At 45.1% G+C, this 72,089-nt stretch overlaps 2 protein-coding genes across 2 annotated transcripts; both read right to left on the minus strand.

Moving 5' to 3' along the window:
- Positions 1 to 32,669: 32,669 nt before the first annotated feature.
- LOC122942037 (keratin, type I cuticular Ha6-like) lies at positions 32,670 to 56,604 on the minus strand. The gene is made up of 7 exons (XM_044299531.1): positions 56,576 to 56,604; positions 46,334 to 46,604; positions 43,026 to 43,108; positions 40,708 to 40,864; positions 35,836 to 35,997; positions 33,394 to 33,519; positions 32,670 to 32,930 (listed from the first exon to the last, which is right to left on the minus strand). The coding sequence occupies exons 1-7, from the start codon at positions 56,602 to 56,604 to the stop codon at positions 32,670 to 32,672; spliced, it is 1,089 nt and encodes a 362-aa protein (XP_044155466.1).
- Positions 56,605 to 67,126: 10,522 nt separating this feature from the next.
- LOC122942293 (keratin, type I cytoskeletal 15-like) lies at positions 67,127 to 72,061 on the minus strand. Its single transcript, XM_044299820.1, has 6 exons — positions 71,197 to 72,061; positions 70,984 to 71,066; positions 70,347 to 70,503; positions 69,015 to 69,176; positions 68,646 to 68,771; positions 67,127 to 67,351 (listed from the first exon to the last, which is right to left on the minus strand). The coding sequence occupies exons 1-6, from the start codon at positions 71,650 to 71,652 to the stop codon at positions 67,127 to 67,129; spliced, it is 1,209 nt and encodes a 402-aa protein (XP_044155755.1). The 5' UTR covers positions 71,653 to 72,061.
- Between the last annotated feature and the right edge of the window lie 28 nt (positions 72,062 to 72,089).

Below are 72,089 nucleotides of genomic sequence, written 5' to 3' on the forward strand. Positions count from 1 at the left end.
GGTGCTGGTGGTGCCCCAGCTGGGTTGGCGATTTCTTCCTTCTCCTCCTATGCCTTCGCCTTATGCTTCCACTGACCGATCACGCTCCAGTGATGGAATTAAGGACAGCACGTTGTCCTTGTAGTGGGGATCCAGCAGGGTGGCCACACAATAATTAGCACTGGTTAGAAGGTGGGCAACTCGGCAGGCACTGCAACATGTAGTCGCTCATGTGTGCCAGGCTGCCCAGATGCAACGACAAGCTGTCCTCTGTGGGAGGTATATCGTCTGTGTCCTCTGTATCCCTCAGCCATGCTACATTGATGCCTATAAGCAGCTTTGGGTACCACCCTGCTGTGAACACGGTTCCTCCTCATCATCATCCTCCTCCTCCTCATCCTGCAGAACTGTGCCCTGGCTGGACAGTTGTGTACCTGGCCTCTGTTGGTGCAGGAACCCACCCTCCTAGACACTTATGAATGACTGTCCTGATAACCATTGAAATTATCCATCTTCCTCCTCCTCTTCCTCCTGTGCCACATACTCTTCCATCATCGCCCAAAATGTTTTTTCAAGGAGACATAGAAGTATGATAGTAAGACTTTGGCCATGTTGGTGGAGTACTCGATACAGCGCTACACGGCACACACGTCCCGCATGGAGGCCCATTCAGTGGTGAAGTGGTGCTGTTCCGCAGAGACACTCACCCATGCGTGCTTCAGCTGAAAAACCATGATCGCCTGCTGCTGCTTGCACAGTCTCTCCAGCATGTGCAAGGTGGAGTTCCACCTTGTGGATGAGTCGCATATGAGGCGGTGAGTGGGAAGGCCGAAGTTACGCTGCAGCGCCGAAAGGCGAGAAGCAGCAGGCAGGGTGAGAACGCCGAAAGAACGCACAGACAGACCGCACTTTCTGCTGCAGCAATTACATATCTGCATATCTGGATGTCCTGCATATAATTTTCAGGAACCTCTGCACCACCAAATTCAGCACATGCACCAGGCAAGGGATGTGCATCAAACCGGCTAGCCCCAAAGCTGCTATGAGATTTTGCCAGTTATCGCACACCACCAGGCCAGGCTTGAGGCTCAGCGGCAATAACCACTCATCGGTCTGTTGTTCCATGCCCGTCCACAGCTCCTGTGTGGTGCGGGTTTTTCCCCCAAACAGATGAGCTTCAAAACAGCCTGCTGTTGTTTCCCCCTGGCTGTGCTGAAGTTGGTGGTGAAGGTGTGACACTGACCGGATGAGGAGGCGGTAGAGGAGAAAGCGGAGTAGGAGGAACAGGCAACAGGATGCAACGAGAAATGTCCTGCAATCCTCGGTGGCGGTAGGACATGCGTCACTGCATTTACCCAGTGTGCAGTTAGGGAAATATAACGTCCCTACCCGTGCTTACTGGTCCATGTATCAGTAGTTACGTGGACCTTGCCACAGATGACGTTGCGCAGTGCACACCTGATTTTGTCGCCACTTGGTTGTGCAGAGCAGGGATGGCTCGCCTGATAGAGTAGTGGTGGCTGGGAACCATCTACTGTGGGATAGCCACTACCATAAGGTTTTTAAAAGTCTCTGTCTCCACCAGATGGAATGATAGCATTTCAAAGACCATGGATTTTGAAATGCTGGCATTCAAGGCCAGGGATCTGGTGGGTAGAGGGGTACTTCCTCTTTCTCTCCAGTGTTGTCACGAGGGTGTCAAGAGCCACGCCTGGCTCCGTTGTACCCGGGGTCAGGAGGTCGCAGCGGTTGGCTGCACGCTTTATGTCAGATAGGGAAGTTTCCTTATTGTAGCTTTCTGGGTTTGCTTTACAAACCCTTTTGGCTCACTCAGGGATCCGTAGCTCCTTCTCTCAGCTGTTCCTTGTCCAGCACTCCCAATCCTCCTTATATTCCCCTCTCACACTTCTCTGGTTGCCAGATATAGAGCTTCCTGCCTGGACATCTATTCTGACCCACTGGAGCTGTGTTGCTGCGTTCTCTGAGTGTTGCCTTAGAACGCTACCCTCCGGATCCCTGGGTGTTTGTGTTTGTCTGTGTTTGTCTGTCCTCTCCCTGGTGTTTCCCTCTTAGTGCAGTGGTGAGGACTAGCGATCCCACCGGCCCGTTCATTATCTAGGGCTCATTTCAGGGAAAGCCAGGGTTTAGGCACGTGATCGCCGCACGGGTGAGGAACCCGTCTAGGGACGTCAGGGCAGGCAGGTGCCAGCTGCAAGGTGAGTTAGGGGTCACCACCTTTCCCTCTCCCTTGGGCAGGGCTTTCCCTGTTTTCCTCCCTGTGCGTGTTGCCGGTCATTACAAGTGTTTGGGGGATGGACAGCTGAACGCTTCCATGGGACAGTGTGAACATGCTGGGTAACGGTGGTGGTTTTGCTGCCACATCCTCTGTTTGCGGGGTGGCAGGTGCGACTGTCATACCAGAGCACCACCTGCATGACCAGGCATCTAAATGCAAAGCATGAGCTGCAGTGAAGTACACACCTGAAAAATGACAAAAGATCTCAGGCTCCTCTTGCTCCCCCTTCTGCTGCAGTTTTGGCCTCTTCCTCCTTCTCTGGAATGACAGTGGCACCTGCCACCCCACAAACATTTATGCCTCGCTTCATGCTCTGATTGCACAGCGTGCAAACCACTCACGTATTGTTGTCAGCACATTGTCTGAAGAACTGCCACACCAGGGAACTCCTTGGAGCTAGCTTTGGTGTGCTCAGTCCCTGGGTGGGGTGTGTAGTAGCAGGCATACGGGCTAGGGGATGGCCACTCTGCTTTTGCACCCTACTCCCTCTTTTGCTATGCGGCTGGCGCTGTCTGACCAGCACCTCTTCCTCTGAACTGCACACACTCGCATGACCTTGATTCAATGTGGGGTCTAGGACCTCATCATTCTCCACATCATCTTCCACCTACTCTTCACCCCTGCCTTCCTTGCCGGTCTGCACACGGCAGAAAGCCACAGCAGTTGGCACCTGTGTTTCATCATCATCATCAGAGACGTGCTACGGTGGTCCTCCCATGTCCACATCCTATAACATAAGTGATTGGCCATCAGTGCACTCAATCTCTTCTACTTCTGGGGCAGGGCTAGGTGGATGGCCCACAGAAACCCCGCCAGCAGAGTCATCAAAAAGAAACTGCTGCATGACTTGGGGCTCAGACTGCTTGGCTGATTTGCAAGTGTGTGAGGTGAAAGACAGATGCCCATGGGCTGCGGGTGCCAACTCTGCGGTTTCAGCAGGAGACAATGTGAAGGAACTAGAGGCACTGTCAGCCATCCAATCTACTAACGCCTGTACTTGTTCTGGCCTCACCATTCGTACACCGGTATTCGGGCCTACAAAATGACGCTGAACGTCCTGTCACCTACGTGCACCTGAGAAAGGTGTTTCATTTGGGCGTGTAGCTGGCATAGATCGACCACGTCCTCTCCCTGCAGCAGGAGCTCCACCAGCACCAGCAGCAACACGACCAGGGCCACATCCCTTATTTGATGCTCGTCACCCACCGAACTAACAGACATATTAACTATATTAATTTCCTTGTCACATATGCAGTGCAGGTGTACTTCACACCAAAAATGGGTATATGTCACCCATCGAAATAACAGACGGATTAACTATATTAATTTCCCTGTCACGTATGCAGTGCACATGTATCTCAGACCAAAAAATGGGTATATGTTACCGGCCCAACTAACAGATTAACTATATTAATTTCCCTGTCATGTATAAAGTGCACATATGCAGTGCACATATGCAGTGCACGTGTACCTCACACCAAAAATGGGAATATGTCACCTACCCAGAAGAAATAATTATTGTAGCCACTAGGTGGCAGTATAGCACAATGATGCAGCCTCCTACTGGTGAAAACTGTACAGGAGGCCACGCAGTATCTTCTAAGCTTCCCATGCTGCTGGCAGTGAAGGAAGAGAGAACATGTCTGGTTCAAATTCTTGCCCTCCCTGCTGTCAGAAAACTGTGGTTGCTGGAGAAAAGGACTCCTTTGCGATGCTGGGCTGATTTCTCAGGTGTGTGACAGTAGTGAGCTGTAGGAGACTGTAAGTGGGAAATAGGGGATTTGTTTATAGTAGACTGAGATATGTGTATGTGTGCTGCTCACTGCAGAGTTCTGAGTGGCATTGGGGGGACTCTGCCCTAGGTACCCCCGATGCCTCGGATTTAGGTGCACCCCCAATAGTGCCACAGCTCCAGATGCCGCCCAATGCCCCCACTTTAAATGTACCCCTAATAATGCCTCTTCTCCAGTTGCCCCCCTAATATCTCTGCTCCTGAATCACCACTCTTACCCTTCCTCAAGCAACTCTAATGGCTCTGCTTTAGGTGCACCCCCATAAATGCCCAAGCTCCAGATGCCCCCACTCTAAATTCACCGCTAATATTGCCTCTGCTCCAGGATCCCAACTAGAGACGGGCGAATTTCAAAAAAATTCGGCCGGTTCTCCAAATTTTTCGAAAAGATTTGCTTCGATCTGAATTTATTTGCGATTAATTACATTAAAAATCGCTATTTATGGGCTGCAGAGAGCCTTTATAGGGGTGCAGAACACTGTGCCTTGCAATAACACGCATAGGGAGTCTGCTGTGGTAGTGAAATAATACTGTGAGTCAGTATGACATGCATATGATCGGGGTCACTCTTAGAATTACTGCATACTTTACTTATTTTGGCAGTCACAGCTCCATAACTGACCAAATAATAGAAGTATCAACTCAGCCTTACAGGTCAATGTTAGCGTAAAAAAGCGCAGTCCTTTTACACCCTCGTTAGCTGATTCCACATAGATGTCTACAGAACCTGTTCTATTAAACACGTATACCAGAAGAGCCTCCCCCCCCCCCTCCCCGGACAGAGTGGAGAGGGTGTCAGCAGTAGGTTTGTGTTGACGTCACTGATTAATTCGTCCTTCCCTTGATCCGTCAGAAACCTACAAAAAACTGATCCTGTCTATGGAGCATACGCCTTAACTCAGTCACTATCTGCTCAATAATCCAGCAGTATTGCTAATGCCCAAAAAAAAGGACTGGATATAAAACAGATGCCATGTGAATGGAATATTTGCATGTCTCCTGTGTTTTGTACCCACTCTTGCTTTTGGCTAGCAAATAATAAGCCAGTTCTGATGGAACCATACAGGCCATGTCAGCCAGGCCGAAAGCCAAAAGAGTGGACCAGTCATGAAGTGGGGAGGGTGGGAACAGCATGAGAAGTGGCGACAGCAGCATCAGGGGAAGGCCACCAAGTGGCACAATGTCAGAGTCTGGAGTTGGCAGCATAAGGAGAAGGCCACCGAGTGGCGCAATGATCGAATCTGGAGGTGGCAGCAGCATGAGGAGACCACAGAGTGGCCCAATGACAGGGTCTTGAGGTGGCAGCAGTATGAGGAGGCCACCGAGTGGCACAATGACATAATCTTGAGGAGGCGGCAGCAGCATCAGGAGAAGGCCACAGAGTGGCACAATGACAGAGTCTGGAGTTAGCAGCATCAGGAGAAGGCTACGGAGTGGCACAATGACAGAGTTTGGAGGTGGTGGCTGTATGAGGAGTCCACCGAGTCGCTAAAATTGCCGAATCTGGAGGTGGAGGCAGCATGAGGAGAGCACAGAGTGGCACAATTACCGACTCTTGAGGTGGTGACAGCAGCAGCACCAGGAGGATACCACAGAGTGGCAAGGTGACATAGTGTGGAGATGGCACCAGCAGCATCAGGATACCAAGACTGCCAAGGTGACATAGTGTGGAGATGGAAGCAGCAGCAGCAGTATCAGAAGACCACAGAGTGGCCCAATGACAGGGTCTGGAGGTGGAAGCAGTATGAGGAGGCTACCGAGTGGCACAATGACACAGTCTGGAGTTGGCAGCATCAGGAGTAGGCCAACGAGTAGCACAATGACAGAGTCTGGAGTTGGCAGCAGTATGAAGAGGCCACCGAGTGGCACAATGACAGAGTCTGGAGGTGGAAGCAGTATGAGGAGGTCACTGAGTGGCACAATGACAGACTCCTGAGGTGGCAGCAGCATGAAGAGGCCACTGAGTGGCACAATGACAGAGTCTGGAGGTGGCAGCCATATGAGGAGGCCACCGAGTGGCACAATGACAGAGTCAGGAGGTGGCAGCAGTATGAGGAGGCCACCGAGTGGCACAATGACAGAGTTTGGAGGTGGCGGCTGTATGAGGAGTCCACCGAGTTGCTAAAATGACCGAATCTGGAGGTGGAGGCAGCATGAGGAGAGCACAGAGTGGCACAATTACCGACTCTTGAGGTGGCAACAGCAGCAGCACCAGGAGGATACCACAGAGTGGCAAGGTGACATAGTGTGGAGATGGCACCAGCAGCATCAGGATACCAAGACTGGCAAGGTGACATAGTGTGGAGATGGAAGCAGCAGCAGCAGTATCAGAAGACCACAGAGTGGCCCAATGACAGGGTCTGGAGGTGGAGCAGTATGAGGAGACTACCGAGTGGCACAATGACTCAGTCTGGAGTTGGCAGCATCAGGAGTAGACCAACGAGTAGCACAATGACAGAGTCTGGAGTTTGCAGCAGTATGAAGAGGCCACCGAGTGGCACAATGACAGAGTCTTGAGGTAGTGGCAGCAACAGCATCAGGAGAAGGCCACCGAGTGGCACAATGACAGAGTCTGGAGTTGTCAGCATCAGGAGAAGGCCACTGTGTGGCACAATGACAAAGTCTGGAGGTAGAAGCAGTATGAGCAGGCCACCGAGTGGCACAATGACAGAGTCTGGAGGTGGCAGCAGTATGAGGAGGCCACCGAGTGGCACAATGACACAGTCTGGAGTTGGCAGCATCAGGAGAAGGCCAACGAGTGGCACAATGACAGAGTCTTGAGATGGCAGCAGTATGTGGAGGCCACCGAGTGGCACAATGACAGAGTCTTGAGGTGGCAGCAGTATGTGGAGGCCACCGAGTGGCACAATGACAGAGTCTGGAGTTGGCAGCATCAGGAGAAGGCCACTGTGGGGCACAATGACAGAGTCTGGAGGTGGAAGCAGTATGAGGAGGCCACTGAGTGGCACAATGACAGAGTCTGGAGTTGGCAGCATAAGGAGAAGGCCACCGAGTGGCACAATGATCAAATCTGGAGGTGGCAGCAGCATGAGGAGACCACAGAGTGCCCGATGACAGCGTGTGAAGGTGGTGGAAGCAGCAGCATCAGGAGGAGGCCATAGTGTGGCACAATGACCGAGTGTAGAGATGGCGACAGCAGCAGCATCAGGAGGATACCAAAGAGTGGCAAGGTGACATAGTGTGGAGGTGGCAGCAGCAGCATCAGGATACCACAGAGTGGCAAGGTGACATAGTGTGGAGATAGCGGTTGTAGACAAAAAAAAAAAGAGAAGGCGCTCATAGGGTGAATATGTAAAGGATTAGTTTTCCTTTTTCGGACAAGAGGTAATGTGCTCACCTGTTAGAGTTGCACCAATTGGGTGCAACTACAATGAGAGCTGAGTAATCGTGAGGGTTGGTTGGTGCCGCCGGATCTGTCCAAAACACCCTTAGGACGGTGCCAAACCGCCGAATGGGTGAGTGTAGGAACTGTAGGTTTGGTGGACCAAGGAAGTCCACAAGAAAACGGACAGAGTAACGGGCGCAAATCCACAACCAAAGATATAGAACAAATTGGTTTATTCAGGACAACAAGTTTCGGGGTGCATGACCCCTTTATCAAGTCTACAGAAAGAAATGTATCGGTCACATACATGGAATTTTGTGAATAATAGATAAGTGTGGATAATAAAACATAGCAAGAGTAAATCTGCATACACATGTGTAAAAACGTATAAAAGAGTAGATGCGTAAATCCATATTTAAAAATGAATTAAATTAGATGGAAAAAATAATATTAAAAACATACATATTTCATTGAAGCACTTACTGATAAAAATGTATATAAATAGAGACATGGTAAAAAATGTGATAATAAAAGTGCGGTAGTCACAAGGGGATTCATTGGAGGTACATTGGACGTTGGCATTAGAATGTGCGCCCATAGCTGGCTATCTAATAAGAACGTAATGTTTTGGTGTCCCGATCATGTGGCCAAAGTGGCATAATTTTGGCCATGTGTAATGTGCATTTTTGCCCCTGGGGAGGAGTAGGAGGTGCGTTTTGGTCCTTGGGGAGGCGTGGGGGGATTATGTGAGGGGAGTACCAGATAAAGGGGGGGGACACTTTATAGGAAAGGAGTGGGGAATGTGGTAACATATAAGGTATAAAAATTGAGTACGGAAAGAGTGGCTGAGAGTATAGAGGTAAATGTATGTGTCTGTGTGTATGTATGGAATTAGCAAGGGGTAATGAATAAAAATGATGAATTTTGGGGGTGTGAGTGATAGCTGAGTCCAAGATGGTGGAGGCCAGGGTGGGATAGGTGTCAGGGGTGGGGGAGATGAGTTGGAGGGGTGGTGGCATGGAGGTTACTAACCTCGTGGAGCCGCTCGTACCACAGCACGTGGGGTGTCTGGAGCAGTCGTTTCACAAAAGGGCACGCATTGTCGGCGTCTTTTAATAGGCCGGCGTTGAATTGCAGGACACGTGGGGTGGGCGGGACTGGGGTGATGGGGCTGGTCGGAGGGCGGAGAGGGGGCCGGGGATGGCGAGAGGAGCTGGAGGTGGGTGGGTGCAGTATCAGTGACGCGGACCGGAGGGTGGGTCGGGGCGGGGCATGGTGCTGCCGGAGATGGAACGCTAATCGCATGTAGTGGGCGGAGTAGCGAGAGGGCGGGGGGGAGGAAGCGAGGCAATGGCGGTGGGCGGGTGCTGAGTAAGTGACGCTGTCTCGGGGGGCGGGGTGGAGCACTGCCGGATATTCGGCTCAGATCGTGTGTCGTGGGGACAGTGGAGCAGCCAAGAGGCTGGTCGGGGAGTGTAGAAGGGAGATGGGAAGAGTGGGTGACCGGGGGGGGGGGGGGGGGGGCTGCTAGGGACGTATCAATGTCCTGCTGAAGTAAATGAAAATGAAATGTAAATGAAATAAATTTACAAATGAATAGATGAATTCCGTCACTTGTGTCCTGCTGAAGAGGACTAAGAATTAAAAATTACAGTCATGCAAGTAAAAGTTATGGGGAAATGGTGTCAGGCCACAAGCAATCTGTCCCACTACGTAGATATTTTCTTACAAAAATATGTTCTGAATCTCCCCTCCTTCCTACAAGACTCCACTCAACTAAATACACTACTCAAAGTGATCACCTGGGACCCCTCGTATAGCTGGCTCACCTTGGATGTGGTAGCCCTCTATTCCAACATCCCCCACGAAACGGGAATCGAAACAACAGGCTTCTATTTAGAGACAGACAGTCTCCTCTCCAAGACACACAAAACCTTTATCCTGGATGCAATCAACTTCATCTTAAAACACAATGTATTTTCTTTTGAGGGCACTATCTATAAACAACGGAATGGCACCGTGATGGGGACGCGCTTCGCACCAAGCTTTGCAAATTTATATATGGGCCATTTCGAGGAGGAATTTATCTACAGCGAACACCCTTGGAAGGAAAAGATAGTCTTCTACAAAAGGTACATTGACGACCTGATCCTCATATGGAAAGGAACCGCAGAAGAGGTGAATGCCTTCATTTCCCATCTCAACACAAATACGTGGAATCTCAGTCTCACATCAAACAGCTCAATTACTTCAGTCGAATACTTAGATCTAATTCTCTACCACAACAATACCACAATAATGTCCAAAACCTTCTTCAAAAAAGTAGATAGCAACAGCTACCTGGATTACAAAAGTGCACACCACAAAAAATGGAAAGACAACATCCCCTTCAGCCAGTTCAAAAGACTGAGGAGAAACTGCACCACGACGGAGGACTTCGTCTCACAGAGTCAAATCTTACGCTCAAGATTTACCAGTAAAAAATACCCCAAAGGGATTATTGATGGAGCGTTCAAACGAGCCAGCATACAAAGCCAGGAAGATTGCCTGATGAAGAACGACAAAACCAATGAACCAGAGACAACAACCAAATTCAAATCCACCTTCATCACCACGTTCAACCCAAATCACGATGTCCTGAGGAACATCCTCTCAAAACACTGGAACATCCTAAAAAACGACCCCTTTCTCAAAGAAACCATTCCAGCCAAACCCCAGATTATCTTCAGAAGGGCGAGGACATTTAAAAACATACTTGCACCCAGCAAACTGAAAAAGAAAAAACCCACAACAACAATCACCCCAGCCTTTTTCCCAGATTTGATTGGAAGCTACAAATGCAGTCATGCTCAATGCAAATGCTGCATGAGTATCGGCAACCGAACAAAAAAAATCAGAAGAAATGTCACAGGAGAAGAGTTCCAAATAAAGACCTTCATGAACTGCTCCTCCTCATTTATAGTATATCTGGCGGAATGCGAATGCGGACTGCAATATGTGGGTAGAACCATACAGACACTCAGGGAGCGCCGAAATAAACATCGGTGGAACATTGTACACGGATTCCAGAAGCATAGCGTTTCTAGACATTTCCTATCACGTCACGACAAAGACCCTGCCAAACTCCACATTACACCGATCGAATCCATCAATGACACTGCCCAGATAGATTCAGAACACTCCAAAAAAGGGAGATGTTCTGGATCTTCAAACTACAAATGCTGGAACCTTATGGCCTCAACGAGAGTCTAGAAAACAGATGTTTCTGATTCCAAAACCCGTGCCCCCCCCCTCTTTTGTCCTTGCTTTTCATTTCCCTATTCCTCCTGTTCCCTCTTTCCCTCCCCCCCTTTCCCCCCCCTGCACTTCCCATTCCCCCCCCTCCTTTCGCCTTGACATCCCACTTCAGCTCATCACCCCCATCCCACCGCAACCCCCCCCTCCCCTCCCCGGATGTAATACGCCACCACCCCCGATTCAATATACTCTTTTTTCCCCAGTCATTCAACCATCACCCCGGATTTAAATCACCCCGGATTTATTATACCTTTTTCCCAATTCATTAAACCATCAATCCATTACCACCATACACGCACATCCTATCTCCCTACAGACATATACATAAAATACACACACATACATCCCCTCACCCACGCCCCATGGCCTGAAACCATTTTCCCATAACTTTTACTTGCATATCTGCAATTTTTAATTCTTAGTCCTCCTTTCATTTACATTTCATTTTCATTTACTCCAGCAGGACATTGATACGTCCCTAGCAGCCCCCCCTTCCCCCGATCACCCACTCTTCCCATCTCCCTTCTACACTCCCCGACCAGCCTCTTGGCTGATCCACTGTCCCCACGATGCACGATCTGAGCCGAATATCCGGCAGCGCTCCGCCCTGCCCCCCGAGACAGCGTCACTTACTCAGCACCCGCCCACAGCCATTGCCTCGCTCCCTCCCCCCCGCCCTCTCGCTACTCCGCCCACTCCATGCGATTAGCGTTCGATCTCTGGCAGCACCATGCCCCGCCCCAACCCACCCTCCGGCCCGCGTCACTGATACTGCACCCACCCAGCTCCTCTCGCCATCCCTGGCCCCCTCTCCGCCCTCCGACCAGCGTCATCACTTCAGTCCCGCCCACCCCACGTGTCCTGCAATTCAACGCCGGCCTATTAAAAGACGCCGACAATGCGCGCCCTTTTGTGAAACGACTGCTCCAGACACCCCAAGTGCTGTGGTACGAGCGGCTCCACCAGGTTAGTAACCTCCATGCCACCACCCCTCCAACTCATCTCCCCCACCCCTGACACCTATCCCACACTGGCCTCCACCATCTTGGACTCGGCTATCACTCACACCCCCAAAATTCATCATTTTTATTCATTACCCCTTGCTAATTCCATACATACACACAGACACATACATTTACCTCTATACTCTCAGCCACTCTTTCCGTACTCCATTTTTATACCTTATATGTTACCACATTCCCCACTCCTTTCCTATAAAGTGTCCCCCCCCCCTTTATCTGGTACTCCCCTCACATAATCCCCCCACGCCTCCCCAAGGACCAAAACGCACCTCCTACGCCTCCCCAAGGGCAAAAATGCACATTACACATGGCCAAAATTATGCCACTTTGGCCACATGATCGGGACACCAAAACATTACGTTCTTATTAGATAGCCAGCTATGGGCGCACATTCTAATGGCAACGTCCAATGTACCTCTAATGAATCCCCTTGTGACTACCGCACTTTTATTATCACATTTTTTACCATGCCTCTATTTATATACATTTTTATCAGTAAGTGCTTCAATGAAATATGTATGTTTTAAATATTATTTTTTCCATCTAATTTAATTCATTTTTAAATATGGATTTACGCTTCTACTCTTTTATACGTTTTTTACACATGTGTATGCAGATTTACTCTCGCTACGTTTTATTATCCACACTTATCTATTATTCACAAAATTCCATGTATGTGATCAATACATTTCTTTCTGTAGACTTGATAAAGGGGTCATGCACCCCGAAATGCATTGTCCTGAATAAACCAATTTGTTCTCTAGCTTTGGTTGTGGATTTGCGCCCGTTACTCTGTCCGTTTTCTTGTGGACTTCCTTGGTCCACCAAACCTACAGTTCATAGTGTGGAGATGGAAGCAGCAGCATCCGGATACCACAGAGTGGCAAGGTGACATAGTGTAGAGATGGCAGCAGCAGCATCAGGATACCACAGGGTGGCAAGGTGACATAGTGTGAAGATGGAAGCAGCAGCATCAGGATACCACAGGGTGACAAGGTGACAAAGTGTGGAGATGGAATCAGCAGCAGCATCAGGATACCACAGAGTGGCAAGGTGACATAATGTGGAGATGAGAGCAGCATCAGGATACCACAAAATGGCAAGGTGATATAGTGTGGAGATGGCGGCAGCACCATCAGGAGACCACAAAGTGGCAAGGTGACATTGTGTGGAGATGGTAGCAGTAGCATCAGGATACCACAGAGTGGCAAGGCAACATAGTGTGTAGATGGTAGCATTAGCATCAGGATACCACAGAGTGGCAAGGTGACATAGTGTGGAGATGGTAGCAGTAGCATCAGGGTACCACACAGTGACAAGGTGACATAGTGTGGAGATGGAAGCAGCAGCATCAGGAGACCACAAAGTGGCCCAATGACAGGGTCTGGAGGTGGAAGCAGTATGAGGAGGCCAACGAGTGGCACAATGACAGAGTCCGAATTTGGCATCAGTATGAGGAGGCCACCGAGTGGCCCAATGACAGAGTGTGAATGTGATGGCAGTAGCAGCATCAGGAGAAGACCACAGAGTGGCACAATGACCAAGTCTGGAGTTGAGGACAGCAGCAGCATCAGGAGGATACCACAGAGTTGCAAGGTGACATAGTGTGGAGATGGCAGCAGCAGCATCAGCATACCACAGAGTGGCAAGGTGACATAGTGTGGAGATGGCAGCAGCAGCATCAGGATACCACAGAGTGGCAAGGTGACATAATGTGGAGATGAGAGCAGCATCAGGATACCACAGAATGGCAAGGTGATATAGTGTGGAGATGGCCGCAGCAGCATCAGTAGACCACAAAGTGGCAAGGTGACATAGGGTGGAGATGGTAGCAGCATCAGGATACCACAGAGTGGCAAGGTGACATAGTGTGGAGATGGTAGTAGTAGCATCAGTATACCACAGAGTGGCAGGGTGACATAGTGTGGAGATGGTAGCAGTAGCATCAGAGTACCACAGAGAGACATGGTGACATAGTGTGGAGATGGAAGCAGCAGCATCAGGAGGCCACAAAGGGTAAAGGTGACATAGTTTGGAGATGGCAGCAGCAGCAGCATTAGAATACAACAGAGTGGCAAGGTGACATAGTGTGGAGATGGAAGCAGCATCAGGAGACCACAGAGTGTAAAGGTGACATAGTGTGGAGATGTCAGCAGCAGCAACAGGAGACCACAAAGTGACCCGGTAACTGAGTGGGGCGGTGGGTGGCACTACCAATATCTGCTGACGAGGGTGGGTAAAACAAGGGGCACTTGGAGTCAGATATGTGGCATCAGGCGGGTGGCAGCATCAGAGTAGTAGCTGAGGCAGGTAGCCAGAAGAAACCGGTCTCTCTTTTCAAGGTTTGGGTGAGGCGGCATGGATGTTCTAATCAGTTGCATCATGCATTGGTGGGTGGAAATCCTGGCTGATCCACGCCTGATTCATCTTGACTAGTGATGAGTAGTGATGAGCGGCAGGGGTCATATTCGAATTCACTATATTTTGCTAATATTTTGTCGAATATTCATTGAATATTCGCAAATTCAAATATTCATTTAGAGTCGTGTTGATTGAGAATTTTCATAATATAGATTTTCGTAATGAGAATTTTCGTGATGCTAATTTTCGTAATGAGAATCAATGAGATCTTGAAAACTCACATCCGATGGTATATTCTAAACCCCAGGCATTACCATGGTGACGGGTTGCTGGGGAGATTTTTTTTTAAAAAGACGAATATTCTAGAAAACTAATATATTTGTTTTTTAGAATATTTGTAATATTCAAAAACAATAATATATGGCAATATAGCGAATATGCGAAAAAAAAACAAATTTAGAGCTATTTAGCTAATATAGTGCAATAATCTTCTATGTCTAATAGTTGCAATTTTTTTCTCATCTGAAGTTCAGATTGTAAAAAAATTGCAACTATTGAAAAAAAAAATAGCACTATATTAGCTAAATTGTTCTACATTCGTTTTATTTAGAATATTCGCTATATTGCTATATATTCTTGTTCTAGAATATTATGAATATTCAAAAAACAAATATATAGCACTATATCGAATATATTTGTTTTTAAGACTATTCATCTTTTTTTCCATCTGAATTCTTGATTCCTCCTTACTAGGGTTGAGCGAACCCGAACTGTAAAGTTTGGGTTCGTACCGAGCTTTAGGTTTTTCGGCACCCGGACCCGAACCCGAACATTTACGTAAAAATTTGGGTTCGGGTTCGGTGTTCGGCGCTTTCTTGGCGCTTTTTGAAAGGCTGCACAGCAGCCAATCAACAAACGTCATGCTACTTCCCTCAAAAGGCCATCACAGCCATGCCTACTATTAGCATGGCTGTGATTGGCCAACTGCAGCATGTGACCCAGCCTCTATTTAAGCTGGAGTGACGTAGCACTGCCCGTCACTCTGCTCGGATTAGTGTAGCACTCTGCAGCTGCTGTGAGGGAGAGATCAGGGAGAAATCTTATAAAGAACAGCTTTTTTACTCAGCTATCTACAGCAAATTTGTTTTGTGGGTGCAGTGCACAATTTTTTTAAGCCTGCCCTGAGCCAACTACTACTGAAAACAAACTTTTTTTACTTCAGTTTGTCAACATCAATACATAATCGGCAGCCATTTTATGTACGATAGTGCACAGGAAGTCCAGAAATACAACTTTTTTCTTACTGGGGTTAAAAAAAACTTTTTTTCATATAGTGCACATATAGGATTAGACGTGCATAAGTGAGTGTCACATTTAGGCCAGAAATACAGCTTTTTGCTTACTGGGGTGAAAAAAAACCCATCTGTTTCATATAGTGCACATCTGGGATTAGACGTGCATAAGTGAGTATCACATTTAGGCCAGAAATGCAGCTTTTTGTTTACTGGGGTTAAAAAAAACATCTGTTTCATATAGTGCACATCTAGGATTAGACGTGCATAAGTGAGTGTCACATTTAGGCCAGAAATACAGCTTTTTGCTTACTGAGGTGAAAAAACCCTCTGATATACTGCACATCTGGGATTAGACATGCATAAGTGACTGTGAAATTTAGGCCACAAATACGGCTTTGTGCTTACTGGGGTGAAAAACCCTCTGATATACTGCACATCTGGGATTAGAAGTGCATAAGTGAGTGTCACATTTGGGCCAGAAATACGGCTTTGTGCTTACTGGGGTGAAAAAAATACATCTGTTTCATATAGTGCACATCTAAGATTAGACGTGCATAAGTGAGTGTCACATTTAGGCCAGAAATACATCTTTTTGCTTACTGGGGTGAAAAAACCCTCTGATATACTGCACATCTGGGATTATACATGCATAAGTGACTGTGAAATTTAGGCCACAAATACGGCTTTGTGCTTACTGGGGTGGAAAAATACATCTGTTTCATATAGTGCACATCTGGGATTAGACGTGCACATTTAGGCAGGAAATACGGCTTTGTGCTTACTGGGGTGAAAAAACCCTCTGATATACTGCACATCTGGGATTAGACATGCATAAGTGAGTGTCACATTTAGGCCAGAAATACGGCTTTGTGCTTACTGGGGTGGAAAGAAATACATCTGTTTCATATAGTGCACATCTGGGATTAGACGTGCATAAGTGAGTGTCACATTTAGGCCAGAAATACGGCTTTGTGCTTACGGGGGTGAAAAAAAACCTCTGATATACTGCACATCTGGGATTAGACATGCATAAGTGATTCGGAAATTCAGGCCACAAATACGGCTTTTTGCTTACTGGGGTGAAAAAACCCTCTGATATACTGCACATCTAGGATTAGACATGCATAAGTGAGTGTCACATTTAGGCCATAAATACGGCTTTGTGCTTACTGGGGTGAAAAAACCCTCTGATATAGTGCACATCTTGGATTAGACGTGCATAAGTTACTGTGAAATTTAGGCCACAAATACCACTGTCATATAGAGTAAAAAAAAAAAAATTTGAGTGCAATACCCTACATCAGGGTTTTTATTGGTGGTTAATTATTTTTAACAGACTTAACCACTCTTTACTTTGCTTTGTGAATGCTAATTATGAGGCAAACATCTAATAAGGGACGCGGTCATGGTTGTGGTGGTGGTGTTGGTGGAGCCTCTGGTGCAGGGAGAGGACGTGGCCGTTCTGCCACAGCTACAAGTCCTACTGAACCTACTACCTCAGGACCCAGTAGCCGCCAGAATCTACAGCGATATTTGGTCGGGCCTAATGCCGTTCTAAGAATGGTAAGGCTTGAGCAAGTATAGGCGCTAGTTAATTGGGTGGCCAACAGTGGATCTAGCACGTTCACATTATCTCCCTCGCAGTCTTCTGCAGAAAGTGCACAGGTGGCGCCTGAAACCCATGCCCATCAGTCTGTCACATCACCCCCGTGCATATCGGGGAACCTGTCTGAGCCTCAAGTCATTAAGCAGTCTCTTATGCTGTTTGAAGACTCTGCTGGCAGGGTTTCCCAGGGCATCCACCTAGCCCTTCCCCAGAGGTGGAAGACATGGAATGCACTGATGCACAACCACTTATGTTTCCTGATGAGCACATGGGAATACCACCTCAGAACGTCTCTGATGATGAAACACAGGTGCCAAATGCTGCTTCTTTCTGCAGTATGCAGACAGAAGGAGGTCAGGGAGGAAGACTGGGTGGAAGACGATGCATGGGATGATGAGGTTCTAGACCCCACATGGAATGAAGGTCGTGCCACTGACTTTCACCGTTCGGAGGAAGAGGCAGTGGTGAGACCGAGCCAACAGCGTAGCAAAAGCGGTAGCAGGGTGCTAAAGGAAAGCAGCCGTCGCCAAAACAGTTCGCCTGCTACTGGCCACCGTCACCAGGGACCGAGCACACCAAAGGAAGCTTCAAAGAGTTCCCTGGCGTGGCACTTCTTCACGCAATGTGCTGGCAATAAAACCTGAGTGGTTTGCATGCTGTGCATCTACATGCGAGACACGGGCTGCAGTGGAGTAAACACCTTGAAAACCAAGAAAGTGCTCAGGCCCCTCCTGCTCCCTCTTCTGCTGCTGCCTCGGCCTCTTCCTCCGCCTCTGGAGGAACGTTGGCACCTGCCGCCCAGCAAACAGAGGATGTGCCACCAACAACATCACCTCCGTCACCAAGCATCTCCACCATGTCACACGGAAGCGTTCAGCTCTCCATCTCACAAACCTTTGATAGAAAGTGTAAATCCCACCTAGCCACCCTCGATCCCTGACCCTGAATGCCAGCATTTCTAAACTGCTGGCCTTTATAATGCTGTCATTCAGGCTGGTGGAGACGGACAGCTTCAAACAGCTCATGTCGCTTGCTGTGCCACAGTACGTCGTTCCCATCCGCTACTACTTCTCCAGGAGAGCTGTGCCCTCCCTGCACAACCAAGTATCGGATAAAATCAAGTGTGCACTGCACAATGCCATCTGTGGCAAGGTCCACCTAACCACATATACGTGGACCAGTAAGCACGGCCAGGGACGCTATATCTCCCTAACTGCACACTGTGTAAATTTTGACGCCGGGGGACAAGTGAAAGCACAAGGTCGAAGGCAGGGGAGGAGAAAGGGGTCACCAATGCAGCTGTGTCAGCGCCAGCACCTCAGAAGGCAGGGTTAGCATGGCCGACATGTGGAAAAGCTTTGTCACTTCGCCGCAACAACCGGCCCCAACTGCTGATATGGAGCGTGTTAACAGGAGGCAGCATTTGAACAACATGGTGGAACAGTACCTGTGCACATGCCTGAATATGTATTTAGCATGGCAGGAGGCGACATTACAGACAGACTCAGCTGCCTGTCCACAGCCAACGTGGACAAGCTCACGTTCATTAAAGTGAACCAGGCCTGGATCCCACAAGACTTGTCTGTACCTTGTGCAGAATAGACAGTTCTAACAGCCTCAACCATCCATCTGCACTTATTCCATTTTTTTTTTTATGTCCCAATATTTTGGGGGATACCCTATGTAAAAATGCAAAATAACACACATCTGTGTTGGCTACCTGTTCTTCCTTCGCCGCCGCTTCCACCTAGACCGCCACGTGAACCCAAATTTTTATTTCAAGTTCGGCCGAACCTGCCGAACCCGAACATCCGGTTATCCGCTCAACTCTACTCCTTACTTATCTTAAGCAGGGAGGAATCATGACTTCAGAGCTCTCCCCTCGCCTCCATGGGCATTAAGCTCTCCCCTTGCCTCCATGACTTATTTGCTCTTAACTTTAAACTTTTACTTCACTCTATTATCTCTCAGTTGGAGACACTGGACCTACCATATCTATCCTGGTTTAGTAGGAAGAACATGGTCATGTCCCTCCCTGGTGATGCCCATACTCACTTACCGTATTTTTCACCCTATAAGACGCAAAAATAGGGGAAATAGCAGTGCGTCTTATGGGGCGCGGGTTTACCAGCTGAGAGGGAGGAGGGTCTGGGGGCCGGCATCTGCTTTTATAATGACAGCGGGGCCCGTGCAGTGACTGTATTCTACTACACGGGCCCCGCTCACTGTATATAATCGTATCTGTGATTGTAGGCATTGTTAATGTATAGAAATTCTGGGTAATCAGCGCCTGTATTACTTACAAGCACTCGGTAGCAGAGAGGAGGGAGGAGGCAGGCCGGGATGATGGGCGCTGGCAGCGCGAATCACTACGTCACGCGCCGCCCACTTTATGAATGAAGCAGGAGGCGTGGGCGCATGGCGTAATAATGATGGGCCCCGCTGTCATTATAAAACCAGATGGGGGTCATTCACACTACAGGGACACTGTTATGGAGGTGATCTGTGGATGACACATAGCATAAGGTGCTATATAAGTGTCATCCACAGATCCCCCCATAACAGTGTAATCCACAGATCCCCATAACAGTGCCATCCAGAGACCCCAATAAGAGCCATCCAGAGATCCCCATAACAGTGTCACCCACAGATCCCCATAACAGTGTCAACCACAGATCCCCATAACAGTGTCACCCACAGATCCCCCATAACAGTGTCACCCACAGATCCCCCATAACAGTGTCCTCAACAGATCCCCCATAACAGTGTCACCCACAGATCCCCATAACAGTGTCACCCACAGATCTCCCATAACAGTGTCATCCACAGATCCCCCATAACAGTGTCACCCACCGATCCCCCATAACAGTGTCACCCACAGATCTCCCATAACAGTGTTACCCACAGATCCCCAATAACAGTGTCACCCACAGATCCCCCATAACAGTGTCACCCACAGATCCCCCATAACAGTGTCACCCACAGATCCCCCATAACAGTGTCACCCACAGATCCCCCATAACAGTGTCACCCACAGATCCCCCATAACAGTGTCACCCACAGATCCCCCAAAACAGTGTCACCCACAGATCCCCCATAACAGTGTCACCCACAGATCCCCAATAACAGTGTCACCCACAGATCCCCCATAACAGTGTCACCCACAGATCCCCAATAACAGTGTCACCCACAGATCCCCCATAACAGTGTCCTCAACAGATCCCCCATAATAGTGTCATCTACAGACCACCATTAGTTCAAAACCCACCAAAAGCACACCTTTAGGTTCAACATTTTTTTCCCCTTATTTTCCTCCTCAAAGACCTAGGTGCATCTTATGGGCAAGGTGCGTCTTATAGGGCGAAAAATACAGTATCTTATGCAGGCACTTCCTATTCCTATCCCAAGGTCATACTTCCTCTCCTTGAATGGGTGCATCCGCAGATTCATTTGGCAAGGGAAAAAGAGCCGCATCACCTTCCAAACCCTCTGTCGAAATACAGCTCCAGTTTACATAGATTCGCTCCTGTACCTCATGTATATTCCCAGGTTTAATAAGGGATTTTCTAGGAATATATGAATTTTGTTTAAGCAATTTAGCACTAGGCATCATCTAACTTGGCAATATAATAATTGTTTACATGTCATGTTTCAACAGGCAGTAGATTAGCAAATGGTAACTCATTTACCTATCAGTTACTGAAATCTTTGCATACATCGCATCTAACCCCTTTATAAGGGGTGTCCACCTTGTACAATCCCTTTTTATTCAAAGGCTTGCCCAAAGATAGATTACACAGTGTCTTGCTGCTCCATAGTGTTCAGCTGTAACCTATGGGGTGAACCATAGACCTCGTACTTGGTTTCCCTCTAGTGTCTCCACCACAGGAAAGTATTTTATGATTGCCATCAGAACCAATGGGCTGTCCATTTAATGCACGACTTCCCATGTCAGCGAGATTGAGAAATGCAATTTATAGCCGACACCGACCTCTGCTCTAGTTAAATGATGACGGTGGGAAGTGAGGGATTCCCTTTTCAAGGAGGTAGATGAGTCTAAATCCATATTAGATGGTTACCACAATGGCTTTTCTTTAATTTATTCAGATGAAAAGTAAGACTGTTAACATAACATATAGCAGAATATAGATATGCCAAAGTTAGCTTTAACACATAGGCTCCAGGCATAAATTCATTCAAGCCAAAGTGTGATTTCTAATAGGAATTTGTTTATTGAGTCTTATTACCGTCACAATTATTTATTGCATGGTTGTAACCTAGAGTGATATGAGTAGGCTATTAATGACCCTGACTCATGGTGGAAGATCTTTCTGACAGGTCTTTTTACATTAACATGTGAGAATAGTCAGCATGGTGCGGGTGGAAAACTATGGCTGTGAATGACTATTCATAATGAGACTTTTGAGTATTTTTTCACCTTACTAACACATTATGTAATGTACTGTATATCACTGGTTCCGAATGCTATCAGATGAGCTCACTGTTATGTATGTATTCTTTAGATTTTTTTTTTAACTCAGCCCCAAATAATGTTTCCTATAAAAATAGAATCTTGGTAATATAAGGCCCCTGCAGGTTTGGACTGGTCCACCAGAGCCCAGGACCAGCCTCTGACACAATAATGAACCTCATCGGTCCAAAAGAAAACAACCACATTTGGAGATGACTTTGGAACCAGTCACACCCCACCAGTCTATTTCCTATGGGATAATAAAAAATACCCTTTTCGACCTTATAGATGATATGTCTTGTGTATAATGACTTCAACAAGATTACTATGCAGTTTACAGTGGACGTGCACTAGGGCTGCAGTAAACTATTATTTTAGAAATCAAGTATTCTATCAATTATTTTTATGATTAATCGAGTATTCTACTAAGAAAAGAATGAATTAATAGACTGTTTTCCTTTATAAAAACTCATCAGACCCCCCTGCCATCAGTCCCCAACACCCTTTGTTCCCCCCTGTGTGATCAGCCCAAGTGCATCACTTCCCCCCAGTGCCATCGGCTCCACTATCCCCAGTGCCATCAGCTCCGTTCCCCCAGTGCCTTAAGCTCTCCCCCGCCCCAATGCCTTATGCTCTCCTTCCACCCCAGAACCATAAGCTCTTCACCCCCCTTGTGCCATCAGCTCTCCCCCTTGTGCCAGCAGATCTCCCTTCTTGTGCCAGCAGCTCTTCCCCCCTTGTGCCAGCAGCTCCCCCCTTGTGCCAGCAGCTCCCCGCCTTGTGCCAAGAGCTTCCACCCCTTGTGCCAGCAGCTCTCTCCCCTTATGCCAGCAGGTCTCCCCCCTTGTGCCAGAAGCTCCCCCCCTTGTGCCAGCAGCTCTCCCCCCTTGTGCCAGCAGCTCTCCCCCTTGTGCCAGCAGTTCTCCCCCTTGTGCCAGCAGCTACCCACCTTGTGCCAGCAGCTCCCCCCTTGTATCAGCAGCTCCCCCCCTTGTGACAGCAGCTCCCCACCTTGTGCCAGCAGCTCCACCCATTGTGCCAGCAGTTCCCCCCTTGTGCCAGCAGCTCTCCCTCTTGTGCCAGCAGCTCTACCCCCTTGTGCCAGAAGCTCCCCCCCTTGTGCCATCATCTGACCCCCTTGTGCCAGCAGCATTCCCCTCTTGTGCCAGCAGCTCTCCCTCTTGTGCCAGCAGCTCTCCCCTCTTCGTGCCAGCAGCTCTCCCCCTTATGCCAGCAGCTCCCCCCTTGTGCCAGCAGCTCCCCCCTTGTGCCAGCAGCTCTTCCCACTTGTGCCAGCAGCTCTCACCCCCTTGTGCCATCATCTCACCCCCTTGTGCCAGCAGCTCTCCCCCCTAGTGCCTGCAGCTCCCCCCACCTTGTGTCAGCAGCCCCCCACCCCACCCTTAGGCCAGCAGGTCTCCCCCTTGTGCCTGCAGGTCTCCCCCTTGTGCCAGCAGCTTTCACCCCCTTGTGTCAGCAGCCCCCCCCTTGTGCCAGCACTCTCCCCCTTGTGCCTGCAGGTCTCCCCCCCTTGTGCCAGTAGCTCCCCCCCTTGTGCCAGCAGCTCTTCCCACTTGTGCCAGCAGCTCTCACCCCCTTGTGCCATCATCTCACCCCCTTGTGCCAGCAGCTCTCCCACCTTGTGCCAGCAGCTCTCCCCCTTGAACCAGCAGCTCTCCCCCTTTGTGCCAGCAGCTCCCCTCTTGTGCCAGCAGCTCCCCCCTTGTGTCAGCAGCTCTCCCCCTTGTGCCAGCAGCTCTCCCCCCTTGTGCCGCAGCTCCCCCCTTTTGCCAGCAGCTCCCCCTCTTGTGCCAGCAGCTTTCCCACCCTGTGCTAGGAGCTTTCCCCCCCCTTGTGCCATCATCTCACCCCCTTGTGCCAGCAGCTCTCCCCTTTTGCCAGCAGCTCTCCCCCCTTGTGCCAGCAGCTCCCCCTCTTGTGCCAGCAGCTTTCCTGCCCTGTGCTTGGAGCTCTTCCCCCTGTGCCATCATCTCACCCCCCCTGTGCCAGCAGCTCTCCCGCCTTGTGCCAGCAGCTCTCCACCTTGTGCCAGCAGCTTCCCCCCTTGTGCCAGCAGCTCCCCCTTTGTGCCAGCATCTCCCACCCCTTATGCCAGCAGCTCCCCCTTTGTGCCAGCAGCTCTCCCCCTTGTGCCAGCAGCTCTCCCCACTTTTGCCAGCAACTCTCCCTCCTTGTGCCAGCAGCTCCCCTCTTGTGCCAGCAGCTCTCCTCTCTTGTTCCAGCAGCTTTCCCCGCCTGTGCTAGGAGATCTCCCCCTCTTGTGCCATCATCTCACCCCCCTTGTGACAGCAGCTCTCCCCCCTTGTGCCAGCAGCTCCCCCCCATTTGCCAGCAGCTCCCCCTCTTGTGCCAGCAGCTTTCCCGCCCTGTGCTAGAAGCTCTCCCCCCTTGTGCCATCATCTCACCCCCCCTTGTGCCAGCATGTCCCCCCTTTTGCCAGCAGCTCTCCCCCTTTGTGCCAGCAGCTCCCCCTCTTGTGCCAGCAGCTTTCCTGCCCTGTTCTTGGATCTCTTCCCCCTGTGCCATCATCTCACCCCCCCCCCCCGTGCCAGCAGCTCTCCCGCCTTGTGCCAGCAGCTCTCCACCTTGTGCCAGCAGCTCCCCCTTTGTGCCAGCATCTCCCACCCCTTATGCCAGCAGCTCTCCCCCTTGTGCCAGCAGCTCTCCCCCTTGTGCCAGCAGATCTCCCCACTTGTGCCAGCAACTCTCCCTCCTTGTGCCAGCAGCTCCCCTCTTGTGCCAGCAGCTCTCCCCTCTTGTTCCAGCAGCTTTCCCCGCCTGTGCTAGGAAATCTCCCCCCCTTGTGCCATCATCTCACCCCCCTTGTGCCAGCAGCTCTCCCCCTTTTGCCAGCAGCTCTCCCCCCTTGTGCCAGCAGCTCCCCCTATTGTGCCAGCAGCTTTCCCGCCCTGTGCTAGGAGCTCTTCCCCCTGTGCCATCATCTTACCCCCCCTGTGCCAGCAGCTCGCTCTCCCCCCTTGTGCCAGCAGTTCCCCCCTTGTCGCCATCATCTGACCCCCTTGTGCCAGCAGCTCTCCCCCTTGTGCCAGCAGCCTTCCTTGTGCCATAAGCTCTCCCCCCTTGTGCCAGCAGCTCTCCCCCTTGTGCCAGCAGCTCTCCCACCTTGTGCCAGCATGTCCCCCCTTGTGCCAGCAGCTCCCCATTGTGCCAGCAGCTCTCCCCCTTGTGCCAGCAGCTCTCCCTTCTTGTGCCAGCAGCTCTATCCCTTGTGCCAGCAGCTCTCCCCCCTTGTGCTAGCAGATTTCCCCCCTTGTGCCATCAGCTCCCCCCCTTGTGCCATCATCTGACCCCCTTGTGCCAGCAGCTCTCCCCCTTGTCCCAGCAGTTCTCCCCCTTGTACCAGCAGCTCCCCCCTTGTGCCAGCAGCTCTCCACCCTTGTGCCAGCAGCTCTCCCCCCATTGGGCCAGCAGCTATCTCCCCCTTGTGCCAGCAGCTCTCCCCCTTGTACCAGCAGCTCCCCCCTTGTGCCAACAGCTCTCCACCCTTGTGCCAGCAGCTCTCACCCCCTTGTGCCAGCAGCTCATCTCACTTGTGCCAGCAGCTTTCCCTCCTTGTGCCAGGACCTTTCCCCCCCCTTGTGTCAGCAGCCCCCCTCCCTTGTGCCAGCAGCTCTCCCCCATTGTGCCAGCAGCTCTCCCCTTGTGTCTGCAGGTCTCCCCCTTGTGCCAGCAGATCCCCCCCATGTGCTAGGAGTTCTCCCCCCCTTGTGCCATCATCTCAACCCCTTGTGCCAGCAGCTCTTCCCCCTTGTGCCAGCAGCTCCCCCTTGTGTTAGCAGCTCTCCCCCTCTTGCGCCAGCATCTCTCCCCCATTGTGCCAGCAGCTCTCCCCCATTGTGCCAGCATTTCTCCCCCCCTTGTGCCAGCAGCTCCCCTTTGTGTCAGCATCTCTCCCCCCTTGTGAAATCATCTCCCCCCCCCCTGCTCCCCCTGACACCTGGAGTGCACAGCGTCATTGGTTGCTATGACGCTGTGCATTCCGGGCGGCCCTGACTTAGTCGCACCAACTTACTTTTCCAGCAGGGGCACTTCCGACACTCCATTGATCCGTACTGCTCTGCGTCTGACGTCACAACGCGCGTCAGGTCACGGCATGCGTACGTCAGAAGGTCAGTGCAGCGCGGGACTATGGATGTGCTATAGAGTGTCTGGAGGCCCCCTGCTGGAAAGGTGAGTATTGCAGGCTAGCGGGAGACCACAGAGCGGGAGTAATAGCAAGCTCTTCACGCCCGCTCCATGGTCACGTGACACAAACGAATCTTCGATGCAAAAAATTTGCATTAAGGATTTTTTGTGTTAAATTACTCAATTTAATCGAGTAATCGTTTCAGCCCTAACGTGCACATGTTCTCCATAGACCAGTAGTGTAACTTCAGAGTATCTCCACTGGTGGGTTAAAGACAGGGGCGGGCCTGGCTATAGACTCCATAGGGAAATTTACCGGTTGGCAGATGCTCTGGGGGTCACCCAACCGTCTTTACTGCCGTCGGCTGGGTATATAAGGATCTGATACTCACAGCATTAATTAATGCTAGGAGCATCAGGCACTAATGCCTTTGGCCAGCGCCCACAGGTGATCTCCTGAATTCATATGTATCACTGTCCTGAGGACAGTGATATAGTAGAATACTGTGACACTGGTGGCAGTATTTTATGCTGCACTGTGGTGTTTAGTTCTGCTGGAGCAATATTTTGTGCTGCACTAAGATACTGCTGACAACTGCCTACTTTTGTTGCCTCTCCTTCTGCCAATCTGGATCCGCCTTAGACATCGGGCCACTTTTTTTCCAGGGCCATTTTAAGTTTCTAGTCTGCCCTTGATCAAAAGAACCCTACTCTGCCTCTTGACCATAGTATATGAAATCATTCAGATGATACTTAAAAACTGAGATGAAAATAAAATCTTCAATCTTCATTTGGCTTCATGTAAAAATACATGTCCACATGGAAAGCGGTAACTCAACCAATGTGTTTCGATCTAACAGATCTTCATCATGGTATGCCTGCATGTAACTCATACCATGACTAAGATCTGTTAGATCGAAATGTGTTGGTTGTGTTACCGCTTTCCACATGGAGATGTACTTTTTACATGAAGCTAAATAAAGATTGCAGATTTCAGTGCTGAACATCTTTTCCTTTTTTCTCCTGGATTGCTTAAGGACTGGACCAGGTCCTTGCACGAGAGATTATACTGGTAGTGGTGGCTTGACTCCTGATTCACACAGTATGCTTCTCTAGGTCCCTATTTTAGTAAATCCCCAGGAAAGAGGGGACCAAGGAAATTATCCATTCTCTAACACTGGTCCCTGAGGAATTGTTACCCTGAATGGAATATAAATCTGTATTCTTATCCACAATTACCCACAATTATGAATAAATTACCAATTTTCCTTATTGGGACAGCTTATGAATACCAGTATTTAATGAGGTCTGTCCATGTGATAACAGTCCTTTAATACAGAAAATTTCTCTCCATACAATATTTATGATTTGTTTACTCGTCATCAGCACAATCATACAGATGAATACCATTCAGTATATTTCATATTACATTTATTACACATGGATGAAAAAAATCAATTACAGGATTTTATATACACTACAAGAAAATGTAGACTAGCACATTCATATTCATAGTCACAGGTGCATATCCATCAAGCAAACATGGTTGATAAAAAAAAAAAGACTGCATAACATTTCACATACAAACAATAGAACTGAGAAATGGGGATCATTCAAAATTAAAGTGGTATTAGACCTACTATGAATGGAAAAATAGAAGCTTTTTGCGCACATTTTTGATCAAACATGTGTCGGGCCCATCTACCAGGCGTCAAGGTGGCTTCCGCAGATGGGTACCTAACACTAATATACCGCCTCTCTTGGACTTACCTAAGACTACATTTCAGGGCAGTGTAAGAACCGGCTACATTTATAGGTCAGAAGCCCCAGGCAGATGGGTGATGCTCAGTCTAAAAGAGGCGCTACCCTCAGTATATACTACAAGAAAATTTAGACTAGCACATTCATATACATAGTCACAGGTGCATATCCATCAAGCAAACATGATTTCATATACAGATATATTTACATAAATGAATAGTCAATGCTGGAGATATTAAAAATAATGTGTCATCAGAAAATTACCTATTGTTTAAATCAAGTTTTTGATGTCAAACATATTTTTAAATAATTTTTAGTGAAGTTTCTTTAACTTTGCATGTCACAATCTAAATTTTAAAAAAATGTATATAATCCTGCAATTTTGAAAACAGATTTCCTGTTCCGCACAGGTAACTTTTCAGTAGCTAACTCATTATCACCACCATCTGAATTACAATGACAAGTAACACTTTTATATGGATCAGGGTACTTTCACACTTGCGGCAGGACGGATCCGACACGCTGTTCACCATGTCGGATCCGTCCTTTCGCTATTTTGCCGTGCCGCCGGACCGCCGCTCCGTCTCCATTGACTATAATGGGGACGGGGGTGGAGCTCCGGCGCAGCACGGCGAAAGCCGGACATGCAGGACTTTTTAGTCCGGCGGCTTTCGCCGTGCTGCGCCGGAGCTCCACCCCCGTCCCCATTATATTCAATGGGGACAGAGCGGCCGTCCGGCGGCACGGCGAAATAGCGTCAGGGCAGATTCGACATGGTGAACAGCCTGTCGGATCCGTACTGCCGCAAGTGTGGAAGTAGCCTAACACAGGATCCAGCATTGACAGTTGTAGATATCACTGCTTATCAGCTCCCTTCTGACCTCTATGCAGTTCACAGAGCATACCTAGAATACTCTCCCACAGAGGTCAATGAGGCCCTCTCTTGTCCATTGTGTCTATGGCCCATGTAGCTGCTCTCAAAAGATAGGAAAATATTAACATATTTTAGGACCAGTGTGGAAACTGTATGATAAATTTTTATTTATTTATTTATTTAGATAGTGACATGGAAATTTGAAATAAATTCACCAACACTTGTAAAAAAAATGCTTATTAGAAAAACATGGTAACTATAGGTAATTTCCATATGTTATATGTGCCTTTCAGAACAGATGAAAGAGATATCATCAATATTGTAACAGAGTAAAAATCTGGTAATATTAAATCACACCAATTTTGTAGAGAATCTGGAGATGCCATATTACTGCAAGTAAATACAATACCGGGTCCTGTATGGGTGAAGGGTGACCATGGCAAGACAATTCAAAAATATAGGAGCCAGGAGGAGTGATAGTGTAGTGGGACTAGTGACAAGAAGGATATATAAGAGTAAAAAAATCTAGCTTCAACCATCCTTTAAAAGAGTTCTCCATGATTTATGATATTTTTACAGGCAGCTGAGAGCTTTGTAAACTGAAAAAAACGTATTCACCGTTAAAATGTCTCACCGATCCCACCTCAACACGTGTGACCCCTGAGACCAGTGATTGGCTGTAGATATCAGGAGAATGATGAACTTGATGTAACTTGATGTCTACAGGCTCAGGGTTTCTCTTCCTTCCCTTACTTTTCAATGCCATGTGTGAAGGGCCTGGGTATCTGGCACACACTATGAGCTTATCAGCTTAGCGAGCCCCTTCTCTGTCTCTGTACAAGCCATAATGGAGGAGGAGGCTGTCTTAGCTAATGAACTGAGTCAGGCAGCCCCTATTAAGCACATCACCAACGCATGAGAGAGGAAGCTGTCTGCTGTGTCAGAATATATGTAAAAGTGACGTTTTCTTGACCATGGGATCAGCGCTGGAATTGTAACAATGTGCAACTTTTATAACTAGTACGTTTTGTTAAATAATATTTGCAAACTAACCAAATTTAACTCTTTATATCCCTAAACAACCCCTTTAACTTATTAATATACAGTATCTTTAAAGCTGGCAAAGATACAGTTATCTGATGCAGAGTTGTAAATCTCCAGCATTCACTGAGTGTAAAACTAAAATTTAAGCTGCTTCTGGTAACCACTAGGGGGAGCACATGAGTTTGCTGCATACCATTTTATTTTTGAGTATAGACAATATGCATTTAGTTTGTATGTTCCTGCTAGATGTAACAGTGGCAGCCAAATACTAACAGTGTTCTGAAAATCTTGGAAGAAATATTGTATGTAGGTTTGATTTTTTTTCCCCCCAAACATATCAATACATAACATGCATACATTTCATCTGCTGATTCATTAGGAATACCACCATATAAGTAGTGCATTTTTATGTGTTGGTGGTTTTCTATTAATTTATAAAGCTTTACAATATGTAATTAACACTTCTAAACATTTCTCGTTCACTTCCACGGAGCCTAAAGATGATGAATCTTTTCATGCTTTGATACAACTTTCCCATCTTCGAATTCTTCTGTGATTGACACAATCTTTAAACCTATCCGTGAACCTAAGTACAGAAGGGGGCAGAATTAATAATCTGAGATCGTACACTTAACACAAAATGCCTGCGGCCTGCATAAGAAGAGGAAGGCAGCCATACAGAGGCAAACTTAAAGAGCCAGGGTTCCATTACAAAATCTGTAATAGGGCCCTCACCTTCCATGTGCCTTTTACAATACTGGTATCTTCTTAGGTGGCAAAGGGGTCTTTGGGCCTACTCAAGCGCCAGGCTTTGGGTGGTACTATTATCTGTGAATCCCCTATAGCTACACTTCTGTTCTCATAGCTTAGATCAAAATGGGCTCCACCTCAGACAGTAAGGCCTGGTGTATTTTCTCCCCCTTTTTTTTTTTTACAATGCCCTACTTTTGCCTTTTGGGACCATATAAAATAATCAATTTGTGTGTCTAATGCATTTATTAAACTGAAATCAAACTATATATAAATTCTGGTCTAACGTTGCAGAAAATAATGACAGACTATTGCAGAAATAGTGAGAATAGACCACGGCACTCGTTATATGTAGTTGAATCAATTATGCTTTTTTATTTTTTATCCGTCCAGAAATTAATTGTAGAAATTGGCCAGTTTCTACAATAAATTTCTGGATGGATAAAAAATAAAAAAGCATAATTGATTCAACTACATATAACAAGTGTCGTGGTCTATTCTCACTATATTGATCATAATTACCATTGATCACTGTACTGGAGAACCGAGGAGTGCCGTCCAATTAACTAAATATTGCAGAAATAGGACTTCTACAGGTTTCTCACTGCCATTAGCAAAGTGAATGGGATGAAAAAGGACTAATCAATGTTTCTCCAGAAAACGTGGGCTGCCGCTATGGTATATATATATATATATATATATATATATATATAAAATTATATACACTCACCCAAAGAATTTAAAGAATTATTAGGAACACCATACTAATACGGTGTTGGACCCCCTTTTGCCTTCAGAACTGCCTTAATTCTACGTGGCATTGATTCAACAAGGTGCTGATAGCATTCTTTAGAAATGTTGGCCCATATTGATAGGATAGCATCTTGCAGTTGATGGAGATTTGAGGGATGCACATCCAGGGCACGAAGCTCCCGTTCCACCACATCCCAAAGATGCTCTATTGGGTTGAGATCTGGTGACTGTGGGGCCATTTTAATACAGTGAACTCATTGTCATGTTCAAGAAACCAATTTGAAATGATTCGAGCTTTGTGACATGGTGCATTATCCTGCTGGAAGTAGCCATCAGAGGATGGGTACATGGTGGTCATGAAGGGATAGACATGGTCAGAAACAATGCTCAGGTAGCCTGTGGCATTTAAACGATGGCCAATTGGCACTAAGGGGCCTAAAGTGTGCCCAGAAAATATCCCCCACACCATTACACCACCACCACCAGCCTGCACAGTGGTAACAAGGCATGATGGATGCATGTTCTCATTCTGTTTACGCCAAATTCAGACTCTACCATTTGAAGGTCTCAACAGAAATCGAGACTCATCAGACCAGGCAGCATTTTTCCAGTCTTTAACAATTTTGGTGAGCTCGTGCAAATTGTAGTTGTTCCTATTTGTAGTGGAGATGAGTGGTACTGGGTGGGGTCTTCTGCTGTTGTAGCCCACCTTACTTTCCCATTCTGACATTCAGTTTGGAGTTCAGGAGATTGGTGTTCCTAATAATTCTTTAGGTGAGTGTATACACAATTCATACACATACCATTTTTCAGACAGTAAGTTAATTTTTATGCAGATCCACTGTTGTCTATATGACTACTCTAATCGCAGTGGATTTTTATGCAGATCCACTGTTGTCTATATGACTACTCTAATCGCATTAGGAAAAGTGACTACTGCAGGTTAAAAGTAGTACAACACCCTTTAAAACAAATTATTCATATTTTTCATATCTGAATCACTCTCTGCCGGAACAGCCTGCTAGACCTCAAACTGGAGATCTGAAAGTAGCCTTAGTCGAATGAATGAATTACCAAAGTAAAGCCATTTTCACTTGCCTTTTTGTTGTTGTTGTTTAGATTCGGTGTGTGGAATGCTGTGTTAGGAAAGAAGAGAAATGTAACTGGGTTATTCCCAAAGATTAGAAGACAGGCCATCAATATAAAAATTCTGAAAATCCACTTTAAACTTGGTTATTAAGGGGAGCCGTAAAGTTAAGATAAAAATTGACAGTTTGGTAACTGGTTCAGATGATAAGTTCATGTTTAATGTTGCCTCCTGACTGCTGCCCAGTGACAAATCTAATGAGAAGGAGGGGTCAGGCATAATCGTTTTCAATATGTCTATATCTTTTTCCCGCAGATCCTTTAACAAGGATATTTTGGGGCAGACGTGAACAATGCATGCTAGGGAGAGTTCACATCTCCGTTTCATTTTCCATTCTTGTGAACCGTTTCTTTAGATGGAAAAAATAGTCCTACATGCAGTACTTTTTTCCATCTCAGACGGAAATATCTCAAACGGATGCCAAATGTGTTTTTTTACAGGATCCTGTGCTTTTTCCTGTTCCTCTGATGGATCAGAAGAATGGAAAATGAAACAGAGATGTAAATCCCCCCCCCCCCAACTTCCATTCTTGGGGCCGCTCAAATGCATGCAAATGATATCACTTGGATAGCATGCATCAGTGTTGGTATAATGTAACCATGTGAAACCTCTTGGTCTGTAGGACATTTCATATTCTGCATTTTTGCCCTTCATATCCCAACACCCTATTATTATCAAACAAGAAAAACTGATAAGAACTGTGAGCCATCAGCCCATTTTATAGACACAATAGATGCTTCTTCCTACATACATGTCGTCTTCTTGCAGGAGTCGACGATATGCAATGATTTCTATTTCCAGACGTGTTCTTACATCCATCAGAATCTTATACTCATGGTGGTGGCGCTCCAGATCATATCGTAACAGGGACAATTCAGCTTCTGCATTGTTAACCAGCTCTTGTATGTAAGCTAACTGAATCAGAAAATCCTCTTGTGTCTCTGCCAAGGTTCCTTCAAGAGCCAATTTCTACAACAGATCAAGGCAATATTTAAAGGTGAAATGCAGATTATAATTGCTACAAAATTAGTCAGAGATTATCAAAATAAATGCCCACATTTACTACATTGCTGACGCCATTTTTTGCTCCCTAAAAATTGCAAATGTGACTTTTTTCATCACTAATTTGACATAGACATAGAGGTGACCGGTGTTATGTAGGCCAGTTTTCAGTTTTCCTGTAGCGGTGTGAGATGCGCCACAATTACTAAGAGGTTCACTTATCTCTGGAGCCAAAGCTGAGCCTCTGCCATTGCTCTGCTATTCGAAGCAGCGGCGCAGTCAGAAAATCGTCAGGGCCAGGGCTAAAAGTCTAGCCCTGTCAATTTAGCGGCAGGTGGGTGCGCCTTCACCTACTGGGACACTAGAATCAATTCACTCATCTCTAGCGCAGACCCATTTCTTTATCCTGCCTCACAATATAAGAACATACTTTGTTTAATTCAGTCTGCAGATCAATCTCTAACATCTCTGTTGTGTGCCATAACTCAATGACTTCAGGTTTCAATGTGCTCAGCTGCTCAGTTCTAGACATCACTTGGTGGCTCAACTCTTCACTCTATGGAGACAAAAAGAGCATGAAAGATAATACTTCATTATCCCAGGATCTTAGGACCAATACATAACAAGCCTCTGTAAAGGCCACCATACATATATGATTTAGAGCCCAACCTACGGCCCACGGGCCTCATGCGGCCCACAGAGCCATGGTTTACGGCCCCGTCCTGCTGGACAGAAACACATCTGGTTGCGCTATCAGCTGTGTTTTTGACCAAAGCATGGACAGTGCTGGATTAAATGTCCTGTTCCTGCACTCTAGCAGGAGCGGGTCGGGTTCCCAGCTGTCAGTGACAGCTGGGGACCTGCGGAGAAGACAAAAGCAATTTATTACCGCTATTTATCTACCTTCTCCTCAGATAGGTACATTGTTCTCAATGAGCGCTATGCAGTGAATAGAGGAAGTGGCTATGTCAAATGATCGCCGGGTGTCTATGGAGAAGAGCGGAGCTGCCCAGTCTGATCAGCTCTGCCTGTATACACTGCCCATACAGGGAGCTGTTTTCCCCTGTAACCTTTGGATGCCCCAGGTACAGTGGAAATAGTGCCAAATGCCCAAAAAAAGTGCCAGGGTCCCCCTAGGTCTTTTAATGCCCTTTTGAGCAACATGTTAGGTGGCACAAATATAAATTAAAAAATAGGTAAACCTGATAAAATAAATAAATAAATACAAATAAATAAAAAAATTCCCACGCCAACCAAAGCCATCGTCATTATCACGCGTTTGCGTGAAACTATACATATTATATATCAAAGCGACCAACGCAAAATAGGCAACTCATTTTAATAATTTATTTTGGTTTCAGTTTGCATATTGAAAACATGGCTTTTAAAAAATGTTTTGCACATTTTTCCCAAATAAAACAAACAAAAAAAAGTATTCAGAAGCCCTGTGTGTCATGAAAAAAAAAAAAATTGGGGAAAATTATTTTGGTAGTCTAATAAATAAAAAAGTAATAACTATTGAACCACCACTTGCGCTAAATAATAAAAAAGTGGTAATTAAATGGTTGTCTCACTTCAGCAAGTGGCATTTATCATGTAGAGAAAGTTAATATGAGGCTCTTACTAATGTGCTGTGATTGTCCATATTGCCTCCTTTGCTGGCTTGATTCATTTTTCCATCACATTATACACTGCTTGTGTCCATGGTTACTAGGATGACGCTTTTACCTACAGTGTGCAAGCACGGCCACCAATGCTGGATTACAGGGTGGTCGTAACAATGGAAATGAGACGTATAATGCGATGGAAAAATGAATCAAGACAGCAAAGGAGGCAATATGGACAATGATAATATATTAGAAAGTGTTGTGTAATAAAGGGGTTGTCCCCCCAAAAATATGCTACAGTTTTCAAACCAGCATCTGGATCTGAATACTTTTGCAATTGCATGCAATTAAAAATGTATTATAGCTACTGAGTTATTCAATAAAATGTATTTGTTTAGTGCCACCTGCTTTTAGTTTTTTTTCTTATTTCTTTGTCCTGCTCACTGAGAAGGCCGCACATGCTCAGTTTCATCCTTCAACTGAATCTGGAGGTGTGATAGGCAGAGCATGGACACACCCTCTTAGCTGCAGCAGAAAAGACACTCCCCCTGAGCTGCCAGCTTGATATAAATCTAGCAATGAATGGGGAGATCTCTGGATCCATGTGAGCTACAGGGCTGGTTCTAGGTTTGTTAGAAAGAGAATTTCATGTACTATATTATGTCTGATTTTCATTTTTTACATTAGTCATGGGATAACCCCTTTAACTTTGTCTACATGATTAATTCAAGAGACAAACCCTTTAAGCCCTTTTCAGGCCTGGTCATTTAATAGGGTTTAACAAGGACCACTTTCCCTATAGTAAGGGAAAGTTCTTACTGGTTATTGCCGCGTGCCGTTCGCACAGATATACCTATAACTAGGGGGCAGGAGGCAGTAATAACCAATGAGTGCCATCCTCTGCAGTGGAGGAAAGCACTAATTTATGAATAGGAGGCAGGATGGAAGGAAATTTAGCCACTTAAAGGGAACCTGTCATGTGGATATTTGATTATAATCTAACTATTTATATACAATCATTAACTACTAAAAAGTACCTTAGATGTATTCACTTACTGGTGTGACAGATGGTTACCTCATAATATACACACAAAGATGCCGCATGCCGCATGGCACCTAAACCAGGTGTAGAAAATAATACCCACACCATGGCGAGTAGCAGAACCTGTGCCAGATATAGGCAACAGAAGTGGCCTATATGTGGTCATAAATGACCCCCCTAGTGTTTTTACTTGAACTCATGTATTTTGCTTAGAGAACAGTACCTGAGTCATGAACCATCTCTCCACATCTTTTTGGTTCTGTTCCATCAAGCTTTCATATTCATTTCGGATTTCTAACAAAATCTTACTCAGGTCGACTGAGGGTGCAGCATTCACTTCCACGTTGACTCTGGCTCCCACTTGGTTTTCAAGACAGTTTACCTCCTGAGGAAACACCAAACTGGTATTGTAATATATATATCAAATTTACTGTACAGCCTTCAATTGATCTTCTGCATGTCATGTATTTATATCTGTGCGTAAAGAGAAAGATCAGTTAGTACAAGTGAAGATAACAAAATAGCAATATATTCTAATAGAGAAAAGAATTTCGATTCGGCTGCTTCACTGAATTTCACAAAGACATTTGCTTTGTGATTAAATATTTAGTCACGAATCACATTTCTTTGTGAGTAGCTGGCGCAATAATGGGGAACGGTGATGGTGATGCCCCCGTCATTGAACCCCTCAAATTTGACTTTGCGGCGCATCAAATTTTTCCTTTAATTCATATTGAAGTCCACTCCGTGATCTTCAACTCACTCAACACTACCCATAGCAGTCTATGGACACAGTGGGGAGATGAAGCAGATGTAGAATGAGAGAAAGTGAGAATTAGAGACTGTGCTGCAGCTTCTAGTAAGGTTTCTAACACACACTGGTGCTCAGTACTGCTGTATAATGTCCACTATGCTGCTACTCTGAGTATAATACAGAGAGAAAAAGGAGCAGATTCACCTCTTTTCTTTGTATGATGTGTATAAGAGACATCACAGCAGCTAGTCTCCAGCTTTAGCATTGTAGTATTGTATAGTGTAGTGAGGCATAGCATTGTACAGTGTAGTACTGTGTAGTGAGGTGAGGTATAGTGTAATACTGTTTAGTGAAGTGTAGCATTGTATAGCACAGTGCATTGAGGGGTATCATTGTACAGTGTAGTACAGTGTGGTGAGGCGTAGCACTGAATAGTGTAGTACAGTGTAATGAGGTGTAGCATTGTATAGTGTAGTATAGTATAGTGTAGTGAGGTGTAGCATTGTATGGCGTACTACTATGTAGCAAAGTGTGGCATTGTATAGTTTAGTATAGTATAGTACTGTGTGGTGTGGAGTAGTATTGTACAGTGTAATATAGTGTAGTGAGGTGTTGCATTATACAGTGTAGTACTGGGTAGTGACATGTAGCATTGTGTGGTGTAGTGAGATGTTACATTGTACAGTGTAGTACTATGTAGTGAGGTGTAGCATTGTATAGTATAGTACTGAGTAGTGAGGTGTAGCATTGTGCAGTGTAGTAAGGTGTAGTGTTGTGCAGTGTGGTACTGTGTAGTGAGGTGTAGAATTGTGTAGTGCAGAGAGGCGTAGCATTGTACAGTATAGTACTGTGTAGTGAGCTATAGCATTATACAGTGTAGTATAGTGTAGTGAGGTGTAACATTGTACAGTGTAGTACAGTGTAATGAGGTGTAGCACTGAATAGTGTAGTACAGTGTAGTGAGGTGCAGCATTGTATAGTGTAGTGAAGTGTTGCATTGTACTGTGTAGAACTGTGTAGTGATATGTAGTTTAATACAGTGTGCAAGGTGTAGCTTTATACAGTGTAGTGTAGTACTGTGTTGGAAGGTGTAGCATTGTACTGTGTAGTTCTATGTAGTGAGGTGTAGCATTGTACAGTGTAGTACTGTGTAGTGAGTTGTGGCATTGTACAGTGTAGCATAGTGTAGCAAGGTGTAACATTGTACAGTGTAGTAATTTTAGTGAGGTGTAGCATTGTACAGTGTAGTACTGTTTAGTGAGGTGTAGCATTGTACAGTGTAGTACTGTGTAGTGAGGTGTAGCATTGTACAGTGTAGTACTGTGTAGTGAGGTGTAGCATTGTACAGTGTAGTATAGTGTAGCGAGGTGTAACATTGTACAGTGTAGTACGTGTAGCGAGGTGTAGCATTGTACAGTGTAGTATAGTGTAGCGAGGTGTAGCATTGCACAGTATAGTATAGTGTAGCGAGGTGTAACATTGTACAGTGTAGTACTTGTAGTGAGGTGTAGCATTGTACAGTGTAGTCCTTGTAGTGAGGTGTAGCATTGTACAGTGTAGTACTTGTAGTGAGGTGTAGCATTGTACAGTGTAGTCCTTGTAGTGAGGTGTAGCATTGTACAGTGTAGTACTTGTAGTGAGGAGTAGCATTGTACAGTGTAGTCCTTGTAGTGAGGTGTAGCATTGTACAGTGTAGTCCTTGTAGTGAGGTGTAGCATTGTACAGTGTAGTACTTGTAGTGAGGTGTAGCATTGTACAGTGTAGTCCTTGTAGTGAGGTGTAGCATTGTACAGTGTAGTACTTGTAGTGAGGTGTAGTATAGTGTAGTGATGTGTAACATTGTACAGTGTAGTGAGGTGTAACATTGTACAGTGTAGTATAGTGTAGCGAGGTGTAGCATTGTACAGTATAGTATAGTGTAGCGAGGTGTAGCATTGTACTGTATAGTTTAGTGTAGCGAGGTGTAGCATTGTACAGTGTATTCCTTGTAGTGAGGTGTAGCATTGTACAGTGTAGTACTTGTAGTGAGGTGTAGTATAGTGTAGTGAGGTGTAACATTGTACAGTGTAGTATAGTGTAGTGAGGTGTAACATTGTACAGTATAGTATAGTGTAGTGAGGTGTAACATTGTACAGTATAGTGTAGTGAGGTGTAGCATTGTACAGTGTAGTACTTGTAGTGAGGTGTAGCATTGTACAGTGTAGTCCTTGTAGTGAGGTGTAGCATTGTACAGTGTAGTATAGTGTAGTGAGGTGTAACATTGTACAGTATAGTATAGTGTAGTGAGGTGTAGCATTGTACAGTATAGTATAGTGTAGTGAGGTGTAGCATTGTACAGTGTAGTACTTGTAGTGAGGTGTAGCATTGTACAGTGTAGTCCTTGTAGTGAGGTGGAGCATTGTACAGTGTAGTCCTTGTAGTGAGGTGTAGCATTGTACAGTGTAGTCCTTGTAGTGAGGTGTAGCATTGTACAGTGTAGTACTTGTAGTGAGGTGTAGCATTGTACAGTGTAGTATAGTGTAGTGAGGTGTAACATTGTACAGTGTAGTACTTGTAGTGAGGTGTAACATTGTACAGTATAGTATAGTGTAGTGAGGTGTAACTTTGTACAGTATAGTATAGTGTAGTGAGGTGTAGCATTGTACAGTGTAGTACTTGTAGTGAGGTGTAGCATTGTACAGTGTAGTACTTGTAGTGAGGTGTAGCATTGTACAGTGTAGTCCTTGTAGTGAGGTGTAGCATTGTACAGTGTAGTCCTTGTAGTGAGGTGTAGCATTGTACAGTGTAGTACTTGTAGTGAGGTGTAACATTGTACAGTATAGTATAGTGTAGTGAGGTGTAACTTTGTACAGTATAGTATAGTGTAGTGAGGTGTAGCATTGTACAGTGTAGTACTTGTAGTGAGGTGTAGCATTGTACAGTGTAGTACTTGTAGTGAGGTGTAGCATTGTACAGTGTAGTCCTTGTAGTGAGGTGTAGCATTGTACAGTGTAGTCCTTGTAGTGAGGTGGAGCATTGTACAGTGTAGTACTTGTAGTGAGGTGTAGCATTGTACAGTGTAGTATAGTGTAGTGAGGTGTAACATTGTACAGTGTAGTACTTGTAGTGAGGTGTAACATTGTACAGTATAGTATAGTGTAGTGAGCTGTAGCATTGTACAGTGTAGTCCATGTAGTGAGGTGTAGCATTGTACAATGTAGTCCTTGTAGTGAGGTGTAACATTGTACAGTATAGTATAGTGTAGTGAGGTGTAGCATTGTACAGTGTAGTCCATGCAGTGAGGTGTAGCATTGTACAGTGTAGTCCTTGTAGTGAGGTATAGTGTAGTGAGGTGTTACATTGTACAGTATAGTATAGTGCAGTGAGGTGTAGCATTGTACTGTGTAGTACTTGTAGTGAGGTGTAGCATTGTACAGTGTAGTACTTGTAGTGAGGTGTAGCATTGTACAGTGTAGTCCTTGTAGTGAGGTGTAGCATTGTACAGTGTAGTACTTGTAGTGAGGTGTAGCATTGTACAGTGTAGTACTTGTAGTGAGGTGTAGCATTGTACAGTGTAGTATAGTGTAGTGAGGTGTAACATTGTACAGTGTAGTACTTGTAGTGAGGTGTAGCATTGTACAGTGTAGTATAGTGTAGTGAGGTGTAACATTGTACAGTGTAGTACTTGTAGTGAGGTGTAACATTGTACAGTATAGTATAGTGTAGTGAGCTGTAGCATTGTACAGTGTAGTCCATGTAGTGAGGTGTAGCATTGTACAGTGTAGTCCTTGTAGTGAGGTGTAACATTGTACAGTATAGTATAGTGTAGTGAGGTGTAGCATTGTACAGTGTAGTCCATGCAGTGAGGTGTAGCATTGTACAGTGTAGTACTTGTAGTGAGGTATAGTGTAGTGAGGTGTTACATTGTACAGTATAGTATAGTGCAGTGAGGTGTAGCATTGTACTGTGTAGTACTTGTAGTGAGGTGTAGCATTGTACAGTGTAGTACTTGTAGTGAGGTATAGTGTAGTGAGGTGTTACATTGTACAGTATAGTATAGTGCAGTGAGGTGTAGCATTGTACTGTGTAGTACTTGTAGTGAGGTGTAGCATTGTACAGTGTAGTACTTGTAGTGAGGTGTAGCATTGTACAGTGTAGTACTTGTAGTGAGGTATAGTGTAGTGAGGTGTTACATTGTACAGTATAGTATAGTGCAGTGAGGTGTAGCATTGTACTGTGTAGTACTTGTAGTGAGGTGTAGCATTGTACAGTGTAGTACTTGTAGTGAGGTGTAGCATTGTACAGTGTAGTATAGTGTACAGAAACTGTTACTCAAATAATCATAATTATCAGTCATTTTACCTCTGTATGGTTCTTCTTTAATGATTCCAGGTCATCCATGAGGAATTCAATCTGAAATTCAAGGTCACATTTTTCCAGGGTCAGTCCATCAAGACCGCTCCGTAAGGCTTGTATGTCTGCTTCTACATGATTACGTAGAATTAGTTCCATATTATATCTTGAAAAGAATTTTATTACATAATTTTAGCAAATTGTATTGGTACCAGTTTGAGCTAAATTTAAGCATTTTTTTTTAACATATTTCTGATTTCAATGCTAATCAGTAAGGGTCCAAAAACTGGGTCCCCTCACTAATTGCTAGAATGGCCTGTGCAGAGCTGTGAAAGTACTGCATTTAAATCCATTCATTCTTATGATCAAAGGGGTCCCATCAAATATGGTGTCACTTGATATAAAGTACCCAAGAAATGGGCGCTAGCAAACTGTTCTTGCTATGTATTGCTTCCTCTCTTCTGGGAGAGGAGAGGAGTGGAGGATGGGAATGGTAGTGGCTCTGGATGGAATAATTTTTCACAGTGGCAATCTTGATACCGATGCTTCCAACGGCCAAGGCAGTGTTAGCAGGGCGCACCATTTCTTCCCTCAGAGCACACCCTAATGTTGAGGCTCCTGCCTGATGGTAGTTGGGTGCTCTCTGTGTTATGGTTGGTGCCAGTGCAAGGCAAGATATGTAGGTGCTGTGGCGGGCATATGGTGCTGGTCAGTAACCAGGCCAGTTGTAAATAAACAAATCTCTTTTTACTAAAGTGCAGAATAGGAGTCGCACATCTTCCCAGATAGCAATGTATGGATATAGACCAAGATGGGGAATGTAGTACTCCTTCCCTCTGTCTCTCTAAAGTCTCTCTCCGCAGAATTTAAGGCTGGCAATTTTAATCTTGCAATGGTGACTGTAATTCCCAGCTAAGGGGTACAGGATTAAAATATGGCAGGCCAGACCATGATCAAGTGTGAAAGGTGTTTTAGCAATGTCCCCCTCACTGCAGTAAAGTCTCTATCAGCCTTAGCCAACCAACAAAAAACACAATAACCCCATAGAAAATAGGATACACATATAAAATATATGTAGTTTATTAAAACACAATACGATTACAATAAATATGACACAAAGGCACAAGGTAATGGGGGGTGGGACGCCCCATGTAGCAGGACCATCAACAACCACCCTCAAATATACCCGACTAACAGGGAAAAGGGGTCACAAACTCTGGGTATAGAGCCACATAAAAATGGGAGAGCTGTAAATTTGCCCATAAATGACCAATAAACATATGTGTGCTGCATGCATAAATGGTCAATATGGTCACACATAGGAGACTTGCCCACCTAAGGTGACATGAGTGACCATCAGGAAATCCAGATGGCCAGAAGGTGACACAAGCAAGAATTCTATGTGTAAGCAATAACACTGAAATAACAAAATAACCATGCAATAACTAACTGAGTTACGGGGATGTGGATGCTAACACAAGGGGATGTGATGGTAATAAGCAGTGATCTTTATGCTTCTATAAAAAACGCAATCAGCCAACAAACAAGAGGTTGCTCATTTGTTGGTCTAAAAGCTGGGCATGTTTACATGCGGCAATGATCAAGAATGAGTGTTTGTGGTAATGTCTGTTCCTCTGAACATCGGCCTTTGAAGTGCCTCATACTTTGTCATCTTGTTCCAGACTCTCAGTCACCTTTTATCTTTCATCTACTAGACCGGTTGTCTCCACCAGTAATGACGGGGTGTTGAGAGTAAACAGCAACATAGCAACTGATGAGCCCTGAAACATTGCATATTAGCATATTTATCACAACAGAGGTCATAGTCTCCAGTGTAAATGTTCTCCACACTAGTCCCCGACAATAAGCAGCCATATACAGGACATCTTTGGTTTGGCAAAATGCAGGAGTGTTTTTTAAGGGGTGCAGAGGTGAAAGCTACATGTTCAGGAAGCCCAAAGATTTCTCTACCACATAAACAGACATTATATATAGGTGGATACCACATGGCAGGCAGGGAAGGGATGGGTTACAAATGTTGCGTTGGGCCCCAAGAGCTTTAAGTTAAGAGATGAGGCAATATGCTAGTGCCAGCTCCTCTGGTAATACTTATTTCCATGAAGGATACATGATTATAATAATATTGAAATCCAGCATGTCTGGTGATTTCCTCCAATCCGCTGCCACTGACAGCTAGGCTGCCATCATATTCATTAGACTGTTGGCCAGTTCAGCCTAAACTGTTGCTCCACTAACCAATCTCTAATACCTTTAAAATACATCATAAATATCTTGACAGCGTTATGCCTTTCTTGTATGGTTCTTACTTGCTTAGGAGGTCATCCCCTGCAAGACGGGCATTGTCAATGTGTAGAATAGCCTGGGAATTCACAATAGTAGCCTTCAAAATCTGCAAAGGATGGCAGAAACTGAAGTTGAAAATTTCATATAAAACTGTAGAGTTTGTTTTAACCGGGACACCCTAAAACAATTACTGTTGAAATGGCTTAATGTAGCTTAAAGGGATTCGGTCACCAGGATTAACGCTATAGCGATATTTATATGTGCCCATCAGTCTCCTTGATGTGTTTAAAATGATTCCACTGTTACTGCTCTGTGTGTGTTAGATTCTTATAAAAACCGATCTCATTGATATGTAAATTACCTTGGTCAGGAGCCCAAGGGGTTGTCCAACATCTGTTGGTCCCCAGCCGTGCCCATCGATCTGGAGCCCAGCACCGCCTACCACTTAATTTATTCACTCCACTTGCCCTGACGTCATTTCTTCTCAGTGCCGTAGTCTCGTACAGGCGCAGTGGACACTGTAGTCTGCGCCCTTGTGGACTACTGGCACTGGCTTTGACGAGTCAAATGCGCATGCGTCGGCTCCATTTTCCGGTGTCAACGTGGTGCGCAGGGAGCCGGCGCATGCGCAGTTGACTCGTCGAAGTCGGTGCCAGTAGTCCGCATGGGCACAGACTACAGTGTCCACTGCGCCTGTGCGAGACTACAGCACTGAGAAGAAATTGAGTCAGGGCAAGTGGAGTGTATAAATTAAGTGGTAGGCGCACAAGGCAAATTAGTGACATTAAAGAGAACCTTTCATGGGTCCAAAGAATTATTCCTGGGCGCCGCTCCATTTGCCCGCTGTGGTCACCAGTAATTTCTCAGCATTCGGTCCAAGTAGGAGGAGACGCCAGTGTTTCTCCTTCTCCCTGACAGCAGCCAGGGAGAAGGAACGCCCAGGGTGAAACAGGGCAGACTCCGCCTAGTAAACCAATTCAGGGAAGATACCGGAGGACATAGCGGGAGAACGGAGCGGCGCCTAGGAATAATAGTAAGTGCAGTGAGGTCCCCGGGCGCCGCTCTATGCGGCCTGCTACTTAGTTCATATTCTTGGAACCTATGAAAGGTCCTCTTTAAGCTTGTTTTTTAAGAAGCTTAATGTGGCTTAATGTACAAAAAACAACTCAGATGTTAACCAATTTCCCCCAAACTTACCATTCCTACTAGACTCTCTCTATGCCAACATATTCTGAAGATTTGGGGTCATTAGATTAAACATACTAAAAGTTATTTACATTAAACTATTGTATTCCTTTTTGAAAACATTTAGCTTAATGTAAAAAGAGCTTAAGCAGGGTGCACATGGGAAGGCTTACAACAATAGAAAACACAAAAAATCCCCAGCACACCTGCCAGCTGGCCTGCAACAAAACTAATTACCCTGTCTAACAGTATACATTAAAAGCTGAGGTTTTAGTTGCACAAACCTTTGGTCAAAAATATGTAGAAGCCACACTGCCACCGTCAAGGCACCTCTGTAAAGTGTGGTCCTAGCTCTATTTATATGAGTCTCCAAATGGGAGCATATTGATTAAGTCGATAAATTAAATGCAGGTGTACCTGGAGGTAGCCTACTCCTCCTCACAAGGTGCGGGACTCATTGGAGGCCCAGCAACCACAGATGCATGCTGGGATCCCCAATGTGTCAACACATCCAAGATAAACTAAGACCTGAGCCGGAGCTAAGGCTGATCCTACGGCTAGCTTTGTGAATAATCCTTTACATTTCTAATAGCCGCTGCACAAAAGGTAATAGGGGCTATGCGAGCCTAACGTCACTCAATAAGAGAACTTACCGTAGGTTGTGCACATTTTGAAGGCAATCAATTGAGGTTTATGTACATTATGGTACATTAAGCTCTTTTTAAATTAAGTTGTTCACATTAAAAGTTTTAAGATTGGAATAAAATAGTTTAATGTGAATAACTTTTGCCATGTTTTCTCAAATGACCCAAAATCTTCAGAATATGTTGGCATAGAGAGAGTCTTGTAGTATATGAAGTTTGGGGGAAATTGGTTAACATCTGAGTTGTTTTTTGTACGTTAACCCACATTAAGCTCCCCAAAAAACAAGCTTAATGTCACTCATTTGCCTTGTGGGTAACCATGAAACTTCCAGGATAGGTTTGGGAAGCTGAGATTTTAGGTTGTGCAAAGTTTCAATGCAATTGATTGAGGTTTAGGCACATTATGGTACATTAAGCTCTTTTTACATTAAGCTAAATGTTTTCGAAAAAATTATAAAATAGTTTAATGTGAATAACTTTTGTGGTATGTTTTATCAAATGACCCAAAATATTCAGAATATGTTGGCATAGAGAGAATCTAGTGGGATGGAAAGTTTGGGGGAAATTGATTAACATCTGAGTCGTTTTTTGTACATTAAGCCACATTAAGCTACACAAAAAACAAGCTTAATGTCACTCATTTGCCTTTTGGGTAGCCAAAATCCATGAAACTTCCAGGATAGGTTTGGGAAGCTGAGATCTTAGGTTGTGCAAAGTTTCAAGGCAATTGATTGAGGTTTAGGCACATTATGGTACATTAAGCTACATTAAGCCATTTTCACATTAAATGTTTTGGGATGTCCCGTTTTAACCTAGTAGAAAGGCCAGCCGTATTCATAAGATAGGTGCTGGCCAAATACTTATTCTGACTGACAACTGTTACTCTTGATTGATTGATACACGGGTCACTGTGCCCAGTTCACAGAAGGAAGAGAGGAACAGGCCACTGCCAGACACCTCTGGCAGTAGATTATCTCCCTGAGAACAATATGATCAGGCAGTTGAAATCCAACATCTATCATTGGTGGGGAGTCAAGAGGCACCCATATACATTACATGGCCAGCCAGCCCCGCTAAAATTGGTGGGTTCAGCTGACTTAATCCCTCTTCTGCACCACCACAGGGGAAATGCATCATTACACAATTTCCATATGTGGGTCATCAGCACAATGCACAGACATTCTAGGTCCTCCAGAGAAAGAGACGCACCTGTGTAGCTGTTTTTTGCTCGGACTATTAGATGGGACACCTAAGTGGGGGGAACCTAACCCTTAGTAACTCTGAATTATCCCATAGAGACTCTGAAAAGACTCTTTAAGAATCTTTATAGATTCTGAGTGAAAATCTCAGAGTGCCAAAGGTGGTATTTCAACAGCCCCATTATTATCTCAGCTCACACTTTCACCAATTGATGTTAATTTCTGTCATGTCTATCAAACAGAAAATAAATTCATGTGCAAACCTAACATCTGACATTAACCTAATCTGCAGGGTCTATTTACCTCCTTCTGAAGTTCCTCAGTAGTTCTGAAGAAGTAGTCGAAGTTGGGTAGTTCCTTAGGAGCATTTTTTTCATACCATTCCTGTATTTTTCTTTCCAGTCGATTATTTTCTTCTTCCAATTCTGCTACTTGCTCTAAATAGTCTGCGAGCCGATTGTTTAGGTACTTCATAGTTTCTTTAGAATTTTTACTGAATAAGCCTTCATTCTTCCACCCATTTGGACTTCCAAAGCTATTTTTAAGACTGTAGCTGCCGTGTAGACTCAAAGATCTAAAAACATAATCACAAGAGTCCTGAGCTGGTCTCTTAAGCTTTGTTCCAGCATGTACACCAAATGTTCCTGAGGAGTTTCCATGGCATGGCGAGAACAAATGCCTGGAGAGATTTTTAGGTTCACCACCAAAATTATAGGTTCCTTTAAGAGACCCAGCTGAAGACCAAGCTTTCGTGCCACTGCAATTCATTGTAATGGGATAGTGAGATCCAGTTAGGTTGTTTGGGACACTTATTTTTAACGTATGGAAAGGGTAAAACTTCAAGGTATACTTCTTTTATAGGACACAATGTGGGTGGAGAGTAGAGCACTTTAATGGAAATTTTACAGGCGTCTAAGCCTATGTTAGAACTATTCCCAGCTTCATCAAAGTTTTTTTTTTACAATATAAAACCCATTGTGTGCATGTAAATGACAGGAAGGTGAACATCACATGGACCCACATACCACACCCTGTGAGACATAACTTTAAAGACTAGTTGTATTTGTCAAAAAATACACATTACTGCACACTACATCACTTAGTATACAATGCTCAAAGTTTTAGGATCTAGGTGTCTATGAAAAATTTAACAGTGCGATAAAACAAAGTTTACCTGGGTGAGGTTCACCATACAATAAATATATTATTCACTAATTATATGATGAGTGTGTTTTTGTGTATGTAGGAAGATAATATTGCACCCCAGTGCAAAATCTATCAAGAGAATCCACAATTAGCATATGCCACTGATAGTTGCTCTTTTATGTAGGAAGGACCCTATGAAATATTAAAGGGGTTGCCCAGTATGTTCACCCTTATTGGGATCTGCAACAGGGGGTTGCAGAGGTATCATTCACAACTAGGCCCTAGTGCCTGAGCCCATATGGCACTGGACAATTTAGGACCTCCCAGTATTATAAATGAAACATGGTAGTTGGGTGGCCCTGTTCCAGATTTTACATCTGGCCTAGGATGTTGAAGTTACGCCTCTTACCCTCCATTGAAACAGTGCATTTCCTTTCTCATATATCAATTCAGCAAGAGGAATGAAGCATTACGCAAAGTCCATTGAAATAAATGGGTTTCCAGTTAATGCACACAAGACTTGAGCCCTTCATAAGAAGAAGCACCCATTGCAGTGGCTCTTCATTCAGGTCAAAGGGGTATTCGGCATTCAGATGAGAAACCTGAAACAACAGTACTACATCCTAAACATGAATGTATATAATTGCTTTTTTGTCACACTGTAATCCCCCTGTCTTCCTTTCCAGTTTAGCAAGAACAGGCTTTGCCATTTGGGAGACTACAATTTGTTGCCATGCATTGCTGACATCTATTCCAGGCAGTTCTCCTCCCTATGTATTCCCCTGGAACCCTCTTGCGCAATTCATATTTTGCTGCCTCACCAGTGAGCATCTCAAGCTGTGCTGCCTGAGGAGTTTTACATAGCTATTTCCTGAGTATATGACAATGTCCTCATAAGCAGGTTACAGAGATATGCACTCCATGAGTCTGAGAAATATACATATGTGCTGCCTGCTGTACACAGCCATGTACTGTATATACTGAACAAAATATAGCTCTGCATAGTAGAGATTCTACAAACATGTTACATACAGTTGCAAGAAAAAGTATGTGAACCCTTTGGAATGATATGGATTTCTGTACACATTGTTCATAAAATGTGATCTGATCTTCATCTAAGTCACAACAATAGACAATCACAGTCTGCTTTAAAGCTAATAACACACAAAGAATTAAATGTTATCATGTTTTTATTGAACACACCATGTAAACATTCACAGTGCAGGTGGAAAAAGTATGTGAACCCCTAGACTAATGACATCTCCAAGAGCTAATTGGAGTGAGGTGTCAGCCAACTGGAGTCCAATCAATGAGATAAGATTGGAGGTGTTGGTTACAGCTGCCCTGCCCTATGAAAAACACACACCAGTTCTGGGTTTGCTTTTCACAAGAAGCATTGCCTGATGTGAATGATGCCTCGCACAAAAGAGCTCTCAGAAGGCCTACGATTAAGAATTGTTGACTTGTATTAAGCTGGAAAGGGTTACAAAAGTATCTCCAAAAGCCTTGCTGTTCATCAGTCCACGGTAAGACAAATTGTCTATAAATGGAGAAAGTTCAGCACTGCTGCTACTCTCCCTAGGAGTGGCCGTCCTGTAAAGATGACTCCAAGAGCACAGCGCACAAGAAGAATCCTAGAGTGTCAGCTAAAGACTTACAAAAGTCTCTGGCATATGCTAACATCCCTGTTAGTGAATCTACGATACGTAAAACACTAAAAAGAATGGATTTCATGGGAGGATACTACAGAGGAAGCCACTGCTGTCTAAAAAAACCCATTGCTGCACGTTTACAGTTTGCACAAGAGCACCTGGATGTTCCACAGCAGTACTGGCAAAATATTCTGTGGACAGATGAAACCAAAGTTGAGTTGTTTGGAAGAAACACACAACACTATGTGTGGAGAAAAAGAGGCACAGCACACCAACATCAAAACCTCATCCCAACGGTGTAGTATGGTGGTGGGGGCATCATGGTTTGGGGCTGCTTTGCTGCTTCAGGGCCTGGACGGATTGCTATCATGAAGGAAAAATGAATTCCCAAGTTTATCAAGACATTTTGCAGCAAAACTTAAGGCCATCTGTCCACCAGCTGAAGCTCAACAGAAGATGGGTGTTGCAACAGGACAACGACCCAAAGCATAGAAGTAAATCAACAACAGAATGGCTTAAACAGAAGAAAATACACCTTCTGGAGTGGCCCAGTCAGAGTCCTGACCTCAACCCAATTGAGCTGCTGTGGCATGACCTCAAGAAAGCGATTCACACCAGACATCCCAAGAATATTGCTGAACTGAAACAGTTCTGTAAAGAGGAATGGTCAAAAATTACATCTGATCTGCAACTACAGGAAACGTTTGGTTGAAGTTATTGCTGCCAAAGGAGGTTCAACCAGTTATTAAATCCAAGGGTTCACATACTTTTTCCACCTGCACTGTGAATGTTTACATGGTGTGTTCAATAAAAACATGGTAACATTTAATTCTTTGTGTGTTATTAGTTTAAGCAGACTGTGGTTGTCTATTGTTGTGACTTAGATGAAGATCAGATCACATTTTATGACCAATTTGTGCAGAAATCCATAGCATTCCAAAGGGTTCACATACTTTTTCTTGCAACTCTATATGCAATTTTGACTGCAAGGAAGGCTGTATCCTCACCTCCAAAGTTATGGGCAGGTCATCCACTATGTCGTCATGCTGAGATCCCAAGTAGTGAGTATAATGACCAATCCAGGAACTACTTGGAATCTGACTTTTAGCAAGGAATCAGCACCTTCCCTAAAGGCAAAAACGGTGTTTTCCCAGATGGGCAGTTTCCGTTCAAGTTAATGGTAGCTTTGCTTTCAAATTCAGTTGACTATCCATCTCCATATAAGATAGGACCAGTCATTGAAAAATATATGTAACATTCAGAGTTGAATGAGAAGATCATCAGGTTTCAGACACGATGATATGCCCTGCCACAATAAAGCCTATGAAGACCACAAGAGAACAACCCAATCTAAATTGGAAAATGGGATAATCCATTTACTGTCGGGTAAATTGCTAAATAACTTGATGGTATGAATATTAGGTGTAATTTTAACAGTAAACCTTATAATGGACATTATGGAAATTATTTCCCTAGATCAGTGGTATCAAACTCATTTTCACAGAGGGCCACATCAGCATTATGGATGCCTTCAAAGGGCCATTTGTAATTGTAAAAATGTATGTGTCTGGATACACGGCAATACTGGTCACACTACAGCTGTTGTGCCCAAGTATCACTGGTAGATGTTCGGGTTCGACGGGTTTGGCCAAACTTCACAAAAAAGTTTGAGTTTTGGACCCAAACTTGACCCCAAACCCTATTGAAGTCAATGGGGATCCGAACTTTTGAGCACTAAAATGGCTCTTATTTATTTAAATAAAATAAAATACGTAAAAATAAAATAAAAAATCTTGATCTAGAAGGACGAGGTGCATATGAAGTAGGAGGTTGAGGAGGCGGTGTATGTGGCGGTGTAGGCGGAGGAGGTAGCCTACACTGCTTTTTGGTTTAACATTTATTTATATTTTTTTAAATTAGGGTACACCCCAAAACATTGGGAAATATAACCTATGATAACCCCCTCCAGTCGTGCTAAACACATGTTCAGACAATACACTGGCTGCAGGGCAGGCCAGCACCTCCAAGGCGTAAAGGGCAAGCTAAGGCCATGTGCCCAATTTGGAGACCCAGAAGTTTGTTCGTGTAGGCGAGTGCACACATACTGCTCCACCATGTTGCACGTCCCCGTGAGGTTCACGATCCAATTGGATATTGCTCTATCAACTTTCGATGTTCTTTTCTGCGCCTGCCATGTTGATCACGGTTAGAGGCGAATCAGGGTTCCACGCTGGAAAGGGAACACGAGAAAGGGATAGCACATCCAAGGGAGATCAATGGATGAAATTTAATTGTGATTGAGCGGAAATGTGAGAGAAGCTATTAAAATGGAAGAATCTAAGGAAAGGAGGGGGCACGCGGCAATTGCCCACTCCCGACTCGGTATAGCAGGGGTATATCACACCCAAAAATTGGTGAATTTCACCCAAATGTGTAACAGAAAAATGTATGATTTTTTTTTTTACCTGTCTACTAGGTATAGCAGTGGTATATCACACCCAAAAATTGTTGAATTTTACCAGAAAATGTAACAGACAAATTAGTGAAATTACATAAAATAAAATATGTACAAATAAAGAAAAATAAACTTGATTTATGAGGTAGAGGTCCATATGGAGTAGGAGTTTGAGGAGGTGGTGGATGTAGCAGTGTAGGTGGAAGCGGCGGTGGAGGAGGACGAGGTAGCCAACACTGGTTTTAATTTTTAATTTTTTAATTTTTATTTGGGTACACTCCAAAAGAGTGTGAAATATCCAAAATACAACAATGAGCAATTGCGCTGCAGTATAACAATGGCTGGTTAAGTCCAGTATACATGTCTATTCTGCACAAGGTACGGACAAGTCCTGTGTGATCTATGCCTGGTTAATTTTAATGAACGTGAGCTTTTCCACATTGGCTCTGGACAGGCGGCTGCGCTTATCTGTGATAACGCCCCCTGCCGTGCTAAACACACGTTCAGACAATACATTGGCTGCAGGGCAGGCCAGCACCTCCACGGCGTAAAGGGCAAGCACAGGCCATGTGCCCAATTTGGAGACCCAGAAGTTGAAGGGGGTAGACCCGTCATTCAGTACATGTAGGCGTGTGCACACATACTGCTCCACCATGTTTTTCCACATTTCGGCCATGCTAACCCTGCCTTCTGAGGTGCTGGTGGTGCCCCAGCTGCGTTGGCAACCTCTTCCTCCTCCTCTGCCTTCGCCTTGTGCTGCCACTGTGCCCCACTGTCAGGTGGGAATGCCACCAGCAGCTCGTCTACCAGCATGCGCTTGAACTCGCGCATCTTACGATCACGCTCCAGTGACAGAATTAAGGACGGTATGTTGTCCTTGTAATGGGGATCCAGCAGCAAGGCCACCCAGTAATCAGCAAAAGTTAGAAGGTGGGCAACTCATGTGTGCCAGGCTGCCCAAAGGCAACGAAAAGCTGTCCTCTGTGGGAGGTGTATCGTCTGTGTCCTCTGTATCCCCCCCAGTGATGGCCATGAGCTGGTTTGGGTGCCACCCTGCTGTGAACATGGTTCCTCCTCCTCCATCTCCTTCTCCTCATCCTCCACCTCGTCATCCTCCAGAACTGTGCCCTGGCTGGACAATTGTGTACCTGGCGTTTGTGGGTGCAGGAACCCACCCTCGGAGCCACTTGGGAATGACTGGCCGTAACCCTATGAAATGACCCTTCTTCCTCCTCCTCCTCCTCCTCCTGTGCCACATTCTCTTCCATCATCGCCAGCAGCGTTTTTTCAAGGAGGCATATAAGTGGGGTAGTAACGCTGAGAACGGCGTTATTGGCACTGGCCATGTTGGTGGAGTACTCTAAACAGCGCAACAAGGAACACGGGTCTCGCATGGATGCCCAGTCATTGGTGGTGAACTGGTGCTGTTCTGCAGAGCGACTCACCCGTGCGTGCTGCAGCTGAAACTCCACTATCGCCTGCTGCTGCTCGCACAGTCTGGCCGGCATGTGCAAGGTGGAGTTCTACCTTGTAGGCACGTCACATATGAGGCGGTGAGCGGGAAGGCTGAAGTTACGCTGCAGCGCTGACAGGCGAGCAGCAGCAGGGTGAGAACGCCGAAAGCGCGCACAGACGGCAAGCACTTTATGCAGCAGCTCTGACATATCGGGGTAATTTTTAAGGAATCTCTGCACCACCAAATTCAGCAAATGCGCCAGGCAAGAGATGTGCGTCAAACAGGCTAGTCCCAGAGCTGCTATGAGATTTTGCCCATTATCGCACACCACCCGGCCGAGATTGAGGCTCACTGGCACCAACCACTCATCGGTCTGTTGTTCAAGGCCCGTCCACAGCTCCTGCACGGTGTGGGGTTTGTCTCCCAAACAGATACGTTTTAAAACTGCCTGCTGTGGTTTACCCCTGGCTGTGCTGAAGTAGGTGGTGAAGGTGTTACGCTGAATGGATTAGGAGTCGGTAGAGGATGAGGAAGCAGAGTAGGAGGAGGAAGCAACAGAAGGTAAAGAGAAGCTCCCTGCAATCCTTGGTGGTGGAAGGACATGCGCCAAACTGCTCTCCTCCTCAGGCCCAGCCGCCACTGCATTTACCCAGTGTGCTGTTATGGAGATATAACGTCTCTGACCGTGCTTACTGGTCCATGTATCTGTAGTTAGGTGGACCTTGCCACAGATGGCGTTGCGCAGTGCACACCTGATTTTGAACCCCACTTGGTTGTGCAGGGAAGGGATGGCATGCCTAGAAAAGTAGTGGCGGCTGGGCACGACGTACTGTGGAAAGCCACCGCCATAAGGCTTTTTAAACTCTAAGTCTCCACCAGACGGAATGACAGCATTTCAAAGGACAGTAATTTTGAAATGCTGGCATTCAGGGCCAGGGATCGCGGGTGGGTAGGGGGGTACTTCCTCTTCCGCTCCAGTGTTTGGGAGATGGAGAGCTGAACGCTTCCGTGGGACATTGTGGAGATGCTTTGTGACCCAGGTGTTGGTGTTGCTGGCAGATCCTCTGTTTGCGGGGTGGCAGATGGCACTGTCACTCCAGAGATGGATGAAGAGGCCGACTGCAGAAGAGGAAGCAGGAGGAATCAGAGACTTTTCTTGGTTTTTGATGTGTCTACTCTACTGCAGCTTGTGCTTTGCACTTAGATGCCTGGTCATGGAGGTTGTGCTCAGGTTGAGAATGCCTCGCTTCAGGCTCTGATTGCACAGCATGCAAACCACTTGTGTCTTGTCGTCAGCACATTGTCTGAAGAACTGCCTCGCCAGGGAACTCCTTGGAACTGCATTTGGTGTGCTTGGTCCCTTGCTGCAGTGGGAAGTAGCAGGCATACTGTCTAAAGGACGGCCGCTCCGCTTTTGCACCCTGCTCCCTATTCTGCTGTGCTGGTGGCTCTGTGCGACCACCGCCTCTTCCTCTGAACTATATAGGTCACTCGCATGACCTTGATTCCATGTGGGGTCGAGGACCTCATCGTCCTCCACATCATCTTCCACCCAGTCTTCACCCCTGCCCTCCTTGTCGGTCTGCACACTGCAGAAAGCCACAGCAGTTAGCACCTGTGTTTCGCCATCATCCGAGACGTGCTGCAGTGGTCCTCCTATGTACTCATCTTGAAACATAAGTGGTTGGGCATCGGTGCACTCAATTGTAGTGTACGGGAGAGTAATACCCCGTCACTACAGAAGGGTCACTTGGGTATTGTCGTTCCCCCTGTATTTTTGGGGAGGTTGGTATAGAATATCTTATAATGTCATGCTATGTATTTTCCTGTTACTGTGAAACGTGCATTTGCAGGCCGGCTAGGGTGTAGTTCCAGCTCTGAGTCACTAGAGGGAGCTAGGGAACCCTAGGTTATATAAGGCCCAGTCAGGAAGTAGTAGCAGGAGAGACAGACAGTGGGAGCAGAGGTCAGAGATGATCCTGTGTCTGAGTGGAAGCCAGGCTATGGGCCTGTGAGAGCAAAGCAGGCCCCAAGCCTGCCGGCTAGGAGAGGGTAGTAAAGGCCCTGTAACCGGGTTCCGGATCCAAGGAAAAGGTTCCCCTCCTGAGTCATCATCCGTTTAGCTGAAGCAGCATAAGCCAGACACCAGCCAAGACACAGATTACCACAGAGGCCGATCAGATAAGCAAGAGGTACTCAAGATAACAGAGGAGGTACTAGATAAGGACAGCTTCAAGGGTACGCCAGATAAAGGGCATTAGACCTTGGAGGGAAAGTCACGTGTAGCGGGACCAGTCAGGAATAGTGTGCAAGCCGCCTGTACTGCATCTCCTGCAATCAACACTCTGTATTATACATTGCTAAGACCGGCCATTCTGTAATTCCCAAAAACCACCTGTATTGCTACAAGAAACCAACCGTCTTTCATGGAACTGTGCTGTACCTGTGTCCATGTATTATCCTGACTGATATTCAGTAAAAGTTCCAGTTTTTGTTGGCTATCCTGTGCTTGCTTCATTCTTCCACCATACTTTACACGGCGTGTCACCGTTTAATTGACACTGGCGTCACGAACTTTTAACATCTGCCTGTTCCTGTATTTGCCCCAATTGAAGACGACAGTGGATCCCAGGTTAGTGGTCAATCTGCACTACAAAGCCCAGCATACACTACTGACCCCCTGGGACACTGCATCGCTCTTTTTGGCGTCACGAACAGGATACGCATACTTCTGAAGTGCAGAGAAGTGTGAACTGTGTGCTTTAACCATTCCACCACCGTATTACAAAGACTGTAACCTTTATTTCTAAACCTGTGGATTACAATTGTGCCTGGGAGGAATCAGAGACGCTGTACTGTGTTGCGCTACCCCCAGAGAGAAAATCGCATTTGTGGACTGTGTTTTATTGGACTTTTCATCATCCTGCTTGCTGTCAGTGAATTGCAGCATCAGGACATCTAAAATGGCCGCCGACGCCATGAGGCTTTTTACTGCGCCCTCACGATGTACAGAGGCGCGAAGATTTGGTGCCCAAACCTTCCAAGAAGAAGGAGGAGATTGTCCTGGAGCGCCACCCACCTTGAGGAGTGGCGAAGCGGCTAACTACTTTGAAGAGTTACGCCTGGGAGGCGGGGCTCAGATGGAGATAGACTGGCCCAGTGTGTGGGAGGAGTCAGAGTCGATGCAGCAACCAGGAAGAGAAGAGATGGCGTGCGCTGCAGAGAGAGAGGTTGAGACCACGTGCGAGTGGGGCGCCACTCCACCGGACTTTCCGGAGTTGGGGCCGTGGGATCCTCTAGCCTGGACGGCCACCCCCTGGGCCCAGGCCATGGACCTAAGCATCACCCGACCTGAGTCCCCACCGATCCGTCGCCGGAATGCAGAATGGCCGGCTATTATGGAGGAGTTGAGAGCCGCGGTGGCGAAAAAGAACACCAGCCGGAAGAAGCGGTTTGAGGAGATGGCTAAGTCCATACAGGGAGACTCCTTTCCGGGTAAGCCCCAGCTAGAAAGGCGCCGCAGGATCGTGGTGTCCTTTGATAAGGAAAAAGGCTATGGGTTTATCCAGGAGTTGGGGACTGGCCGGGACTTCTATGTCAACCGGCGATCGGTAAAGCGGCACTACCTCCCGGAGCATCTCCACAATCTGACTATGGGGGAGATCGTAGAATACACCCCCGCCGAAAGTCTAAGGGGCCCCTACGCCACCGCAGTGACTCGCCCGAAGGCGCCGGCTGAGAACTGGGACTCTGGGAAAGAGAGGTCAGAGCCAGTTGAGACAGAGAGAGCGCATGTGGAAAAGGCCCGGACCACCCATCTGCAGAACCAGGCCTACCTCAGCCCAGACGTTTTCTGGGAGCCCATCGTGCTGCAGGGGCTGGAGGAGCGGTATCCCCCTCCGGATGCAGTGAGACGAGAGGAGGAGAAGGAGCGGCAGGACAGCTGCCGGAGAGCAGAGGAATGTGCTGAGGCCCGGCGCCAAACCGCAGCTGCCATTGTTACCCCAGCGGCCGGACCCCCTGGACCTCCGGTAGATCCGACCACCTGCACTAAAGCGGAACTAGAGGCCCTATGAAAGAGGGTGTATTGGGTGGCGGACCTCGGTTGCGCTGGGGGCGTGCGGTGGTTTCCATTCCCGAGGACGGAGGCTGAAATAGAGGCCGTGAAAGACAAACCTCCCCCTCTAAAAATTGTCAGGGGAGACGGGTTCCAAATGTGGCCGGCCTTGCCAGAAGAATTGCTGCAGGTTCCCTATGTCGACTCGTCATCTGAGGAAGAACATGATACTCGTCTGTGAGTACTTCTGCCCTCTTGTCCATCTCCTTAATGGCCGTTTGTCCCTCCATTTGGCAGAGCTGGTGAAGCTCGCTGCCAGTTACCCACGGCCGGTGGCATCCTAGTTAAATAATGTGCCACTGTGTATCAATGCTTCCAGCTGCCTTTGTTTTGTTTGGGACATCCGGTTTGCTGCTACAATCCCAGTTGTGCCTTATTTTGCACTGTTTTTCCCTTTTTACCCCCATTTCAGGTTGAAAAGACATTTTTATGTCAGCACTATTTTAAAGGGTAAGCAGGACTTGCCAGGATAACAAGGCCCTGGTATTGTCAGAGTCCTGTATTGTCATTTTATATATGTGCTGCTGACAGTATTTAATAACCGGTTTTTTATTCAAGTATATGTGCCCAGAGATGGACTTCCTATGTGCAAGCCTCTGAGAGGTTAATTTATTATGGACTTATTTATTGTCATGGACTATCCTGGTTCTTTCAACATCCGCTGTGCCAGGTCAGCGCCCCCGTTCCACACACTATCCTGTGAAAAAGAGAACGACGCCCCTTGTCACCAGACTTCACCATTTCCAATTGGGTCTGATAAGAGTGTAATGGACATATATGTATGCATGCATGTGTCTTTCTCTATTTCAGGTCATGATTCCAGTTGGGCGGGCCCTGATGGAGTACGAGGTCGTACTCAGCTTAAAGCAGCGGGGTATGTAGTGTACGGGAGAGTAATACCCCGTCACTACAGAAGGGTCACTTGGGTATTGTCGTTCCCCCTGTATTTTTGGGGAGGTTGGTATAGAATATCTTATAATGTCATGCTATGTATTTTCCTGTTACTGTGAAACGTGCATTTGCAGGCCGGCTAGGGTGTAGTTCCAGCTCTGAGTCACTAGAGGGAGCTAGGGAACCCTAGGTTATATAAGGCCCAGTCAGGAAGTAGTAGCAGGAGAGACAGACAGTGGGAGCAGAGGTCAGAGATGATCCTGTGTCTGAGTGGAAGCCAGGCTATGGGCCTGTGAGAGCAAAGCAGGCCCCAAGCCTGCCGGCTAGGAGAGGGTAGTAAAGGCCCTGTAACCGGGTTCCGGATCCAAGGAAAAGGTTCCCCTCCTGAGTCATCATCCGTTTAGCTGAAGCAGCATAAGCCAGACACCAGCCAAGACACAGATTACCACAGAGGCCGATCAGATAAGCAAGAGGTACTCAAGATAACAGAGGAGGTACTAGATAAGGACAGCTTCAAGGGTACGCCAGATAAAGGGCATTAGACCTTGGAGGGAAAGTCACGTGTAGCGGGACCAGTCAGGAATAGTGTGCAAGCCGCCTGTACTGCATCTCCTGCAATCAACACTCTGTATTATACATTGCTAAGACCGGCCATTCTGTAATTCCCAAGAACCACCTGTATTGCTACAAGAAACCAACCGTCTTTCATGGAACTGTGCTGTACCTGTGTCCATGTATTATCCTGACTGATATTCAGTAAAAGTTCCAGTTTTTGTTGGCTATCCTGTGCTTGCTTCATTCTTCCACCATACTTTACACGGCGTGTCACCGTTTAATTGACACTGGCGTCACGAACTTTTAACATCTGCCTGTTCCTGTATTTGCCCCAATTGAAGACGACAGTGGATCCCAGGTTAGTGGTCAATCTGCACTACAAAGCCCAGCATACACTACTGACCCCCTGGGACACTGCACAATCTCTTCCACTTCTGGGGCAGGGCTAGGTGGATGGCCCTAGGAAAACCGGCTAGCAGAGTCATCAATAAGCAGAAGAGACTGCTGCATGACTTGGGGCTCAGACTGATTGGCTGATTTGCAAGGGGGTGAGGTGAAAGACTGATGGACTTCGGCTACAGGTGCCAACTCTGATCTTTCAGCGGGAGGCTGGGTCGCAGACAATGTAAAGGAACTAGAGGCACTGTCAGCAACCTATTCTACTAATGCCTGTACTAGTTCTGGCCTCACCATTCATAGAGCCGCATTAGGCCCGACCAAATACCGCTGCAGGTTCTGTCGCCTACTCGCACCCAAGGAAGGTGTTTCACTTGTGCGTGTAGCTGGCACAGATCGACCATGTCCTCTCCCTGCAACAGGAGCTCCACCAGCAGCACCACGACCTGGGCCACATCCCTTATTTGATGCTCCCCTCATATTTCTCAAATTTAAGATTTTGCCCAAAATTAGTGTTTTTTTAATAACCAAATCGAACAGCAGTATCTAACATGTGTATCTCACACTGACAGATGCAGACAAGGCTGCAAATTTAGTATTTGGCCCAAAATAGGTGTTTTTTAATAACAGAAAAGAATAACAGTATCTAACGCATGTATCTCACACTGACAGATGCAGCAAAAGCTGCCAAATTTATTTTTTGGCAGAAAATAGGTGTTTTTTTTAATAACAGAATAGAACAGCAGTATCTAATGCATGTATCCCATACTATCAGTTGCAGCAAAGGCTGCAATATTAAGTTCTTTGCCCAAAATGGGTGTTTTTTTAAACCCAGAATATTATTGCTGTATTTCAAGCGTGTATCTCACAATGACAGATGTAGACAAGGCCACAAATTTAGTATTTGGGCTATTTGGCCCAAAATGGGTGTTTTTTTTAATAACAGAATAGAACAGCAGTATCTAACGCGTGTATCTCACAATGACAGATGCAGCAAAGACTGCAATATTCAGTACTTTACCCAAAATGGGTGTTTTTTTAAACCCAGAATATTATTGCTGTATTTCAAGCTTGTATCTCACACTGACAGATGCAGACAAGGCCGCAAATTTAGTTTTTTTGCCTAAAATGGGTGTTTTTTTAAATAACAGAATAGAACACCAGTATCTAACGTGTGTATCTCACAATGACAGATGCAGCAAAGGCTGCAATATTAAGTACTTTGCCCCATATGGGTGTTTTTTTAATAACAGAATATGACAGCAGTATATAACGCTTGAATTTCACACTGACAGATGCAGCAAGTGCTATAAAATTTCGTATTTTATTGCTGTATTTCAGGCTTAAATTGCACACTGACTAATGCGGCATAGGCCCAAGATGGGGGGTATTGCCAAAAATGGGTGTTTTTTAAAACCGAGAAAATTATTGAAGTATTTCAAGCTTGTATTTAACAATGACAGATGCAGCAAACACCGCAAAATTAAGATTTTTCCCTAAATAAGTGTTTTTTTTTATAACAAAATATGACAGCAGTATATAGTGCTTGAAATTCACACTGACAGATGCAGCAAGGGCTGTAAAATTTAATATTTTGCCCAAAAAGGGTGTTTTTTTAAAACCCAGAAAATTATTGCTGTATTTCTAGCTTAAATTGCACACTGACTAATGCGGCATAGGCCCCAGATGGAGGGTATTGCTAAAAATGGGTGTTTTTTTAAAACCCAGAATTGTATTGCTGTATTTCAAGCTTGTATTTAACAATGACAGATGCAGCAAACGCCGCAAAATTAGAATTTGTCCCCAAATGGGTGGGGTTTTTTTTATAACAGAATATGACAGCAGTATATAACGCTTGAATTTCACACTGACAGATGCAGCAAGGGCTGTAAAATTTTGTATTTTGCCCAAAAAGGGTGTTTTGTTAAAACCCAGGAAATTATTGCTGTATTTCTAGCTTAAATTGCACACTGACTAATGCGGCATAGACCCCAGATGGAGGGTATTGCTAAAAATGGGTGTTTTTTAAAACCCAGAAAATTACTGCAGTATTTCAAGCTTAAATTGCACACAGACAAATGCTGCAAAGGCCACAGATGCAGGATCTTGCCAAAAATGGGTGATTTTTTTAAAACCCAGAATATAATTGCAGTATTTCAAGCTTCTGTTTGAATGTCACAAATGCACATATGCTGTGCTGGTGCACATAACTTGCATAAAATGGCCTCCACTGCCCACCTAACTAACAGATGGACAAAAGTTATTTTTCTGGGTCACTGGGCTCAGGGCAGGGTAAAAAGATTGTGCACTGCACCCACAAAACAAAATCTAGGTAGATCGCTGAGTTAACAATCTCTTCAGATTAAAGATTCTGTCCTATTCTCTCCCTCACAGCAGCAGCATCCTATCCCTACACTAATCAGAGCAGAGTGATGTGCAGCGCTATGTGACTCTAGCTTATATAGAGGTTGGGTCACATGCCACACTGGCCAATCACAGCCATGCCATTAGTAGGCATGGCTGTGATGGCTTCTAAGGACACACAAGTTAAACGCTTGTTGATTGGTTGCTCTGCAGCCTTTCAAAAAGCGCCATTAACTCGCCAAACACCGAACCCAAACCCGAACTTTTACTGAAAAGTTCGGGTCCGGGGTCCAAAAATCCGAAAGTTCGGAATGAACCCGAACTTTGCAGTTCGTGTTCGCTCATCCCTGAACACTGGGCAACTCGCACATTTGCCATGTCTGCGACATCAGAATAGCATAAAGTTCAACCTGGTCCAATTTTTGCATTTCTGGGTTTTCAGTTATGGCAAACATGTAAGTTGCACTGCAACCCCATTCATTTCTTTTGGAGCACCGCTACACTGCAGTACTGTCATACTTGGGTTTGACAGTTGCCACTTGACCAAGTTCACCCTTTAGCCAAACCCTAAATGCAACTACTTGATGAACTACCTGAGAATCCATATTACACACCTGCAGAATACATAGAGTGAGAAATGGAGTACAAGGGTGAGCAAGACATGATGAAGAGAACTTACCACAAGGAGTATAGAGTGGAATGTGCAGAAAGATAATGGCGTCTAGCGTGCCATCTGCAATGAGAGTGGACTGGGGACAGCCAGCCTGTACCTGCCCAGGGTAAAGATGGTTAAGGCACTATGGGGGTTATTTACTAACAGAAATCCATTTATGTTAAGCACATTTGTGGTGCAGATTGCAGCGCAAATATTCTTTGTGCCGCAATCTGTGACTTTTCCCCGCTCACGTTAGCTCTACAAAAGTGGGCGTAGTGTGGGTGGAAAAAAGAGGACAGACAGGCCCCTCTCATTCATGGTCTAACTCTATGCCAACAAAGGATCTGGTGTAGATTTAGAAGCGGCGGTGTACCCGCCAAAGTTATGTAGAGGCTTCTACATAACTTCGGCGGATCCACCGCTAGCGCAGGGCCTTATTAAGACCGGGGTCTAAAATGCTGGTCTTAATAAATTACCCCCTGCGTATATAAAGTACAGTGATAGTACTATAAATTAGTAGGGCGCCTGAGGCAAAATAATGGGCGCTGGCACCGTACCATGTGTACTAAGCCGGTATCTAGCAGAGCTCTGTACTAGAGGAACAGGCGCTATGAAATATGTGTAGCCATGTTTAGTGTGGGTGCAAGCACAAAGCGCCAGCTTCCAGTGAAAATGGAGAGCTGGTCCTTCTGCGCGCAGATCTCGTGAGGGCCATATAAAATCATGTGGCAGGCTGTATTTCACCTGCGGGCCTTGGGTTTGATACATGTGCCCTAGATTGACCCTAGATGTTAGCCTTTTTGAGTATCAAATAATTTTTTTAGCCCTCTACCTGTAGGTTTGAAAAGAACTACAGAAAGTTTACAACAAAAGCAATAAAGAACACTTAGGCTTTAGTTTATGTTTAGAAAGATCTTTTGTTGAAATTACATTGTGCAATGAAGTTGAACACAGATTTTATGATCATGAACCAATTCATACATCTTGGCTTGACAACATGGTCTTAATAACATGGTCTTAATATCTCAATGTGCTGGAGGAAATGACCGTCCCGCCAACTTCCTCCTTTATAATTGCTTTCACTTTGGTGGTGGTAGTGGTCGTGCTGGATCCTGTAGAAGAAAGTGAAGCTGTTAATCAACAGTTTTTTAATGAGTGCTTTGTAGTATAATGTCAATGTGTGTCCCCTGGATATGTGTAGTGGTCGCCATTAAACTTTATGTGAAGACCTGAAAGTAGAGTCACATGAATTATATATTATTGTATTAGAGTTCTTACCTGATTTGAACTCTCCACCGGCAATACTAAAAAAGAAGAATTTTGGAAAGATTATACACTGAGGCATTGTTGGATAATGTCATACAAATGAAATTTTATATATATATATATATATATATATATATATATGTATGTATGTATATATATTTCTAATACTATTGGAGGAAAGGAAAGAAAGAAAGAAAGGAAAGAAAAGAAAGAATGAAAGAAAATGTCAGACCCAAAGTACTGTAATTGTACGTAATCAAATTTAACGGGGGAATTTATCTTTAAGGTAATATTTGAAGTCTGCCCTGGAATACTTTGCAGCAAATTTATCAAGCGTCACATAGTGTTTGTTAAATTTGGTGCATCTTCAAACCTAACACTTTTGTCTAGAAATACTACTCCAGTTTTTCTATTCCACCCTGGTACTGGAGTGTGTCCACAACTTTATCTGGAGTAAAACTAATTAACATAGATAGTCTCACTTTACCACACACTTTTCAAAACTTGAGTGAGTGGAGTAAAAATTTTAAAAGTCACAACATTTTTGGGCAAAAAGATGCAAAGCCCCTAATCTGCATTATTTGAATCCAGAATTCTGAACTAGTAATAAATTCCTCCCTGTATCTCCATACAAAAAAACTCTAACCCTAAGGTAGGAAGGCTTCATAGATATTGTCCCTAATTGGCATGGATATTTTTCCTAATTGGCCTGGATAGCTAAGCAGAGACACTTAGGCACAGTATCTGCACAAATAAAGGACACTATCAAGAGCACCTCCCTACCCTAGAGTTAGGGTTCTTTTGTGTGGTCTTAAATGGTCACGCACTTTTCAAAAAACTTTGATATGTCATGCAGACATATTAAAAGTTTAGATCAGTAGGAGTCTAAGCACTGAGACCCCCACCTATCTTTGGAATGAGGGGAGAGAAGCATGCACATAATGTGCTCTCTCTCTCTCCTCGCTGTATAAGACAGGCTCCATAGAATTTTATGTGTCCATCTTTATTCTGTCCTCTGCTGCAAGGAGAGGGAGCGCAATATGTGTGCTTCTCCCCACTAATTATAGAGATCAGTGGGGGCATCAGTACTCAGACCTCCACTGATATAAACTTTTTATATGTTTCCATGACATATCAAAAGTTTTTGTAAAGTTAGTGAACCTTTAAAGCCTATTACTAGAGATTAGCAAATTTCCCAAAATTGATTTCAGGTCTGATGCAGTCGAATTGGCCATTAGATATGATTGTGTCCGAATTCGGTCTGAATCAAAAGTGCCCCAATATGACATTCTGGGGGTCTTCTAGACCTTTCAAGCTCTTAGTAATGCAAAGTGACTGTAACATATGTCAACTACCTAAAATTTAACTTTTAATCAAGAATCAGCTAAAAGATACACATATATGATCCCTCACTTGGGGATTGATAGACAAATAGAAGACATACACAGAAAAAATAGAGCCATGTTAAGGACCAGGTCAAGGAGGGCCAATCTAGTGATATGGTGGGGCCAGACACACATGGGTCACTAAATGTATCCCTGTGATGTCCCTGTGTTATTCTCAGCCCGGAGATGATCCCTGATGGTGGGAACACTCCGTCCCCGTGCCTAACCTAATTGTCCTTGGAAAGCCCTAATCTCAGAGAAAGACCCATATGGATGTCCGGATCCTGAGATATCCGCTATACAAACAAGTAATGTCCTATCGGACAATCCAGAAAGATATCTGGATGAAAAAAACAGAGTCACAACTTATACAGATGCCTAAAAAGTGGCGCTCTGAAACAGGGTCTCGACGCGTTTCCCCTCAACTATATGGTTCATCAGGAGACCAGTAACATTATGATAGGTTATGATAAACACACAATGTATAGAAAATAAGTTGCCTTGTAGATCAAATGGCAACTGGTTTTTCAAAACAGTGACCGCACCAGGACTTAATCTATATAAATGGTCAGACCAACAAAAATAAAGAAAAACCAAAATAACTGGGGCACCTCCATGCGGCACCGCACCGTCTGAATTAAAACAGAACAACTAACATCACATAGAAGGACCATTGATAATGATAAGGTACTTATCCATTCTAGTTGATCTTCAGCAGGCAGTGAAACAGCAGCATGGGGTGCTCCAGGGGGCAAAATAGATATGGCTCCATATCTATTTTGCCCCCTGGAGCACCCCATGCTGCTGTTTCACTGCCTGCTGAAGATCAACTAGAATGGATAAGTACCTTATCATTATCAATGGTCCTTCTATGTGATGTTAGTTGTTCTGTTTTAATTCAGACGGTGCGGTGCCGCATGGAGGTGCCCCAGTTATTTTGGTTTTTCTTTATTTTTGTTGGTCTGACCATTTATATAGATTAAGTCCTGGTGCGGTCACTGTTTTGAAAAACCAGTTGCCATTTGATCTACAAGGCAACTTATTTTCTATACATTGTGTGTTTATCATAACCTATCATAATGTTACTGGTCTCCTGATGAACCATATAGTTGAGGGGAAACGCGTCGAGACCCTGTTTCAGAGCGCCACTTTTTAGGCATCTGTATAAGTTGTGACTCTGTTTTTTTCATCCAGATATCTTTCTGGATTGTCCGATAGGACATTACTTGTTTGTATAGCGGATATCTCAGGACCCGGACATCCATATGGGTCTTTCTCTGAGATTAGGGCTTTCCAAGGACAATTAGGTTAGGCACGGGGACGGAGTGTTCCCACCATCAGGGATCATCTCCGGGCTGAGAATAACACAGGGACATCACAGGGATACATTTAGTGACCCATGTGTGTCTGGCCCCACCATATCACTAGATTGGCCCTCCTTGACCTGGTCCTTAACATGGCTCTATTTTTTCTGTGTATGTCTTCTATTTGTCTATCAATCCCCAAGTGAGGGATCATATATGTGTATCTTTTAGCTGATTCTTGATTAAAAGTAAATTTTAGGTAGTTGACTTCTGTGATAGTGTTCGTAATTACAACTACCAATTCAGTATTTACATAGGTTTAAAACCTGACTGTAACATATATTACTATGGGTAAACAGATGGTAGCCAGTGGTAGCAAATAGCCTGTTTAAAAAGACATTGTTGGATTTTTAAAAATTGAAAAACGGTCCAAAAATGATCCCTTTTTGGTGGAAGATGCCTTCCTTTCTGTCTTCTAAACAGTAGCTGTGATTGGCTGCCATTTTGTGCTATTCTTTGGGAAGGAATCCCCCCAAAAATGGTTTAATTGAAAACCAAAGTTTTTAGGCTACTTTCACACTAGCGTTCGGGGCTCCGCTCGTGAGTTCCGTTTGAAGGCTCTCACAAGCGGCCCCGAACGCATCCGTACTGCCCTAATGCATTCTGAGTGGATGCGGATCCGCTCAGAATGCATCAGTCTGGCAGTGTTTGGCCTCCACTCCGCTCAGCAGGCGGAAGTTCAGATGTCCGCCTGGCCGTGCGGAGGCAAACTGATCCGTCCAGACTTACAATGTAAGCCAATAGGGACGGACCCGTTTGAAGTTGACACAATATGGCTCAATTTTCACACTTTCACACTTAGATTTTTTTCTAAACTATAATGCAGACGGATCCGTTCTGAGCAGATCCCATCGTCTGCATTATAGGAGCGGATCCGTCTGTGCAGACACCAGACGGACCTGCTCTGAACGCAAGTGTGAAAGTAGCCTTAGCTAGTTTGTAACTAATTTGGTTTGTTTAGAATCGATTCGCTCATCTTTATTACATACAGTCAAAGTATACTGAGTTTCCTAGTAGAGAATGCCATCTGAACCTGAAGTGTGAAAATGTCTGGCAGTAGTGGTCAGTATTTGACCACTACTGCTTCACAAACAACCTGCTTCTTATACAGAACTATAATCACCTCTGGCTCTTTAAGTGACATGTGAGTGGCAGAAATCAAGCGACACAACCAAACTACTTATGTGATCCCCAGAACAAATCAATGAATGGCCTTCAGGATCGGAGATTCACTTGTAGAACTAGCAACAGTAAGAAGAGGTAGGACATGGACACCAACACAGACAAGGGCCAGAACAGATCCTTTTTCACTATAACCGAGCCGATAAATTAACAGGTGAAGTATAAACTAAATCAATGTATTGTAGATAATGGACACTAAGGAGAAACAAGTCTTACTTTCCACCCTCTCCCTCTAGGAGCTGATGATATGTAGCAATTTCCTGCTCCAGTCTGCTCTTGATGTCTAGCAGGGTTTTGTACTCTTGGTTTTGGCGTTCAAGATCTGAGCGGAGATCACCAAGCTGTCCTTCAATGCTGCTGATATGAGACTGTATCTGGTACAGTTGTGCAGCATAACGACCTTCTGTCTCTGCTAATGAAGATTCCAGACCGGCTTTCTGTTGTCAGAAATAAATTTAGGGTTAGATTGTAGTTTATTTTTAAAGGTTTTGTCTGGATTTGTAGAAAAATATTCTATTTTTTTTTTTCACACATAGGCTATATCTGGTATTTTAGTCAAGTCACTTTGACAGAGAAGAGCTGCCATATCAGACACAACCCATGGGCAAAAGTAGATGTGTTTTTTGAAAAAAAGGCAGATTCTGCTTTTCAACATATTAAAGGGAACCTATCTGGTATTTCTGAACTTGTCTGTTTCTGTAAATGCATGTATTCCTAGAAAATAATAATTCCATGTAATCCCTTTTACTGTTCCTCCCAGGGGCGGATTGGCCATAGACCTTACAGGGAAACTTCCCGATGGGCTGATGCCTGGGGGCCGCCTGGGTTCTCCTCATGGGCGACCAGTGGAAGTTTTTTGGATGTATTTTGTGCTGCAGGCAGTATTTTGTGATGGACTGTGGTATTTGGCTCTGTTGTGGTGGTATAATGTGCCACAATATGGTATTATTGACCCTGCCTTCCATCAATTTGGACCCAACTAAAAAACAGGGCCACTTTTAGTATTTTTTCCAGGGCCACTTTAAGTTCCCAGTCCGCCCCTGGTTCCTTCTAAAAATGTACTAATACATTATCAACTGGGTATTACTATTCTCCATTTTAATATGGGTTCCCCTTCTGTAGTCAGACACTACCACCACAATTGGACAGTTTCACAAAGGGGTGTGTCTAATTCCAGTAGGAATTCGTAGGGAACATCACAATCTAAAGCTCTAGAGAAAGATGTTATAGAATTTGTAATCGTATGATTACAACTTTTTTACTAGATCAGTCATTTCAGTAACTTCATTACTTTATGGTCCTGGCACTTGGCATTTGAGAATGTATTCGGGTCCAAGTTTATTGATATATTTTTTTAGAGAGGATGGATTTTCCTTATGCATTGTATTCAGTGTACTGCATGTAATCTAGACCACACTTCTCACTAAGTATTTTTCCATTGGCCATATACAATTACATGTATCAATTCAGGTTAGGTGGCGCTGTTAATTGGATGTCTCCACTATATGTTGACCATTATTATGGATTTGGTATGAATATGTTTAGTTTTTTTGATTTGTGTTTTTTGAATAAATATTACATTTTTAATGTTCATGGGAATTTAACCTACTCTTCTTTGTGGTATATTGATAGAATTTATATTTCATGGAACATAAGTATGTCCTATACTAAATATATAGGACTGACAGATACTTTTCACACATTGTAAATAACAGTCTTCCAGATACTTACAGTGCTGAGCAATGACTGAAGTTCAATTTCAAGTCCTTGTAGACTGCGCCTTAGTTCAGTGCTCTCAGATTTGTTGGTTTGTAATTGCTGTGTGCTGGTAACAACCTCATTCTGCAAGCTTTTAACCTAGAATGTGATTTCTAAATATCAGCAACATAACTAATGGCCACCATAGAACAGGTCTGCAAATATTCAGATGAGCATTTCAATATTGTAATGGTCATATTGGAAAATGACATGTTCATCAAGCTCAGCCTTTTGGGGCCTGGCTCTATGATCAGAGGGAGATATATTTTGCAGCAACGATCATCTTATGTACAGTATGAGTCCACATGGGATGGATGATTCAAAAATGGTGTGATGAGTTACCTGACCAAGGAACCAAGCTTCAGCTTCTCTTCTGTTTTTCTCAGCAATTTGCTCATATTGTTCCCTGAGGTCATTGAGAGTCCTGAGCAGATCAACTCCAGGAGCAGCATCCAGTTCCACATTGACAGTGCCAGCTTTTTGCTGTCTCGTCTCGCTAACTTCCTGCAAATTGAGAAAGGAAACATGTCAGCCGAAATTTCATGAACTAATGTTGGACACTGGTTAATGGAATGTTTCACGCAGGTTTCTACACCTTCCTATATCAATCTTACAATCTACATATATTTCTCAAGTGATCTAATTAACCAGTAGAAGGATGAATACAATGGTGCCAATTGGGCATGTTAAAAAATATGGTAGCCCCCCCCAAATTTAAAAGATGGTCCTGGACCATACACAATGGAAATGTATACTTGATGTTTGGTGTTGGTATTCTTAGACACCAATAAAAGCCAATGAATCCCATTGTTTGTATGAACGCTCGTTAGTGATGATCTGGCACTGTAATGCTGCCGCTGATTACCCAATGAATGAGTAACGAGTTTAAAAATAATCCTTTGCTGGCAGCATATCGTGCTGTGTAATCAGTACTTTGCTGCATGCAAACAATGATTCAGTATGGCGACAAGAGATGGCATTAGCGATTGCTCGTCCCTGTACTGAGGAGGAGATTGCTGCATGTAATAGCAGCGGTTTCCTCCTCTAGTGAGCAGGCAATTGCCGGGAGGGAATGCTTCCTTCCCAAAAATCACCTGCTACATCTGCCAATGTAATAGGACCTTCAAGGTCAACCTGTTAGGAAAAGACTATTATTTTGACAGTAACCTTGTCTATTAATAAGAAAATCAATGATACTGCGCTCTAACTTAAATAAATCGCAAGACTTAATACCCCCACCTCCTAGTTTAAAAGCACTCCACAAACTCAGTGGACTATGCGTTACTTGATGGATGAACTTCATGTAACACGAGGTGCGGTGGTTAATCCTCAGATCTTGCAAGCACAGGTCGGGTGCTAAAGAACACAGAGTCGAGTCGATGGCGCGGCTCTTGAAACCCTACAGTGGTTCGCGCTCGCACGGAGTGAGAGTGACGTCACTACTATGACTACGGAGAGTCACAGGTACCACAATACCTCTCTACTTGTTTCGGATAGATTCGCTATCCTTCGTCAGGAAAGATGGATGGCTGTTCCTGCCTGCATATTCCCCTTTCCTTATATGTGCCTGCAGTACCCTCGCTGATTTAACCCTACGAGTGCCACTTGTCTATTAATAGATAGAGAAACAAGTATTAGTGATCCAATGCCAGAATTATTATTTTTCTCAATTACCTCCTCATGGTTCTTTTTCAGGTAAATCAGTTCCTCCTTGAGACCTTCAATCTGGAGCTCCAGATCTGATCTCGTCATTGTCAGCTCATCCAAGAGACGCCTAAGTCCATGGATATCATTTTCAACGCTCTGGCGCAGGGAAAGTTCATTCTCATACCTAAAGAACAGGAAGGTAAATCATTAAATCATGCAGGTAATGTTATTATTTCATGATTATCTACAACAGGGATAAACAACTTCCAGGACTCCAGCTGTTCAGAAACTATAATTCCCAGAATCCCCCTTTCACTTCTGTGGGAGTTACAAAAACAGCCAAGCAAGTGTGCATGCTGGGAGTTGTAGTTTCACAGCAGCAAGAGTCCAGAAGGTTGCTGACCCCTGATTTACAAAAAGTGTCAATAGCTGACACATTTTATTGAAGGCCACTAAAGATGGCACAGATGTTGTTAGAGCAATCAAAAGTAATGTTATGCATGGTGTAACTTATAGTAAGATCAATGATATTATCTATTAAAACCACAATTGTCATAGGATTCTTAGATCTTTAAAGTTGGAATGAGAGGGCCAAGGAAGAAAAAACCTGACCGTAAGCAAACAAAAAGAGAGAGAGATCATCAATAAATATTCACACTCTCACTTAAGTTTGAAGTCATCAGCAGCCAGTCTGGCATTATCAATGTCCAAAATCACTTTTGAGTTGTTGATTGTTGCCACAAAAATCTAAGGACAAAAAAACACATAAAATACTGTAGCTTAAATAAATTCAAGTCAATAATGCTTCTGAACGTAAGATCAGAAAGGTCAGTTAGAGATAATGACAATAGGTAGATTACAAGAATGTAATTCATACCTTATCACGGAGCTCATCAATTGTGTTGTAGAAGCCAGCAAAGTTCTGCTCCTGAACTGTCACAGACCCCTGCTTTGAATACCAATCACGGATCTTGGCCTCTAGATCATTATTTGCTGCCTCCAAAGATCGTACTTTATCAAGGTAGTTGGAAAGACGGTCGTTTAAGTTCTGCATGGTATACTTCTCATTTCCAGAAAGTAATCTGTCCCCAGCTCCAGCTCCACCAGCGCTGAAGCTGGCACTGAAGGATGATCCTGAGCCATAGCCTGCTCCACCTCCAAATCCAGAGCCCAAGCCACGTGCTGAGCCAGCAGATGCACTGGAAATGGAGATACTTGATCCTCCATATCCACCACCATGGACACTGGCTGCTCTGTAGATCCCATCAGAAAGCCTGGAGGACACACCATTGCTCAATCTGGAGGATCCAACTTGACTGAAACTGTAGCTCATGGTGACAATGAGTGGTTTTTAGAGATGAGTATGAAGAAGGTTCCTACACAACTGTTCTTTGGAGTCAGGAGTGCAAGAATATTTGGTACATAAACCATATTTATAAGGCAGGCATGGAGTCATTTTCTGACAGGCGTCACGCCCCTTGGACTGAAGCCACATCTTACATCTATTTCTTATTGGCCAGTAAATGGTTTAAAAGAAGATCATTTACATTCTTGTTATTTTGCCTTAGGATAAACACATTTCAACTTTTCTTGTCTAATTTGTTTCAGAAACATTGCCAGAGGGGATAAATTGACGTGTTTTGTAATATATTGGCATCTTGAACTTTTTGCATTTTTTCACTTATTCCTTTATGTTACAAATAGAAATTTTTATGAATTGTTTCAGACAATGCAAAACACTAATAAAATGGCCACTAAATCAAAATATGT

This window comes from Bufo gargarizans, chromosome 6, assembly GCF_014858855.1.
Source record: "Bufo gargarizans isolate SCDJY-AF-19 chromosome 6, ASM1485885v1, whole genome shotgun sequence".
Taxonomy (NCBI): Eukaryota; Metazoa; Chordata; class Amphibia; order Anura; family Bufonidae; genus Bufo; species Bufo gargarizans.

What these genes read in the sequence shown, in the direction of transcription:
- LOC122942037 (XM_044299531.1), bottom strand. Translation starts at nt 56,604, where the DNA reads ATGGGCTCCCAGAAAACGTCTGGGCTGAG. An exon ending in CAGAAAACGTCTGGGCTGAG is followed by an intron (nt 46,605 to 56,575) that starts GTAGGCCTGGTT and finishes TTATGTTTTTAG; the next exon opens with ATCTTTGAGTCTACACGGCA. An exon ending in TGCAGACTGAATTAAACAAA is followed by an intron (nt 32,931 to 33,393) that starts GTATGTTCTTAT and finishes GATCTGTTGTAG; the next exon opens with AAATTGGCTCTTGAAGGAAC.
- LOC122942293 (XM_044299820.1), bottom strand. Translation starts at nt 71,652, where the DNA reads ATGAGCTACAGTTTCAGTCAAGTTGGATCCTCCAGATTGAGCAATGGT. An exon ending in GCTGATGACTTCAAACTTAA is followed by an intron (nt 70,504 to 70,983) that starts GTGAGAGTGTGA and finishes CCTGTTCTTTAG; the next exon opens with GTATGAGAATGAACTTTCCC. An exon ending in TTCAGTCATTGCTCAGCACT is followed by an intron (nt 67,352 to 68,645) that starts GTAAGTATCTGG and finishes TTCTGACAACAG; the next exon opens with AAAGCCGGTCTGGAATCTTC.